At 37.1% G+C, this 72,089-nt stretch overlaps 4 protein-coding genes and 2 long non-coding RNA genes across 10 annotated transcripts in view; 1 reads left to right on the forward strand and 5 right to left on the reverse strand.

Moving 5' to 3' along the window:
* Positions 1-7,463: 7,463 nt before the first annotated feature.
* Positions 7,464-8,606, reverse strand: LOC130094703 (uncharacterized). Its single transcript, XM_056261125.1, has 4 exons — positions 8,470-8,606; positions 8,265-8,380; positions 8,142-8,179; positions 7,464-7,787 (listed from the first exon to the last, which is right to left on the reverse strand). The coding sequence occupies exons 2-4, from the start codon at positions 8,281-8,283 to the stop codon at positions 7,605-7,607; spliced, it is 240 nt and encodes a 79-aa protein (XP_056117100.1). The 5' UTR covers positions 8,284-8,380; positions 8,470-8,606; the 3' UTR covers positions 7,464-7,604.
* Positions 8,607-10,247: 1,641 nt separating this feature from the next.
* On the reverse strand, positions 10,248-10,858 carry LOC130094706 (uncharacterized). Its single transcript, XR_008807999.1, has 2 exons — positions 10,776-10,858; positions 10,248-10,454 (listed from the first exon to the last, which is right to left on the reverse strand). It is a non-coding gene; the product is annotated as an uncharacterized LOC130094706 (long non-coding RNA).
* Positions 10,859-10,864: 6 nt separating this feature from the next.
* On the reverse strand, positions 10,865-11,825 carry LOC130094705 (uncharacterized). Its single transcript, XR_008807998.1, has 3 exons — positions 11,701-11,825; positions 11,289-11,398; positions 10,865-11,198 (listed from the first exon to the last, which is right to left on the reverse strand). It is a non-coding gene; the product is annotated as an uncharacterized LOC130094705 (long non-coding RNA).
* Positions 11,826-19,085: 7,260 nt separating this feature from the next.
* Positions 19,086-34,083, reverse strand: LOC130094624 (zinc finger protein 335-like). 5 transcript variants are annotated; one of them, XM_056260999.1, is made up of 28 exons: positions 33,900-34,083; positions 32,060-32,253; positions 31,698-31,968; positions 31,527-31,604; positions 28,942-29,859; positions 28,257-28,400; positions 28,028-28,183; positions 27,618-27,876; positions 27,289-27,466; positions 26,964-27,076; positions 26,728-26,746; positions 26,484-26,624; positions 26,231-26,307; positions 25,966-26,126; positions 25,656-25,873; positions 25,040-25,139; positions 24,814-24,887; positions 23,849-24,117; positions 23,622-23,763; positions 23,322-23,528; positions 23,069-23,211; positions 22,746-22,885; positions 22,002-22,102; positions 21,740-21,826; positions 21,096-21,179; positions 20,850-20,915; positions 19,887-19,992; positions 19,086-19,749 (listed from the first exon to the last, which is right to left on the reverse strand). In XM_056260999.1, exons 2-28 carry the CDS (start codon positions 32,249-32,251, stop codon positions 19,628-19,630), a joined length of 4,566 nt encoding a protein of 1,521 aa, XP_056116974.1. In that variant the 5' UTR covers positions 32,252-32,253; positions 33,900-34,083; the 3' UTR covers positions 19,086-19,627. The 5 variants fall into 5 exon arrangements, with proteins under 5 accessions (XP_056116974.1, XP_056116977.1, XP_056116978.1 ...); XM_056261002.1 differs by having other exon boundaries at positions 23,622-23,760; positions 32,060-32,258; XM_056261003.1 differs by having other exon boundaries at positions 26,484-26,600; positions 32,060-32,258; positions 33,900-34,082.
* A 974-nt stretch (positions 34,084-35,057) lies between these two features.
* Positions 35,058-39,807, reverse strand: mmp9 (matrix metallopeptidase 9). The gene is made up of 13 exons (XM_056261004.1): positions 39,529-39,807; positions 39,156-39,394; positions 38,902-39,050; positions 38,682-38,810; positions 37,981-38,154; positions 37,645-37,818; positions 37,262-37,435; positions 37,028-37,183; positions 36,673-36,877; positions 36,436-36,569; positions 36,200-36,350; positions 35,961-36,064; positions 35,058-35,868 (listed from the first exon to the last, which is right to left on the reverse strand). The coding sequence occupies exons 1-13, from the start codon at positions 39,661-39,663 to the stop codon at positions 35,768-35,770; spliced, it is 2,025 nt and encodes a 674-aa protein (XP_056116979.1). The 5' UTR covers positions 39,664-39,807; the 3' UTR covers positions 35,058-35,767.
* Positions 39,808-70,455: 30,648 nt separating this feature from the next.
* The window catches only part of zgc:110353 (uncharacterized protein LOC550482 homolog), a 6,863-nt gene continuing 5,229 nt past the window's right edge, over positions 70,456-72,089 (forward strand). The window contains exon 1 of the mRNA XM_056261005.1: positions 70,456-70,885. Coding sequence (XP_056116980.1) covers positions 70,627-70,885 — 259 coding nt within the window. The 5' untranslated portion in view covers positions 70,456-70,626. The remainder of the gene's footprint in view (positions 70,886-72,089) is intronic.

Below are 72,089 nucleotides of genomic sequence, written 5' to 3' on the forward strand. Positions count from 1 at the left end.
TCCTCTTTTTGTTCTCCTTTGTCAACCTTTTCTCTAGGTCAGCATCTTTGTTGAATTGTCCTTCCATCGGCAAGTGATCGCATGGAAGCAAGAGATTACGGTGTAGGATTCTAGACCTCCCTTTTCCCAGCTCAGGCTTGACTTCATAAATTGGGAGATTTTCCTTGACTTGCCTCACAACAGAGTGGATGGTCTCTTCCCAATGGTTACGCAATTTACCCGTACCTCCTCTGGGCGTCAGGTTCCTAACAAGTATGCGGTCACCTGGATACAAGGTTGTGCTCCTCAGTTTCTTATCGTAATACTTCTTACTCCGTCCTCCTGCCTTTTCCATATTTTCCCTAAATATTTCATATGCTTCCCGCATCTGTGCTTTCCATCTCTTCAGATATTCCTGCTGGCTTACTGTACCAGTGCTTTCTTCCAAACCAAAGAGAAGGTCAATTGGCAGTCTGGGATGTCGTCCATAAAGAAGATAGAAAGGTGAGAACCCTGTGACCTCACATTTAGTACTATTGTATGCAAAGATCAGTTTATTCAGGGATTCCTTCCAGTTCGTCTTCTGCTTGTCCGTCAGTGTTTTGAGCATTTGAAGTAAGGTCCTGTTAAATCGCTCTGTCTGCCCATTCCCTTGCGGGTGGTATGGCGTCGTTCTGGAACTGAGGACACCGCAATTCTTTGTCAGCTGGGCTAAAAGCTGATTTTCAAATTCACCACCTTGGTCATGGTGTATTCGTTTTGGAAATCCAAATCGCAGGGCATAGTCATTAAACAGGCGATCGGCTACCGTTTTAGCTGACTTTGACGTTGTAGGGTATGCCTGCGCAAACCGTGTGAAGTGGTCGACTACCACTAATATATATTCATATCCCCCCTTACATTTATCTAAATGCAGGAAGTCTACAGATACAAGTTCAAAGGGCTGCGTTGTGATGATATTGGTGAGAGGGGCCCTGGTTTCTCTACAAGGCTTCTTTTGCTTCAAGCAAGGACAGCTTTTCGCAACATAATGTTCGATTTCTTGTTGCATATGAGGCCAAAAGAAACGGTCTCTGATTAGGGATGTTGTACGGTCGATGCCTTGGTGGCCCATCTCATTGTGCAATTCTTTCATTACAACTGTCTTGTATCTTTCAGGTAGAACCAATTGGTTCCTTGTTGATGTTTTCCGCTTCAGGATCCCATCCTCATCTACATGGAGCTTCTCCCACTCCCGAAGAAGACATCTACTCTTAGCAGTAAGAGACTTAATTTGGTGGCCACGAGGCCTCACACTGGTCAGTTTACATTTGATTACAGGTCCAATATGCAGATCCTCTCGTTGAGCCTGTTGGATCTCATTCCCAGGAATAGAACTATTGACACTCCGATCTGACGGACATGGAGGATCAGGTACTACCCATGATGAAGAATCTTCCTGTACTTCCACTGCTTGAGCAGTCGCTGCAATACAGTCTGATGACAATTCCTCTGTATATTGTTCCATCATCTCTTCGATGTCGAGAGGCAATCTTGATAAGCTGTCAGCATCTGCATTCTCTCGACCAGGGCGATATTTTATTGAAAAATGGAAGTCGGCTAGCTCGGCTACCCACCTACAACCAGTTGCATTCAGTTTCGCGCTGGATAATACATACGTGAGGGGATTATTATCGCTGAAGACTGTGAATGTCGGTGCGTAGTATAAGTAGTCTCTGAATTTCTCAGTAACCGACCACTTGAGTGCTAGAAACTCTAATTTACCCGAATGGAGATGGTAGTTTCGTTCGGCAGTTGTGAGTGTCCGAGAGCCATACGCTATCACACGGAGCTTACCATCCTGCTTTTGGTATAATACTGCCCCCAGACCTTGGTTTGAGGCATCCGTATGAAGAATAAAGGGCAACGTAAAATCTGGGAAGCCGAGGATAGGTGGTTTGACCAGATGGTTGAGCAATATCTCCAAAATCTCTTGGTGCTCGGCTTTCCAAACAATTGGTTGGTTAGAAGGCACTCCTCTATTTTTCAGTCTGCTTTGTCTTGATTTTTGGCACATCTTTTCCTCTCCTGGGGTGCCCTTGAGTAAGTCATATAGTGGTCCAGCAATCTTTGAGAAATCCTTAATATATTGTCGGTAGTAGCTTAAGAGCCCCATCACAGTTCGCAGCTGCCCGACGGTGCCTGGTCTCTTTTCCTTCCAAGCTTGCACAGCCTCTGTATCAGCTGGGTCCACTTTGCTACCTTCAGCAGAAACAATCCTTCCAAGATAGCGAATTTCTTTTTTGAATATTCCACATTTACTTGGTTTCAGTTTTATTCCATACCGTCTAAGCTGCTGCAGTACCTCCCGCACATGGTGGACATGGTCTTCAAAGGACTTGCTATAGACTAGTATGTCATCAAGATATGGCACACATATCCGGTCTCTCAAACTCTCCAAGCATTCCTCCATACACCTTTGAAAGGCAGCTGGAGCATTCGTCAGGCCAAAGGGAATTCGTATCCACTCATATAACCCCCATGGAGTTATGAAGGCGGTCAGGGGTCTACTCTCCTTTGCCATAAACCCTTGATGATATGCTTTGCCCTGATCTAATAGTGAAAACCACGAATTCCCGCCTAGGTTGTCGAGGATATCTTGTACTCTGGGAATTGGCTGACGATCAGGATGGGTCTTCTTATTCAGCTCCCTGTAATCCACACAATGGCGTAGGCTTCCATCCTTTTACTGACGCAGACTACAGGTGATGCATAAGATGATGTTGACTTAGATATCCAGCCCTCAGCAATCAGGTCATGAAGGTAATCTTTTACTTCCCTATACAGCGGCTTCGGCACGGAGATGTACGAGCGTGCAACAGGAATCGTGTCTTGTAGAGATATTTTCAATGTTAGATTTTCTATGCACCCAATATCATCATCTGATTTGGAGAATGACAGACATTCCTCTCGTAACATTTTGTGTGCTATTTCTTTTTCAGGCTGACTCAGATGACTCAAATCCACCGGGGGGTCCCAAACATCACTGGTAGACTCAACGCTGCTCGTTTGGATGGAAGTCACTGATGTACGTATGGGCTGGCTTGACTGATCAAATGACGTGGGCGGATAAATAGCTTGTACCCCATGTGCTGTTCCAATGACTGTTTTACTAAACAGGACAATGTCATGATCCGTTGGGTTCCGAGCGTCAACCACGATGTATGGTGGGGCACCCCCCTTCACTTGCACAAGTGTCTCCTGGAACTCAAGCCCTTCTGCCCATTTTGGATCAACATCAGGTTCAAACATCAAAGTGGTGTCCTCCTTCAGTGGGTCCATCTTTATTCGGCACTCAACCTGCAGAGAGGTACGCTTGGGAATTAACACCTTTTCTCTAGGAGTCCTCACCACATATTCCTGTGACTTTTCTGCCCTTACAAGTTCTATAAAAGCTTTAATGTGGCTTGTCTCTAATCTCGGGAATGTCATTTTCACTATTCTCTTTAACGGTTCACTGCATATTTGATCTGTGCTTTCCCCCGAGTGGTTAGTCACTATGAGCTCAATAGCGTTGTAACCAATAATAGGATGGGAGAGGTGTTTTCCCTCTGTTACTAGAATGGGAATGATGGAATCTCTGCTATCACTGTCTTCTCCTGGCAAACGAAATGTGACTTCTATCCATCCAACATAAGGGATACCCTGTCCGTTGGCCGCAACTATCTGAAGCGTGTCAGATGCATCAATTATCTCGGAGACAAGCCTCAGCTTCACATCAGGTAATACCTTATTTTTCCACCACTCATCAATGATACAAACTTGAGAACCTGTGTCCCACAACGCTGTTGTTTTTACTCCATGGATATAACAGTCAATGAGACACTGTTTTCCCACTAAAGTGGCCACACTCAATGTTTTGTTTGAATTTGTTCTCGTTTTCACCCTTAATTCTTGCACCTCTTGGTGTTCATTTTGCTTACAATTTTTCTTATGTTCACTCCAGTGATGAGCCTGACATAACTTAGAGCAGTAAAGAGACTTATGGCATGATGTACACTGTCTCAAAGAATGGGAATCCCCCTTCACGCCACAACACGAGCACTGTTGGTGGGACATTAACACCTGGCAGGTCACCTCCTGTCCCATGGAAGTAACCCTCCCTCGTTTAAACGATCATCTCTGGGTGAGTTTGTTGTTCTTGCTCTGCAACCTGCAATGAAATGCTCACTGCTTCCACATCTGTAACAGTGTGTGCAATAAGTATCAATTTCACTCTGTTGGCAGTTTAAACATCTCCTAGGATGACCCCTTGACTGCATGAAATGACGTTGAGGAGCAAATCCTTGTTGAAACTGAGTGGTCCTTCCTCTCTGTCCTGGGCTGTATTTTGGCCAATACGGAGGAGATGAATACTTAAACTGATTAGCCGGTATGTCGTCTTGTAAACCAGGTGAAGACAAATTCTGTGCAGCACTGGCTTGAGGCAGTTGAATCGACTCTCTGATTTGTGACACTTCAGCACTAAGGTTCTTTAATAGCGCCATGTCTGATTTGATTTCTCGGAGTTCATTCAGCAAATCCGGACTGTGTTTACTCTGCTTTTCCTGAAGTAACATTTTCCCTTTCTTCTCTGCAGGTGCTGGAACATCAGTGTATTCAACGGAGTGCACCATCGGCCGATGTTGAACTGCAGTTTTCTTTTTACTTTGTCTCTCTGCCTCGGTCATGCATGCAATATTCAATTTCTCTAACAACAGTTCATCACTCACTTCTGTTTGTTGCAGGTATGGCTTGAGGTCACCCCTGATGTAATCGTTTTGCAGACCTGTAAGAACTGTATGGAGAAACATATTTTGCACCAGAATAGGGTCGTACTTGAGGCTAGACTCAGCTTCCTGTGATGCGAAAAGAATTTTCTGCCTCAAATCTAATGCACGAATGAGAAAGTTCTGAGGGGTTTCTTTGCTGTCTTGGGCCTCTGACATGAGTTGTTTGTACAGTTCGGTTGCGCCCTTCTCCTGGTAATGCGAGCGAAGGATTCTTCTCAAGGTAGGTAATGTTAAATTGCCTTTGCCCTCTAAGTAACTGCGTAGTTGCATGCCAGGCGCGATTGCTTTGATCACTGCATGTACTATTTCGTGTTCAGGGACGTTTTTCTTTATTCCATTTTCAATCTGATGAGCCAGGCTAGAGAAACTAAGTTTATCTTTTTGTCCTGGTTCTCCAATTTGGCCTGCTATTTTAAACTCTCTTTGCCACACAAATGGTTGGGTGAGATCTCTTATTGGATTACTGTTTTGGTTTGTTTGATTCACTGTCTTTACTTCATGTTTTGTTTCACCTTGTGTTTGCTGTAGTGATAATTGTAAAGCTAACTGCAGTGCTTCAATCTGTTTTTGCAGCATTTCCTGTTCTGACACCTGAGCTACTTGTTGCGGCTCTACAGAATTATGAATTGCAGGCTGTCTTGGTAGTTGAATTTCAACAATTTTGTCTTTCAGGTTAAGGAGGAGAGACATACCTCCGTCCTCAAGTTCCTCTACCTCATCTCTTTCTATATACTTCACAATGTGTGCAATTAGAAATGAACGACTTTTCCCCAATACATTCTCATGTTCAGTACCAACAATATGTAGAAAGTCACACACTGCAATCAACTGATCACTACCCAGAGTGTAAAGTGTCCCAACTACTTCAAGTTTCAAGTCCTCTAGCGTGTCCATGTTGGTTGTGAATAAATGGTCAGTGTCAGTGTAAAACAGAATGTCTACTTGAGCAGGAAGAACTTGCAGCTTTTCCTGGCTAGCGTAAGGAACCTCAGATTAACCGCACTTCTGCCCGTCCAGTCGTGAGACTATACTGCACACCGCCGACCTTTTATCATGATGGTTGTGGTTGCAAGGTGGAATGTTGTTGTCATCTGGCACTACATCGATCGGCAGGACCATGGACCATCCATCCTCGCTGGGGCCTCCAAAATGTTGCACCCCTGGAAAAGGGGAAAATAGACATAAATAAATGAGACGACACGAACTCCTGGTTGTCTGTGCATCAAGCTGTATTGGCTGTGTGAACTATTTTCTTTCTTTTCCAACACAATATATAACAGAGAATTGAATGTATACATCAATACATTAGTTCACATTAATACGCAGACGAGATCAGCAATGCATAACAATGTATCACAACAGTCACCATAACCGTAATTTAAATACATTTCTATAACTTCATTTTTATAACTGTGTATTTAAATGAGCACTAAACCAGCATTTTTAACATTCAGTCTTTTATCAACTTTTCTACAACTTCTTTGACACTAAAATAAAATGAAACACTATTTCAGCAGTCACTTATCATTAGACAGATTAACCATGAAATACAGAAAAACAACATGGACTATGTTCCACATAACATTTGCTCCTAACCATTTCAGTTAATAAATTGTATATTTTTACTTTACAGTTAGGCAAGGACATAAGATGCGTTCAGTTTAACCCACAGTTTCCTCGTGGTTAGCATGTCAAACACGATAATTAAACCTCAAACCTCACATTTCCACATATGTTCAGGAGAAATAACCAGCCTTATAAACACTGTAGTTTTTAACTCACAACAAAAATGAATTAAATAAATAGTCAATACCTGGAAAAGGGGAAAATAGACATAAATAAATGAGACGACACGAACTCCTGGTTGTCTGTGCATCAAGCTGTATTGGCTGTGACGCAAAACATCGTTTGTGTCCGCTACTGCCTGCAGCCTTTGGTTTCCCCCTAGTGGGCATTTCCTGACTTACACTTCATTTCTTTTTTCCTTTTACCAACAAAACAATAATACATTCACATACCATATTATTTAGTATTGCATTAATCATATTGATTTTGTTTAATCACACTACACTACAATTGCAGTATCTATTTAAAGATGGATATGAACTCTGCAGTGAATGCAAAGGAATTCTCTTCATTTCTGAGAGCTTCTGGCTGATCAACAGGGATAGGTCAACAAATTGCCTAGAACAAACATAATGAAGACAAACCAAGGGTGCCCTAAAATGTCAATTTTGAATTTATTAGCATGATTTGTGGAAAGCGGTTGTAATGATTCATTTGAATGGCCTTGATTAAACAAGGGCCCCTGAAATCACCATATATATTTATGTTGCCTTGCTCTGCAATACTTATCCTTTCGACAGAAGTAGCCAAGACTCTCTCTGGATTCTGATGAGTCCTGCCATTGCTGCCAAAAGAAGTACTGGATTGCAAAAATTGGTTTTCACCGATTTCGACATCTAACTAGTTTCATAATTGAAAGGTTCTCTATTCATACAAAATAAAATGATTGTAATTATAATTATTGCATCACAAATTGTCATCCTGTGCGTTCCCTTCTGTCAAACACCCAAAATTAATGATATACAGTTTGAGAGTAAAGAGTAATTCATTTTTAGCATATAGAGACAGTACACATTTTTTACTAAACAGACGTTTTCAGGCTTTTTTTATCATAATTTATATTTGATATTATCACATCAAACAGTGTTGCATTAATAGTTCTCATAATGATAAAAAAATATCCATTGATCAGCCAAAAACAACAAACGAAAATATTCTAAACAATGAAAATATTATAGAAAACAAACATCACAAATGTTTATGCTGGTGCTCTAAAATAGTGGAGTATATTACACTTCCCTCTGTTGTGAATGTACAGCTTGAAGAAGGATCAGTGTCTCCTGGACTGCGTATCTGTAAATTGGCATAAAGTTCAGATGGATCCTGGTGGGGCTTGAAGTCCACCATAGAGTAGAGGATGCTGTTCTGCTCCTGTGGAGAGATGTTAGTTGAGCAGACGAGGTTTGATTCTAGAAATCATCCATTCATCTCTAAATATCAAGCTGTTCCCTTTTACAGATGATGAAGATGATTACAGTTCAGCATACTGAGATATTATGAATAAGGAATGAAAAGATTAAGCAGTATGCGAGTTGTGGTCGAACTCATCGGTCAACAAATGCCAATTTTATCCCATAATAAACCTTATTTGTATGACTGATGAATGTATTATGGAAGTGGGAGATATATAAAAATAAATAATCTGTAATTTACACCTAAATATCTTACATCTGTCTGGGACTAAATAAAAGTCATCCGTCAATTGAAAATGTATGTACTCCTTACCATTGTGGTGTTAGCAGAACCACAAGTTCCACTTATTTCTGTGGGAGAAAAAAAAAGTGATGTTCAACCCAAAAGATTGATTACCTTAGATAATTAAACATAATCATCGTCCATTGCACCTACCTGTGTTTTTTTTCTTCATGGTCTTTAGACGATAGACAAGCAGAGTCAATGAGACGACAGCAAACACCAGAGCACTTAAAACAGCAGCTAGCGTGTAGGATGCTCTCCAGCCGTCACTGCTTAATGTTGTGTTGTGTTACACAGATTAATGACTATTACTTTACTCGTTTCATTGTAAGGGGATAATATTTGTGACAACATTTACCTGAGTTTCTCTGCGTCGTTCTCAGAAACAATGGGTGTGGAGGGAGAAGAGGGCCAGACGGCTGGCTTGATGGAGGATTTTGGCAAGAGAGGAGCTGTGTTTACTCCACTGTAATCTTTTAAGCCTATTTGTGGAAAATACAAATATTTGTACATTTTTATATTACAATTTATAAAAATAAAAAAAAGTGAACTATTAACTAATATTTAAATACAACTTCCAAATGAGTATGACCAACACATAGCCCATAAAAGACTGATCATTTGATTACAAAAATAATTATCAACCCTTAATCAATGTATGCAAAATAAAAACCATTAAATTATAAAAAGAAAATCTTACCAGAAACTGTAACTTCAGCACTTTCATAGGTGTCAGGGTACCGTCTGAAACCACAGCTGTAGATGCCAGCATCCATTACACTCAGGTTTGTAATCACTACTTCAAATTCTCCATAGTAATTATTGATGAATATTCTTCCTTGATACAGGGGAGCAACTTGTCCTCTATTGTTCACAAAGGGGAAGCACCCCGACTGATCAAATTTACAGCAAGTTTTTTCAAGACTATTATAATTCGGGTTAAAGGAATATTTTAAAATAATTTGCCCTAATGAATAAATCACATGGAGTCCTTCGGCTGGATTCATTCCTGAAAAACATTTTCTGAAGATTAAAGTTCTCTCATTTTAAAATTGAGTTTATATGCATAATCCCATTTCTTATTGCTGCTTGAAATATTGTATTTTATTCTTGAAATGATACAAATAGATTTAAGTTATAATAATAGAATTTCATAAAAATCAATCCGTAAATGTTTTTAAATTGACCTAAATAGATTTTTTTTTAAATCTGCTATCAAATTTAAATAGGGAATTACAATCGATGCTTTTGCTCTGTAATCTTTTAAAAAGAGCAGAAAAAAACCAAGACCCATTCTCACCGTTCTTCAAGAGCACAAGAAAAAAGAAAATCAGCTTCATTTTCCTCTCGAATAGTTCAAATGTTCTCTAGAAAGCTGGACTGACTTCGGCGAGCTCTATGTAGTTCTTTTGTCAAATTGAGGAACAAACTATCTAAATATAAGACCATGACGAACAACTGACAGAAAAAGGAAGTGTGGCCTTGTTTCTCTGTTAAAATTATGTTCTTCAAATGTGTTAATCAAGCCTGTTATCAAGTAATGAAAACCAGATATTTCTTTACAACCACTAACAGTACAAATCAAAGTTATTTTATGATGTGTTCAAAAACATGCCACAGATGGCGAAAGATAGTATTGAAATCATAATGTTCACATTATGATTTCAATACTATCTTTCGCCATCTGTGGCATGTTTTTGAACACATCATAAAATAACTTTGATCCTCTCTAAGTAGCATATGAGAAACCATAATGCTTAAACCTTACATGTTATATTAACAACCATATCTTCTGCACAAAATTATATCCAATTTTATATAATCTAAGTCAATATATTTTGTTGTATCCACCATTGTTATATGTCAATAGAATAAAATAAGTGTAATTAATCTCATGATTTCCAACCCGCATTTCGACTGAAACGGTTCTGTCAAATGTCTTATTTATACTTTTAATTCTCACTATCTATATCTATCTGAACTTTTTGCAGAACCCCTTGCAACCCCGTTGAGGGGGCCTGCATGGACCCCATTTTGATTTACATCACCTCTGGTCTCCAAGTGTTGCTTTCATCCCTCGATCATCTTTCTTCCATTTGAGAACATTCTAGAATTTAATATTCTGTTGACTGAACATTCAAATGAACACAACTTTATTGGGAAAATGGTTAAAGGTCATACAAGTTTGGCGATTATGAGAACATAATGTCTCTATCCATCAAGAAATTGACACAGAAATGACTTAAACATGCTTTTTTTGTGTGTTTTGCTTTACGTTCAACCTGCTGTTTCTGCAGAATCATCATTTTCATATTCGTCTTGAGCGATTTGTCCATGATTCATCTAAGATGAGAATTACAATCAGACTTTATATTATTTTATTATAACATAACCTACTGCTGTTACAGAACATTTGAGGCTGTTACAAGCTTCCAAAGCATTTTTTAAACAGGAAAATGTCCTATTATGATTGGTATTTAATCATAGACTGTTTACAGTAAGTCATCTATAGAGTGTGTTTGACAAAAGAAATAGACAAAACAGTACTATTATAAAGCTACACAACTTACACCTACCGTTCCTGCAGAATTATGAAGGAAAACATTTATTAGGGATTCCAATTTTTCAGTTATGGATATACTGTGTTAAAGAGCACATGCTAACCTGAATTTGGTTGCCTTGAGATTCCATAACAAGCTGTTGAGGGATTAAATATTGAACTCCATCCTGAGAGTTGATATACTGAAGACAAAAAAGATATTGGACTGTGATTTGATTATATCTGAGAGTTTTAAAAATATTTATTTGAACCTATTTTCAGTGCTGGGTAGATTGCAAATTGTAGTCAGTTACTGATTACAAATTACATGACAAAAATTGTAGTTGGTAACATAATCCATTAGATGGATTGTTCTGTTGTTCTGCAGAATATATGTCACTTCCTGTGAAGCAAAGTGAACCATATTTATAGGACATGGGTTTTATGATGTTTCGAAATATCCCCATTATGCCAGCCACTTGATGGATGAAAAAATATGCATAAACTGCTTACCATGGTGTTGAGAGAACTGCAAGTTCCAGATTTATCTGAGTGTACAAAGAAAAGCATGGATTATGTTCAGCCATTATATTTACAAATCAAAATTAGTGGCATTGATAATCAAAATTGCAACCAACCTGTGGATTATTTCTTCCGATTCTTTAGAAAGAACACAAGCAGAGTCGCTGAGACGGCTGCAAACACCATAAGACTGAAACCAGCAAGTAGCGTGATGGATGTTCTGCAGCTGTCAAACATGTTATGTTTGTCATTAATATTAACGATTAAATTCATTAAAAAAATCTAAATTCTGTCATCATTTACTCTCCCTCATGTCAGATATTTTGAAAAAAGGTTGTTTTGTTTTTTTTGTCCATAAAATGAAAGCCAGTTGGGTTCAATGTCCTTTGGACCCCAGCATTCTTCAAAATATCTTATTTTTTGTTTCGAAGACATGGAACAACACGAGGTCCAGAGTTTTTTTGAGGGTGAACTGTCCCTTTAAGAATTTGAATTTTTAGACCTTCATAGGCTATGTGAGACATTTACCTGAGTTTCTCTACGTCGTTCTCAGAAACAATGGGTGTGGAGGGAGAAGAGGGCCAGACGGCTGGCTTGATGGAGGATTTTGGCCAGAGAGGAGCTGTGTTTACTCCACTGTAATCTTTTAAGCCTATTTGTGGAAAATACAAATATTTGTACATTTTTATAGGGTGATATCAGCTAAATTGGGCCACTTTTTGGTAAATCGTTTGGGACAATAATAAAATACCATATATGCCTTTTCCATTTGTTTTTATGATTAATAATGACTGTTTTTGATAATTTTGTGTTGAAATTATGTAATAAAATATAATTATTTAGGCCCTGCCGTTCTTAAAACATCAGCTGTGCCAACTTTTTTTGCATGAGCAGTTTCAGGTAAAATGGGCCAGCTTTTCAGGTAAAATGGGTGAGTCAAATGCAAAGGGAAATAGTACTAAAAATGTATTATCAATTTTAATTTTAAAACACAATTTCTTATACAGCCCCATAACATTTAAACTGCATTAAACAAACATATTCATATGTGCCATTAAAAAAAACATTTTGGGTGCAAAACCCACATATTCAAATGTGCATTTAAAAAAGTCCATTTTGGAACAGCATAGATCAGTGAACTCTGTCTGTGTGTGTGTGTGTGTGTGTGTGTGTGTGTGTGTGTGTGTGTGTGTGTGTGTGTGTGTGTGTGTGTGTTCATGTTTTTCTATCCTGGTGGGGACTTAAACCCGAATGCACACAGACTCATGGGGACTCGAGTCACTGTGGGGACCTAAATTGAGGTCCCCATACAAAAGCTTGTAAATGAGTTTGTTTAAAAATGCAGAAAGGTTTCTGTGATGCATAGGGTTAGTATAAGGGGATAGAATATACAGTTTGTACAGTATACAAAACATTATGCCTATGGAGAGTCCTCACAAAGATAGCGAACCAGACGTGCACGCACGCACACACACACACACACACACACACACAAACGCGCGCACACATCTTTGTGGGGACTCTTCATAGGCATAATGATTTTTATACTGTACAAACTGTATATTCTGTCCCCTTACACTAACCCTACCCCTAAACCTACCCATCACAGAAACCTTTCTGCATTTTTACATTTTCAAAAAACATCACTTAATATGATTTATACGCTGTTTTCCTCATGGGGACCAAAAAAAATTCCCCACAAGGACAAGAATTTCAGATATTGCTATCGTTGTGGGGACATTTTGTCCCCATAATGTAGGGTTTGTCAGACCACACACACTCAAACACATGTGCATGTGTGTTTGTGAGTGACACAGATGATGGCCCATTATAGCTGAAACCATGTGGCCCATTTTACCTCAGTGGGTTAAGGTAAATTGGGCCACCAAGAAAAACATCACTTTTTCAAAAAATATGTTCATATACCAAACTAACAACATTCTTTCTGATTGATGCCATCAAGATAGATATTATGCATAGTTTTTTTATGTGCATGTTTGTTTTTTTATAGATTTATCATCCTTATAATAGTTTAGTTAGATTATATGCCAGGCTACTTACCATGCAGCTTTCTGGTGTAGTCTTGATTTTAATTATTCCCCTGCCCACTATAGCAACCATAAACCAATCAAATCACTGGTTACTTGTCAAGCACAGTTATGACAACAGTTTGAAATCCTTTGCAGTCATTGGCTCTAAATTCCATAGGGGCTGGGGCCCCAAAACCTTAAATGGCCCATTTTACCTGATATCACCCTATTACAATTTTTTTTTTTAAATGTGAACTATTAACTAATATTTAAATACAACTTCCAAATGAGTATGACCAACACAAAGCCCATAAAAGACTGATCATTTGATTACAAAAATAATTATCAACCCTTAATCAATGTTTGCAAAAAAAAAAAAAAAACATTAAATTATAAAAAGAAAATCTTACCAGAAACTGTAACTTTAGCACTTTCATAGGTGTCAGGGTACCGTCTGAAACCACAGCTGTAGATGCCAGCATCCATTACACTCAGGTTTGTAATCACTACTTCAAATTCTCCATAGTAATTATTGATGAATATTCTTCCTTGATACAGGGGAGCAACTTGTCTTCTATTGTTCACAAAGGGGAAGCACCCCGACTGATCAAATTTACAGCAAGTTTTTTCAAGACTATTATAATTCGGGTTAAAGGAATATTGTAAAATAATTTGCCCTAATGAATAAATCACATGGAGTCCTTCGGCTGGATTCATTCCTGAAAAACATTTTCTGAACATTAATGTTCTCTCATTTTAAAATTGAGTTTATATGCATAATTCCATTTGTTATTGCTGCTTGAAATATTGTATTTTATTCTTGAAATGATACAAATAGATTTAAGTTATAATAATAGAATTTCATAAAAATCAATCCTTAAACGTTTTTAAATTGACCTAAATAGATTTTTTTTTTAAATCTGCTATCAAATTTAAATAGGGAATTACAATCGATGCTTTTGCTCTGTAATCTTTTAAAAAGAGCAGAAAAAAAACAAGACCCATTCTCACCGTTCTTCAAGAGCACAAGAAGAAAGAAAATCAGCTTCATTTTCCTCTAGAATAGTTCAAATGTTCTCTAAAAAGCTGGACTGACTTCGGCGAGCTCTGTAGTTCTTTTGTCAAATCGAGGAACAAACTATCTAAATAAAGACCATGACGAACAACTGACAGAAAAAGGAAGTGTGGGCTTGTTTCTCTGTTAAAATGATGTTCTTCAAATGTGTTAATCAAGCCTGTTATCAAGAGTAGTCTATATAATGTAGCTTATGTCAAAAAATAGTTTTATGACAGGATATGCCATATGTGGGGTTTCTATGACCTTTAGCCCTAGTGTGTGGTTGAAGTGTTTATGTTTGTGTGTTTATGACTGCAATCTGCTTGGTGTGACTGATAGGAATGTTTTTCAGGGGGTGATTTTTATTATTGAGGATAATATCCACAGAATGATGAAATTATGAACACAGGAGATATGTCATATGATTTTCAGATGGCGCTGCATCGTCCATAATGTCTGTTGGGGAGAATGAAACAAATGAGTTTAAAGAAATAGCATTGATGCCAAATAAAGTATATAAAATAACAGATATATGAAATAAGATGTTAATTAAGTATTTTAAAGTAAGTTAAAGTACTGGTTAAAGTCACAGCCCCTTACATTTTTCTGATCAGATTAAATGTTATAAATTAGGTTAAGAAATAAAAAGCATTGCATATAAATAATCATATAAATATCAGATAAATTAAATAAGATGTTAAATTATCCGCAATATACTGTCTTACACAGTTAAATAAAACATATAAAATAGTGAATAATAGTTAATATTATTTGAAATAAGACATTCAATTATCCACAATATACTGTCTTATCCAGTTAAATAAAACATATAAAATAGTTCATATTATTTGATATAAGATGTTAAATTATCAAGTATAATCATTTTAATCTAATACACCACAATATACTGACTTGCATAGATAATTAAAATATAAATTAGTGAATAATAGTTCATATTATTTGAAATAAGATGTTAAATTATCCACAATATACGGTCTTACACAGTTAAATAAAACATAAAATAGTGAATAATAGTCCATATTATTTTAAATAAGATGTTAAATTATCAAGTATAAGCATTTTAATCTAATACACCACAATATACGGTCTAACACAGATAAACATAACATAAAATAGTGAATAATAGTTTGTATTATTTTAAATAAGATGTTAAATTATCAAGTATAAGCATTTTAATATAATACACCACAATATGCTGTCTTACAGTTATATAAAACGTATAAAATAGTAAATAATAGTTTATACATTTTGTTTTGACTTTTTTCCTGAAGACACAGGTATAAACATCTAATTACATTGATCTTACAGCCTGGTCCGTGTGAAGTGTCAAAATGGTCACATTTTGGGGTCTCCCTGCCAGACATGAAGGCTCCAGATAAGAGATAGAAGACAGTTGTAAAACACCAGGTGACCGGGCTATCTTTTAATTGCTTGATGTTTTCTGAAACAAACTGCAAATGCTAATACAGCTACACAGAGAGGAAGGGGAGGGCCGGTGCCCCATGCCATGATGGACATAATCTTCATTTTCAATTTAGCAAACAGAGAGCAAACATCTCTTCTACTCAGAAATTCAAGGATCTGTGATTTTAACCAGCGCCAAAAAGACCTCCTAATTTCACTGTATTATAAATTTACAGTCAAACACAAAATATGCGAAAATCCCCTATTTTAGCATCAGGTTCTAAAGGGTTAATTTGTGTCTTTTAGAAAATCGCAAAGCGTTTTCAGAGACGAGATGTGTCTCTGTGGTCCATGACGCAGCATAAGTAAAGTTTGTCTTGAGTGAATATTTAATTGTACTCATCTTATGGTCTTCATATTATTGATTATTATAATTCGGGTTAAATTAATATTTTAAAATAATTTTCTCTGATGAATAAATCACATGGAGTCTTTCGGCTGGATTCATTCCTGAAAAACATTTTCTGAACATTAATGTTTTCTCATTTTAAAATTGAGAATATAGACATAATCCTACCTTTTAGAGTTGCTTCACATCTATTATTGTTATGAACTGCTCCGAGACTAGGAGGTGAAGATCCAAATGCAGCTTTATACAAGAATAGTCGCAGGGTCAAGAATCAGCAGACAGGCAGAGGCGGACAGAGTACACAGCTTCGTTACTTGAGTAAAAGTACAGATACCCCTTGCTAAATTTTACTCAAGTACAAGTAAAAGTACTACAGTCAGATGTCTACTTAAGTAAAAGTACTGAAGTACTTGTTTTTAAAAGTACTTGAGTATCAAGAGTACAAGAGTAAATTTTCTAAATATTGCATTACTACTGCCACAGTGTCAAGTCAAGTCATCTTCATTTATATAGCGCTTTTAACAATGTAGATTGTTTCAAAGCGGCTTTACAGAGATAAACATAATTTAAGGAAACAGAGACTGTTTTAGCTTTATAGCGATTCTTGAATAATGTTATTTCCAGCTAAAGTTAGTTTTGATTGATTCACTTCCGGCGAAATGATAATTTGTTATTAAATTAGGGGCCACTAAGACGACGCCGTTCTCACTAAACAGACTTTAAACTGAAACCTGTGATAAACGCTGACGGCGTTCACATCCGCGTTAAGAATTGATTCTATAGTTATGTGTGTTCGAATATATGTGTGCAGGTTTGTAATTCCCTACAAACCATGCCTAAACAAACTACTTGTCTTTGCCTGTAAATTTGATACAGAATTTTATTTTATCACTTCGGGGTAGGTAAGCGAACCGTGCTTACATTTATGTACAGAAACGTCCTACATGGAGTTATGAAAAATGTTAATGTTAATACCTTTGATAATCTAAAAGGAATTGAAAGTTAATTCAAGTCATTTTCATCTTTTTACCATGTTGCTTTATTTAACATTTCTCACTTGCCCACAAGGCAATGCACAATGGCAACGCTCTGACAAACCTCTGCTAGAGTTTTAATGGATTTTTTGCACCCACATTTGAACCTGCTTCGTCTCTTATCTAAATCTGACCATGGAGTTTACTTTGGTGTCAGTTCAGAGCTGAAGGTGAAGGTGATTTGCTGATAGGCTGTCCCAATCAGTGGCGGCTGCACAATCCAATCACGTTTGAGAGGGAAACAACAAATTGAGGGTTTCCGAGATTTTTTTTACTTTTTTATTTTTTAGAAGTAACGGGTACTCACGGTTATGGATAGAAATGTAGTGGAGTAAAGAGTACAATATTTGCCTCTCAAATGTACTTGAGTAAAGTCATGAGTAATCCCCAAAAATGATACTCGAGTAAAGTACAGATCCCTCAAAATTGTACTCAAGTACTGTACTCAAGTAAATGATCCGTTACTGTCCGGCTCTGCAGACAGGACAATGGAGAATACACAGAGAGAATCCAAGAAACAGGCAGAGGTCAGGGCAGGCAGCAATAATCAAAATCCAAGAACAATCCAAAGTCAAAAACAGAAAACAAACACGGGAAAACGCTCAGAAATGCAGACACACAGTACAACAACTGACAAGCTAACAAGTGACACACAAGGGCTATAAATACACAGAGACAAACAAGCTTAACTAAGTAATAAGGGGGCGTGGTTAATAAGAAACACCTGGGGAGACTAATAAACCAGGAAGACTACAAAGGACTACAAAACATGGCACAGAACAGGAAATAACAAAAGTGCACACAAGACAAGGGAAACACAGGACAGGAATCATGACAATTATTATTTATGTGTAACATTATTATGAGAATTATGAAATTATTTTATTATTGAATTAATATAAATACATTAAGTTTAGGTACATTTAGTACTACTACTCAACTACTAATTCAATTATTAAGGTTAATCCATAAACATTATTCAAGTTAAAGATAAATCAGATTAGAATCTTGCTATTTAATTTAAATCTGGAAATACATAGAATCCTAGAAATGTTTTCAGTCTAATGTCAGATTGAACACTATAATCTTCTAAAATAAACAGAAAAACCAAAAACCATTCTCACCGTTCTTCAAGAGGACCAGAAAAAAAAAAAAAATCAGCTTCATTTCCCTTCAATATTTTCCCTTGACTGGCTCTTTTGAACAAATTGTAAAACGTAAAAAACACAAATTGAGGAACAAATTAGATATATAAAAAAAAACAAGACCATGACGGACAACTGAAAGAAAGAAAAAACAGGAACTATTGCCTTGTTTCGCTGTCAAATGATGTTGTTCACATTTTTTAATCAAGCCTGTCAAAGCATGCAGATATTTTGGTCCTCAACTACAGAAACTTTACCAACGGTGTAAACTTAACATTGTGTTATTTAACTTATTTAAGACTTACTGAATCTTCAGAAAGCAATTGAATACAACAGAAAATCATGTTGACTCCACCCTTAGCCTCTAAAAACATATAAAAATAGCATTTACTGTAATGAACATTCAATGGGAACTTAGCAAATGCAATGACAGACCACAACATCACACGCTAGTTTATCAACCATATCTCAACAAAGTTACATCCAACTTTACAGCTCATGTCACAACCAAATGAAAAAAAGCCAACCTTTTAATTGGCAGTTGGATGGACCTGATTTTTGGGACTGAGCAAACAAAAAGCAGAAGAGAATGCATTGATTTGATCATGAGTTCATCTGAACCTTTTTTAACCCGACACAGCTTGGCATTCATGTGTAAGATATCTCAATAATGTACCCAAAGAGTAAATAATGTCATATTATATAACATTTCATATTCTATCATGTTCTGTTCCCTTGTATCATGTGTAGTAGCAGCTTTGTAAAACCTGTAGAATATGATAGCATGACGACACTAAGAAAATCAACGATAGGTTCAGATAAAGAGGTTGTGATTTATTTGGTATGCATTTTAAGTTCCTTTCTGTAGCCATCTCAAAGAAAAATAAATCTTTAAAACTTAAGAAGCTAAAGATGAAACGGCATGTTTTACATAAAATGAAAAATGATCAACCCTCCTTTCATAACAATGTTAACGTCAATCCTCCAGTCTACCGTTTACACACTGTCATTGAAGTAGCATCTACCGTAGTACATCACAGCGACATGTAGAATTAAATACAGGATTCTCTATACAGGCTGCTCTTGGCTTTCGTGTTTCTTTTTCTTTACAAGGCAAAACACTGTAGGCACACAAAGTTAAATGCTTTAAATATTTACAGTGGCATGAGTTGTATAATTTGCAGAGAGGATCTAACTGTACATTCACCCTCTTACTAAATATTTCTGGTAGAAGACAAATTTAAGCCTGTGGAATAACCCGTCAGAGTTTGTGATGTCCACTGCGCTCATCTGTAACCGAGACGAGGCGTCTGTGTGTCGGTGTTGTTAAATAATAGTCAGTGTGTGTCTTGTTTTTACTCCTCAGTAAAAGTGATGACGTCATACTGGATGCCCTGTTGTTGCAGCTGCTCCAGTTGTTCAGGTGTGGCCTCGGTGTAAACCGTCTGAGTCTGAGCCATGGCTGCGTCTGCAACAGCTTCACACACACACACAAACATCACTTACATCACCTCTGATTCTTCTGCACATTACCAGAAGGTTGAAGTATTACAACGTTCTGTCTTGGCATTTCGAGTGATCAAAACTACTAAGGTAAAAGGTGAAAGGTCCTACCAGTGACTGCGGAATGAGCCGCTGCCTCCAGGTCCTCAGGGGCCACAACCTGCTGTTCGGCAGTGATGGGGACGTATTGGATCTGTCCATCCTGAGACAGAGCAATCTGACAAAAACACAGAAGACATTTACATATGAACCAGTTTTTCCATTTTCACCGTTGAAGCCAGTTAGGTAATGTACGTCTACACTTCCGTTCAAAAGTTTGGGGTCAGTTTCTTTCTTTTTTTTTGTCTTGAGAAAATAAATGATTAAAATGAATAATGCATTAAATTGATCAAAAAGTTAGAGTTAAGACTTTTACATTGTTACGAAAGATTTCTATTTAAAAAAAATGCTGTTCTTTTGAACTTTCAATTCAAAGAATCCTAAAAAAAAGTACCAGTATATCACTGTTTCTAAAAAAAACATTAAGCAGCACAACTGTTTTTGAACTTTGCTAATAATGAGAAAGTAGCACCAAATCAGCATATAAGAATGATTTCTGAAGGATCAAAAGACACTGAAGTCCTGAGTAATGATGCTGAAAATTTTGTGTTGCCATCACAGGAATAAATTACATTTTTAAAATATAAAAAAAAAAAAAAAAAAGATAAACTGTAATAAAGATAATAATTCACAATATTACTATTTCTACTGCATTTTGATCAAATAAATGCAGCCTTGGTGAGCATTAGATTAAAACAATTAGACTCAAAAACATCAAAAGTCTTACAGATGCCAAACTTTTAAACAGTAGCATACTTTTGATTTATGCCGCTTCATTAAAATAACATATAGAGGTTTAATATGCTGTCATTAACAACAATGGTGCACATGCCATTTGGCATTATGAACATTGCCGTAGAAAGAAATAATTTCAAGTTATCATGTTGTGTTTACTGTAATTCAGACATGCCAATAATGTAGCATAAACTAAGCTGAAATGTAAAAAGCAGGTTTGTATTCTGCTCTGGGCTCAACCTGTTGCTCCTGCAGAAACGTCCCATCATGCTCGTACTGAATGTGAGCGATCCGCCCATCCTCCATCTGCAATTCACAATCAGATTAGATTTTTTTCATAATGATACAATATAACGTCCAACAGACCATGAATGAAACTGAAAATGCTTTCCAGTCAGTAGTTACAGATCAGATGAGCCTGTTCCTAGCCAGAGAACTGTTTTGGAGCCCGGGGGTTATGAATGATCTAAAAGAGCACATACTAACCTGAATGTGGTTTCCGTCAGACACCACCACATATTCCCGTGGGAGCAGGTGCTGAACTCCATCCTGAGAGATGATATACTGGACCTGGAAAAATATAGGGCAGACAATTCTTGAATTGTAAATCTTGAAAACTAATAGACAACAGAAAACGACTATGTATTTTATATATAAATTAAGGGTCGGTAAGATTTTTAAATGTTTTTGAAAGCAATGTATTGTGTTCACTCTATTCAATAAAAAAAAAACTATTAAAAACAGAAATATTGTGAAATATTATTACAATTTAAAATAATTTTTCTATTTATAATCTTTTTTTAAATAAAATGTTCCATTTTAAAATGTATTTGTTTTCCAATGATGGCAAAGCTTTCAGCATCATTACTCCAGTCTTAAATGTCACATGATCCTTCAGAAATCATTCTAATATGCTGATTTGATGCTTAAGACACATTTCTTATTATTATCGATGCAAAAAACAGTTGTGCTGCTGAATATCTTTATGGAAACTGATCATTTTTTTACTCAATTAACTAATTTCGTTCTTGAAAAAAATAAAAAATTTCTTGCCAACCCCAAACTTTTGAGCTGTAGTGTTTATGACTTTTGCTGGTTGTCAGAATAAAGCCCTAGAAAATGAGTTGTACCTCAGTGACCTGATTGTCTCCAGTCATTAAGTGCTGTACCGTCTGTCCATCTACTGTTGTGAACTGCTGAATATAAGTCGCCTCCTCCTGAGAAATGTAGAAATTGGTCAAAAACTAAGCTAAACGTGAAACCTAAATCTACCTGAAGTCTGACATAAGATAATAATCAAAACTATCTGTATTACATGCAAATCAAAATGTTATTGCAAATCAAAATGCAAATCAAAAGTCTTAAATGAGACGGTGTGCAATTGCACAATACCTGGTCAGAAAGCGACTGATCCTGAGTCACAATGATGTGTTCCTGACCCAAAGCCTGCTGCAACCTCTCCGGACTGATGACTGTCTGACCTGCCTGCAGATCTGGAGAACATGGGAAAAACAAATATTATAAGAAATTAAGAACAAAAACTTAAAGTGCCCCTATTATGCTTTTTAGGATATCAGGATATTCGACAGCACATGTAGATAATATGGTCCCGTCCCAGTGATTTTCAAAATGGACACATTTTCCACCAACCAGAGGATTGATTTTGTAAAACTAATTGATATGGTAAATCCGGCGACATCGTTACTGTTCATATCATTGGCTAAACAAGTGCTGAGGAAGCCTCTGGAGCTGAAATTCAGATATGGTAAAAGGCATCTGGTTTCCGACACGCACTGTAAGCGGTAAACCAATCACAACAGACCGGGCCATCTGACCAATCAGAGCAGAGTAGGCTCGCAGAAAGGAGTCTAGAGAGACCGAATCCTTCATCGAACCGTTTCTGACACTGAGCAAAGAGGTGATGCTGCAATGTATATTATGAGAAAATTAAAGTGAATTGACATTGGATGCATGTAAACCTATTGTAGAAGACCTCCAAGAACAACATTGGAAACCTTTAAAATAGCATAATAGGGGCACTTTTACAACATAACTAGAAATTATAGCCAGAACAGGGCTGTGTGAATCCATTATTTCTATATAAACAAAATGCAGTTTCACAAGGTCAGCACTTACTCTGTAGTGTGGCTAAAGCTTCTTCATCACTGTTAACAATGATGGTCTGCTGAGAGGAGACAGGGCGGGTTTTACGGGTCAAGGGTTCCTGAGTGTGAAGCCTCTCCATGTGAAACTTTAGATGGCCGTTACGGTTAAACCTAAAAGAGAAACTCAGAGCACTGAGAAGCTGGAGAGGTCTGTGTGTATACGTGTTGTTTACATCAAATATTAGAAACGTTTATGGATGTAGAACAGTACAACCAATAACGTAAACAGCACAAATTCTGTGATAAATCAATTCTATTATTATTTTAAAGATGGTTTCTCATTTGCTCCCTCACCTCTGGCCGCAGACCTGACAGGCGTAAGGCTTCTCGTTGGTGTGTGTCATCATGTGGCGTCTCAGGTCTTTCTTGTTTTTAGAGGCAAAACTGCAGCTGGTGCATTTATGAGGCCTCAAATATGCGTGCATGGCCATGTGAGACTAAGATTGTAAAAAAAAAAGTAGTATTTAACACAAAAAATATGGTTTTTGACAGGTAAGAAAAAAATCAAAGACACTGACTTAACACTCATACCACAGGACCAACACACCTTGACTTCTGGCCAAGAAGGTGCTGTAAAGTCACAGTCTGGACACTTGAATGTTTTGGGGTCTATGTGCGCCCTCTTGTGGTTCTCCATGTCCGAGCGGCCGTGGAAAGCCTCCATGCAGATGCGACAGGAGAAGCGTTTGGTGTTTAACTGTTGAGAAGGGGGTGATGGACACAAGGAAGGGGAACCTGGAGCTTCACTGCTTAGCTGCAGAAAGAGAATTTCATCAACTTAACTTTCCATTGGGAAGGAACATAACATTGGTGATTCCATCTGTGAAGTAGCAAAACCCAGTCTCACCTCTACCTGCTGCAGGACTCCATCTGTCAAGCCTGAGCTCAGGAAAAACCTCTCTTTATTCTCTTTGAGAGGTGTAGAGATGGACAAGGGCTCAGTGCTCACTTCCATGACCTGAGGCTCTGCTGAGGGTTCCTCTAAACTGCTGACAAACACACACGGCATCATCTTAAAGGGTTTATATGACATTTATAGGCATTACAGCGGCAGTTTTCGATGTGAAGTAGTACCTCTGTTCTGTCTCGTCGGAGGCCTGCTCCACCACGCTGAAATCTGCTCCCTCGTATGTACTGATGCCAATCTGTGTCACTTCCTGCGACTCACCAGTTGTCTCCTCTTGTTCCACTTCCCCTGTAGCTGTCTCAAAAGCCTCTTGAACCAGAGTGTCCCCGTTTTCTGACACATGGAAGGTGACGATCTTTTGAGGCTCACTCCCAGAGCCATCTCCGGGCCACGTTCCCGTCTCCAGAGTCTTACCGTCGGTTTTCAGCACTGCCACCTGAGAAAAGTGAATCCACTGATCAAGACATATTATAGGATTTATCTTTAAATAGAGATATATAATGAATAAAAATTTTTTTTTATAGATTCATGTTCATATGATATGTGATGATATGATTCCTGTGTAATTATTTTCTGATGTCTTTAATAAGCAAATCAATGCATTAAATGAAGTTTATTTTTTTCAAATTTGTTTTTTTTCAGACAAAGTGGCATAGTTTCTGCTATACTGCTAAACTTTTAAGTTATTTGTAATGTTCTATCACAAAAATATTTTTTATTTCCTATTGTTTTGGTACAAATATAGCAACCTCAATAAAATTGTGAAATTAGATTATTATTTTTTGTTCATTGTACCTTGTAGGTCTGTTACACGTTCAAATAACAGGTCCAATTCAGTTTTGTTCAATGGAAATGACTAAATATATTACTGTTATAACATTACGAATTTAACGCTAAAACATCTTGTGTCCCTTTTTGTAGGGGTGCATCTGAAGTTAAACACTTAAAAGCACAATTCAAAAGCAAAATAGATCTGACATCTCCAACATATGACATTAATTCATTTACTGATACCTCTTCATTCAATAAATGCAATATAAATTAGGCATTTATAACATTATTCTATATTCAGAATCAGAATTCCAGTAGAATTACCCTATAGTAGAAGATGCCCAGTGTGTCAGTACAGTACCTGCAGTTCTCTGGCGTTACTCATGTTTAGCAACAGATCTAGAGCATTCTGGGCTGAGAGGTCTGTAGTCTGGGCTGTAAAAGAAGGTACAGTTTAAATTTAACACCATAAGCTGGATATTAATATCATGAGGTGAATGGTAAAATATGTGTAAATGAATTCATAATCACACACTATATTTTAGATGGGTTACAACCACAGATGTACTGACAACTTTTTTACTGACCTTGCTCGTAAATGATGGTAGTGTTTCCCAGTGCATCTTGGGATATAGATGTGTTCCCAATGGACTCCATGTTTTGGAGCGTAATGGGGTCCACTGTTACCTTTAGGTGTAAAAAAATATTTTATATTATATTATATATATATAGCAGTTGTCATTTAAAAAAAACATGCCTTGTACATCTCATAAAATCATTATATTTTATTATATTTATAGCATTTATCTAAATATCTTCTAATTGTCGGAGCCGATAGTCTTGAAGGCAGTGCTCCGAGATGTAGTGCCGTTGTCTCGGCTCGCAGACCTTTCCCAATGCCGATAAATAAATATTTAAATATATTTTTTCAGACAAACTTTGAGTATGAACAGTCATCCGCAATCTCAAATAAGAGGTGCTTATTTCATTCATTCGTATATCATATCGTACAAGGTTTAAAACATTTAATAGATGTTTAAAATAGTGGTAAATGTGTATGATGTAGTATTTTAGTTATTACTCTTGTAAAGCTCTGATATCTGAGAGACGCACAGAGACGTCTATTTATATGATGGATAGATGGATGCTGGTTTTCCTTCCATTTAGATACAAAAGCATCAAAGTGCATATCCATGTACTCACAATGGTCCCCTGAAATCCCTGGGTTTCTTGCTGTAATTTCAGCTCTTCAATCTCCTGCATGGAGAAAACGGGCGTCTGGCGTCGACGAATTGGCTCCTCTGGGTGGGATTGACTCCACTCATCGAAGGCCTCGGGGTGGCGACACTGCACATGCAGCCGCAGGTTCTTCCTGTGTCTTGTTGTGAAGTGGCACATGTCGCAGGAGAAGGGCTTTTCACCTGAGCAGGGGGTAAAGATGGACAAACATGACTGATCAGGAAACCTTCCAACTGCCAACATTTGAAACATTCCTAATCGTTACGTGACTCACCAGTGTGTTTAATGGCAATGTGGGACACCAGAAAATCCTCTTTACTCGTGGAATATTTGCACTCTTCGCATTTGAAAGGTTTGTCGTTGGTGTGGGACAGCTGGTGATTGAGCAGGTGCTTCTTGTCATTGCAGGTGAACTCACAAAACTCACACTTAAACCTGGCAAAGAAGATGAGAAAAATAGATACCTTTTCAGTATGTTTACCAGTAGAGTTTTTTTGGGAGAAACAGACATGTACACCGAGTCCAGACATCTCACTTACGTGCTGTTGCCACAGTTCTGTATGTGCGTGAGAAGATGCATTTTGAAAGTGTAGCGCTTCTTGAAGGATTTCCCACACTGCAAAGCAAACACATTTTTACTAGTATTAGCATAGCAAATATCCAGGGCTGCATTTCCCAAAAACGTCATAAGCCAGTAACTTCTACAGTCTGCTTAGGTTTATTCATTGATTCATCAAAACTAGTTTAATGAACAATATTCACATGCTTAGTTGCAGCATACAAGACCTTTACCTTGTCACACATGTGAGGTTTCTCTGTGCTGTGTGTCTTCATGTGCTGCGTCAGGCGTTTCTGCATGGGGTACACGCGGCAGCAGATTGGGCATGGAAACTCGGACACTTTGGGAACCTGTGAAGGATTTATGCAAGACTGCTGTCGCATAAAAAGCTACCCTCATCAAACCACTCAGAGCCAAGTTGAACTGATACATCATGCCAATAAAAGGTTTGTTGATGTTTAATATCTGGAGCCTTACCATGTCTGTCTTCCGACTCCTAAAAGAGAAGAAACAAGAACATTTATTAATACTCTAATCAGATTATGTCAGGTGTGAGTTTTAAATGAATCCAAAATGTTATATTTTCATAAACTGCACAATAATAAAGGGACAGACACAATGCAGCTTGATGGAATTTTTTTGACCTCAAGAGTTTGACAAAATAAAAGTCATGATGAATGATCAATAAAAAAGAAGACATTTTGAGTTCTTACTTGCTTTTGTTGTGGACGGCTGAATGCCGGATCACGTCCTTCTTGTAAACACTGGAGTAATCACATACCTCACATTTGTAAGGTTTTGTACCTTCATGATTGAACATGTGCTCCTATAGGACACATGCATCAAGTTTATTATGTGTAATGCAGAACAATGACTAAAGATTTATTCATTTATCCATTTATTTAGACACTGAAGCACATATTATACAAATATTTACATACAAATATTTTAAAATGTAAAAATTAAAACTACTAATTTAACAAAAAGTAAATATATTTTTATGGATTTATGGTTTGTAAGATGGACTCTAGTTCTTACCTTCAGTGAGGACCACCGTTTGCAACGGTAGCTGCACTGCAGGCACTTGAAGCGTTCAGGGTCGTTTCCCTCATGAGAATCCACATGGAATCTGAGATCCTCTTGTGAAAGAAAGCGAGAGCCACAGATCCAGCAGTTATGAGGCCTTAGCAGAGGCTTAAGGGATCTGTAGTATTTACTTAAAAAGGAAAAATGAGATATTGACTGCCCAGAATATGTGGTTGCATTGGATTATAAAATATTCTAAGATATAATTTGTGTCAAACAGACAAGTCAAATCAATCAAATGTTGTTGTGGATGATCAAAAAGTAGTGCCGGCATTACATACTTGCGATTCATGTACTTTTTGTACTTCTTCTGAAGGAAACGTTTTGAAGGCCGGCCTCGTTTTTTGGGCAAAGACTCCAGGTCATCGTGGCTTGTGTTTGATGATGGATCTTTGTTCTCTGAATCTGACTGGCTGACGCCTGGCTCCGCTGCCGTCCCATTTGATAATGAGGAAGTTCCATTCTCTAATCCAGAGGAACTTGCTTCTTCAGGAGCTTGAGGGTCCTCTGCATTGTTTGTTTGAGACACTGCTGCTGTCTCTGTTTTATAAAAAGGTGAAAATAAGAGTTATCACAGACCAATGAAAAAGTTCAATTTAAATATCTGAATGCAACTAGCTAAAAATTACTATCAATTTTGATATTTTATTGAATATATTTCTGTGACCCAAGAAGCTAAATTAACTTTGACCTGACTCAGGAAGGAATTTGCGAGGTGGCCCCACCATCCTGCGGGGACGTTTCCGTGAGGTAGAGGAAGAGGATGAAGAGCAGGAAGGAGGAGTTGAGTGACTGGGAACCAATTTGGGCCTGGCCTCTTCCTCAGCTGGCTTATAATCACTGTCACCTGAATGCGAATTAAAACTGCATTAAAAAACAGAAAATTATGAAATAGCGAATGCAAACTGCACTCCACTAACCTTGATCATCAAGAGCGCCCGCATCTATGATCTCATCATCTTCCTCTTCTGGTGGCTCCTCCTTTTTGACCTCACCGACCGCTCTTGCCTTGCTTTCGGACTTTCGTGGACGTCCCCGTCCACGCTTCTTTTGGCCTGGAACACCTGCTTGTGAGATAGCACACCCTGAACTAGAGAACCTAAAAAACTGTACGCATAAATCAAGACCTGATGGAAACTCAAAGTCGGCATGAAAAAGTCTGATTTTGTCCATTGGGAATTGTTTGGATAAGTGTGGTTTGCTATTGCTGCAATCTCATGTGAGTGACAGGTTGCCTCATCCTCATAAAAGAGATGTTGTTGTAAGTGGGAGGGGAGGTAATTTCGATTAGGGTACATAAAAAAAAAAATGAATAAATGATTTATAATAAACTACAATATGATATAAAATATAAGAATTGTCCATCTATCACATTTCATGGTAAATTTAAGACTGTTCTATTAAAATTTTATTATTTCTTACTTTATTTTCTTATTAATTTAGTCTTTGTTGCCACCATCTCTCTATAATGTGTCGAGCACAAAGTATAGTCCTGGATAAGGACTGCAAGGTTTGAGAGTGCCATTTGGGATGGGGCCTTTAATGGGGCTGATATTAGTTTATTTTTACATTTGACAGAGACATGATTAGCACATCCTACTTTACCTGCTGGTTTAAAGTGTTTATCTCTCATGTGGTTGATAAGTGTATCCTTAGAGGCACTTTTATATGGGCACATCCTACACCTAAACTGCTGGACGATCACCACCTCCATCATTTCCTCCAGTTCGGCCATGTCTGGGGTTCTGTGCCCAGACTCAACCACCACCCCAGACCCCACCACTTCAGGATCTGGTTGGGTGGAATATGTCCCACTGCTACTTATGTATGGGCCAGGCAAGTTATCGTTGCAGTCCATTTGATGATTGAGCTGGGACCCCATCGTGTCAGCTAGGGAGTGGCGAACAGCACCCTCGTCGGCATATAGTGAGCCATGGGACATGTAGGAGTGCTGGGGCTCTTCTACCACACTATCTTCCTGCTCCGAGGCCGAGACATGATCCCTGTCATCCATGCTGCTGTCGATATAACGTGAATGCTGCGGCCGCTCCGTCCCGTACTCCAAAAACCCGTCACTGCACTCTACAACATAGCGGGAGGAGCGAAACGAGCATCTCTGAGGACTATCAGTTGTACCGCTGCATTCTGCTGCATAACGCCGTAGAGGTTCTTCCGAGTCAGCCACGTTGTAGTCTGTGACACCAGAATGACGTGGGGTCTGATCTGGTTCGGTTCCCGAGCACTCAATGTACCGAGCCTCCCTGGTCTGGTCTGGGTCGTCTCCTCCACTGCATTCTATGTACTGGGAATGCTGAGGCTGGTCTGGGCGGCTGCAGCTGCTGCTGCTGTCGTCGTGCTCACGGTATCCGGAGTGTCCAGGCTGGTCGGGTTCCACGCTGCCCTGCGGGTTTTCTGACAGGTCTGCCTGGTCCAGGCAAGTGGAGGTGGGCCCATCAGCAAGGGCTTCAATGGCAATGCGGCTTGACAGTGCGGAGGAAGACATCCGAGCCACCATAGGAGCTCCTACACACACAGTGAACAAAGAAAATGTCTGAATATCCAAAAACTACCCCACTTCTCTTTTATTTCTGCTAATTTATTTGATTTTTAAAGGAATAGTTCACTCATATATGAACATTCTGTCATCATTTACTCACCCTCATGTTGCTTCAAACCCAGATGACTTTCTTTCTTCTGTGTAACAAAATCAATTATTTTGAACTTCTGAACAGTTCTGGTTCCCATTGACTTCCATTGTATGTTTTGCCAATTGAATGTAAGTAACTGAATCTGTTTGGTTACAAATATTCTTAAATATATCTTCTTTTGTTCCACAGAAGAGTGTCGGTCATTCAGGTTTGGAATGACATGAGGGTGAGTGAAGAATTTTTATTTTTGGGTGAACTGTCCCTTTAAGTTCATTTGAAATATTCTTTCTTGCAACGAGTGTGGCAGTAACAAAAGCACATTTGGGTCAAGCAATACATTGATTAACAACTTTAAAATCTAGATTTGTCACAAAGATTATGCTGAGAACAAAAGGGAATTTTACTACAAGATAACTAATAACAGTGCCACATGAATGCATAATTTAGCCAAACATAAAAATCGTCCATAATGTATTCATGCTCATGATGTTTCATGCTCAATCATGCCCATTTGATTTCCATTTTTCTGTGGAACACAGAAAAAGTTATTTAGCATAGTGGTTCTCAACCTTTTTGACTCCAAGGCCCCCCAATGTCTACAAAAAATAAAATAAAAATAAAATAAAATAAGTAACAACAACTATTATAGTTTAAATAAAAAACTTTTTTTTAAATAAAAAAAAGTTTTCCAGAAGTTTGGGAGTAAATTAATATAAGAAATACTTATAACTTGTTTCATAGCTTCTTTATTTTAAGTCATTCTTAATCAAGAAGACATATTTATTTATGTCATGTTGAGGTCCACTTGGAAGCGTGCTGAGGCACCCTAACGCGTCCAGGACTCCTGATTGAGAACCACTTATTTAACAAAGGTTAAGGCTGCTTTTTTCCATAATGGGGCTGCCAACCTCCAAAAAGAACAAAAGCACTATAAAAGTATTGCATGGCTATTTTTATGGTACGTTTTCAAAGCTTTACAGCCCCAGTTCCTACTCTCCTTCATTGTATGGAAAACAGCAGACTGGACAGGTAAATAACTAATTTTGTGTTCCATTGAAAAATAAATTAATTTACTTTCCAATGACATGAGGTTAAGTGAATGATGACAGAGCTTACATTTGTTGCTAAACAATCCCTTTAATTTATTTATCCCTTCAAATATTATCTTATTTAATTTAAAACCTATCTTGGCTGCATCTGAATATGATACTTCCCTACTATAGAGTAGTTGTGTTAAAGACGGTATGTGAAAAGAGTAGTGCGGGCAAATTAACAGTATTCAGAAAACAGTAGGCAAAAAGTACCTGGATGACTTACTACTACTGGCAAGATTCTGAAGTGCGCATCCTATGGACACTTTACTATCCCACGAGGACGCGGGAAGGGATTTGTGAATGGCTGTAGGTCACGTCTGGATTACATTCATACTATGTAGAACATACTATTTTTAAAAGTAAGTACTTTTACAAAAGAAGAACCTACTCAAAGAATATGCGATTTCAGACGCAGCCCTAAACTGTGAACTCTGGGGATCTTTCTCACCATCATCAGGACCTTGCAGTATCAGATATTGTGTGGTTTCTGCACTGCCATCCTCTGCACTTGTAACTGCAATACATCCTGTAAAATGGGCATAGAAACACAGTATTTACATTGAATACTAAACTTAAATACCTTGAGTGTAATAAAAATGAAGAGGCAAGGTTTTTCTACCATTCATAATGTCGGGTCCAATGGTGGATTCAATTATCTTATCAATAGCCGAGCCAAGATCTGAGGACGTGGAAGCAGTGGAATCAGAAACCATCATTCCTCCTTCAGAAACAGCACTGGAGTGCACCAGGACCTGGACAGACTCAGAAACCAGGACCGATTGTGTCACGGTGGAGACGCTGGACACACTGGTTGACTGGGCGACAGAAGAGGAGTCTGGGAGATGAACTCTTTGCACATCTGTACTGGAGCTTGTCTCTGGGATAAAAACCTACAAAACACCCACCCAAAGAAAAAACTCGAAATGAAGAATTACACACTAACATGTGGAGCTACACAGATGTGTGGATAACTTGTCTTACCACAAGTCCCTCGGAGCTCTGTCCTACATGACAGTCGGATTCTGGGGCCGGGGCAGGAGGAGCGGCCGCATCGCTGCTATCAGCAGACATGGCTTCTGAAGACTCCATGCCCATGCCGCTTTCTGACGGCTCCTCCATCCCAGAATGCCCCACATCACTGCTGCTCTCCACCTCCATGTCGTCAGAATCCATCTCTGCTCTATGGGAAAGTGTCTGTCACTCGGTTATACAGCACTGAATGTGTCCTGAATGATAAAGGCTAGGATATGGAAGACATGTGGACAAGTGCATAATGTAAAGTGTAGTTAAGTATAAACATTTTATAAAGATAAATAAAAATAATAATAATATTTTGATGTATTAAACTGATTCAGTATTCAGTATTTTAATATTTATATGAATAATATATTATTTAACACACTAATGTTCAAAAGTCTGAGGTCAGTAAGATTTCTATTTCAAATAAATGCTGTTCTTTTAAATTTTCTATTCATCAAGGAATCTAAAAAAAATCACCATGGTGCACAATTTTTTTCAACATTGATAATAATAAATGTTTTTTGAGCAGCAAATCATCATATTAGAAGGATATTTCTGAAGGATCATGTGACACTGAAGACTGGAGTAATGATGCTGAAAATGCAACATTTCATAATATTACTGCATTTACTATTTATTTATTTTATCATTAAATTAATTCTGGGTGTGCGTAAGAGACACACATACAAAAAAAACCCACTTTCCAACACCAAACTTTTTAACTTTACTGTAGGCTTTATATATCAAATGATATATGTATACATTTTCCAATTGTTTTTCACAGTATTGTGTGAACGAAGTAGGCTAATCTGTCATTTTAAACAATATATATATATATATATATTATAGTTTAATTCGATACACATTGGATATTATATTCATGGTATTCTTTTCATTCATTCACATAAAAATGAATTCACCTGCATATGCAGTATTTGCACAAGAGCCTTGTTGGACAACATTAGAATTTTCTAAATAATTAATTGCACATACATAACACATTTTATTCACATCTATTATTTATATTATATCACATTATATTTTGTGTTGTTTCGTATAAAATGTTATTGCCTACTGTGTGATTTATGTCAAATGATGTAACTTTTTTTGTTTTAATGAACGTCTCAAATTCCCCCAGGGGATGAATGCAGCTGTCTTGTGATAGCGCCTTTCTAGGTCACTTAAGTACTTAATAAGCATTATAAGCTTACCAGCGAAACCACAAGCCAACGTGGTCTCCGCATTTCGTGCATTTTAACTGCAAAAACAAAAAACTAAACACAAACAAACACTAAAACATTTGATTTTTACAATACGCCAAATGATATCAATCCCTCCCCACCAGAGCACCCATCTGGCTGTGTTTGGGACATAAAACCTGTCTTTTGACTCAAACTTCTCAAGGACATCAAGGTCCTGATTCTTACTCATCATTAACACGTTTTGATGTTGAGCATACTAAGTCTAACAGCTTTATGGAGACAATGTCACTGCAATAGATCCAAAATAAAGCTTGAGGCCCCGCATGAACTGTGGCTGGCTAGCTACTCTTGTCTTGTTCGTTTCAAATGACTATGTGCTGCCCTTCCTTCTGCCTGCTCGCGCAGCGCCATTTTCCCTCCCGCCGAACCGAGTTTATTTTTTTCCGCTCAGGCGATATGAAGAACCGCTCGGGGACCTCGAGGGCCTGCGTGAGCAGGGAGAGCCAGTCCGCCCGAATGTTTTTCTCTCGGCCATCATGGAAGAAGCTGTATTTGTAAACAATTTGCCCCCATTATTTTGAGCTAGGAATTTTTCTTACCGTAAATGGGTGATTGTTTTGCTCTTCAAGCTCGCGAATGAGGCGAAATAAATAAATCTTCGAAAGCGAATAGTTGCTGTGCTTTCTAGTCGGGCGCCATCAGCGTCTCCTCGCTTCCTGTCCTCAGAGCTGGCCGGAACTCATTTATCTGTCATGGGGTAAAGACGGAGTGGGATAAACGCTTAATCGGTTTTTATAATGTATCACGATTTTGTTAAAAGTAAAGTTTAATCTTAAGAACGATGTATATCGATCATTTTGCTTAATCTTTTAAGTGTTTTGTCAAGTAATGGTGTGAACTGGAGGACTATTGCTCTGAGAGGATGAAACCACTGAATGTCTCGCGGAGTAATATGACGCGGGTTGTTTATCTTGAAATTCTCATTTATACTTTTTTGATTACGCCAAAATAAACATCTCTTTGCTCAGATTTAATGTGATGGGTCACATAGTATTCATGATTTAATTTGCATTCTGTTGAATTTATGCTGTGGATATGTGGCATTATACCACACTGCTGTCATCCTGCGATTAATATTTATGGTTTATTTTATTTTAAATGTAGATTTTAATTCTAGAATTAGTCCAGCTTTTTCACTTATTTGTGCATTTACTCGTAAGGTAAATTTAAGAAAATCATAAACGGCTTTTTGGTAAATCAGTTAGAGCAGCATTAAAGTAAATGCTTTTTCTGTCAATTCTCTTGTATCATTCATTTCATCAAATGAATACCAAAAGCCCCCCTGAAATTCACCAAGTATTTTTTTATTACTTTCCTCATAAGCAGTCTTGACAGTTTAACTTTCTTGTACAGAGCATTTTTATGAGTAATTGTAATTTTAACTGAGAACTGTTTTAATGAAGTAAATATGTGGGGTGGTTGTGTGTGAATGTGTGGACATCTATGGATAGCCTAACGTTACTACATACAATATAAATATGGCACATACAAGCTTGAACCTTTTTTTTTACTTTTAATATTAATCACCTGCTACATGTCAAATACTTTTGTGGCAACTGTTTAAAACCATCTGCAGTTATTGAATATATTCCAAACTTGTATCACCTTTTTACCAAGATTTTTGTAAATTCACCTTTCGGGAGATTTTAGTGTATTTTCACACAGGCCAAATACTAGTGAAAGAGCAGTTGCACATATTGAATGGTCTTGTTTACAAATTTATTGAGTAAACATAATGCAGCAAACAAACAATATAAATAAGTGGAAAGTGGAACATTCAATTAATAATATTAATATTATCATTTACACCAGGCAAATGATTACACAATACACCAAAATCTGGGCTTAATAACATCTCAACATTAGCTCTAAGGCTAAAAATAAACCTTTGCTTTGAAAAACATCTGAGTGGGTCAACACAGAGAATAGAGGCTCGGTTGTCAACAAATGCTTCAAGGCTACAATGTTCCTGTGGTGACTCAACTCATACATTTACATACACAAAGTTAATTCCTCGAGTTAGACTGGCATTGCCTTATTGAAGTTTTATAGAACAAGACTCTAGTTTCTCTTAATGTGCTGTTAAGAAACTCATCATGACCAAAGCAGTTATATAGTAAGCTGAAATAATAAATTATAAGACCAAGTTAAAGCTGACAGACAATGAGACAAATATGCCTAACATCCCGTTTCATGTGCCTATGATAATTTCAGTGTTAAAACTGTTCTTCTCCTATAACAGTTAAAGTCAAAATCCCCAAAACAGGACTTAAAATTTAATACATTCTGTCTGTGTCTTCCTCACTACATTTTACACAGAAGAGAAATGGTTTCCCTATTAAAAAGGGCTCTGTCATCATCAGGTTAGGATGTTGGACGTCTTCACTGTGCCGAGCGACTGCACGTCTTAGCATTTCAGGAGGTCGTGCCTCACATAACCGACACGATCAACCTGCCTTCTGGCATTCATTCTCCAGTAGAAACTTTCCCGGCAGAAGTAAAAGAATCCTGCAAAATATTGAAAAATAGAAAGAACAAATTTAATTTGCTTGATCAGTAAATCAGATTTTTTAAATGAATTTGAACATAATCTCACTTACCCTTGTAGAGGAACACGTCATGTGAATCGATGGGCACTCCACCAAAAAATAAGTCGGTGGATCGAGGGTATCCACTGTCGATCATCTGAGCCTTCACATCGAGTCTGTGACAATAAATAAGAGATAAGACAATTCTGTGAAAAACTACAATTATTATTAAATGATAATTTCCCATCGTTAACTCAATGCTATGAACTCTACACTTTCTGATCAGTTACAGTCATAGCAAAGTTACTAACCTCCAGAAGTTCTCTCCATTAAACAGGAGCACCTTGCCTTTTCCTCTCTGCACAGATCCCTCCACTCTGCCCAAGTCGCTTGGGAGGCCGAGCTTCTCGATTTTACGTGGTCCAAGCACCTCATTTTCAGTATAAACCCAGAACTGTTTATCTGTGTGCATGAAATACAGTTATATATCTGAACTTCAACATATTCTGCAATAATGGTAAAATATCTCAATCTGATAAATAAGTACCTGCAAAGAAGTAGATCTTTTTAGTGAGGGGTTCCTCAAAGGCACTGTTAATGGTGGCTGGCAGGGCAGGCCACTTCTCTGATATCAAGAAAGGGCCTTTGCGTTCTCCATTGCTTGAGATCTTCCAGTAGTGCCTTAGATGTTAAAAAGAGAGAATTTAGATAGATGTATTTGAGAATTTGGAAGTTTCCTGAGTTGTGCTTGCGATTTCATGTCAGTATATGTAACAGCTTTTACCTATCCTTGAAGAAATAAAGCTCTTTCTGGATTTCAGTGATGGCATCAAATTCCTTGATTTGGCAGGCATCCTGTGATGGGTCTACATGTGTTGTGGTGGAAACAGTGGTTGTTTTCTCACTTGGGGGGGGTTTAGTTGGCACAACCGGAGAGGAAGTGGTGGTCTTTGGTTTTGGAGGAGTGGGATTAGGGCCAGTTTTAGGTCCTGAAAAGAAAAAAAATGAATAAAAATATAGCTATAAAATCAGAATTGACCAGACTCTTAAGTGTCCAGACTCTTAAGTGTCAAGATCAAAATTCTTGAATCTTGAATAAGAAAATGCATAGTAAACTTTGAATGATGGTGGATAAATACCATAGAGATACTGAATGCCTTCAATATCATCCTGATTCAAGGAGAAATCCTCTATATATTTGTACATGGGATACATCAGAGCGTCTTTAATTTTGGAGTGATCCAAACCAAGTGCATGACCAAACTCATGAGCAGCCACCAGAAACAGACTGTATCCTATGAGAGAAAAGGCATGTTAGCTAATCTCTCACTTTCATATTTGTATAGTGTCTGAAGAAGATGATTATTACTTACCCTTATCAGGGCAAAATCCCCATTTTTTATCTGTGTCATAGTTGCTGGTAGTTCCACACCAGAGTTTTCCATCACCACGGCCTTCACTGGTGCAGGAAGTGTATGTCTTCTCCAGGAAGATGAAAGGAAACTGACATGGCTCTCCTTCTGAATTTCCACCAATCACAGCTGTATCTGTGAGGGAAAATATTATATTATAAAAGATTAAATATCTTAGATATATATACTGTTGAAATATGATGTTAAATGTTTGCTATATATGATATGTTAGTGAAAAAAATAATATCTGATTATGAACTGCTGAGACTTTGAGAACATATTATTTTTGCATTTACGATATGTATCTTACTAAGTTTCAGGGTTGAGTCTTGAGAGCTGCTCACCTCTGTTAGGGCAGAATCCATACTTGGTATCGGTGTCAAAGTTAGCTGTAGTGGCACACCAACGATACCCATCAGTTCGTCCATCCGTGGTGCATGAGTCATATTTTACCCCCTGAAACACGAAGGGGAAAACACACGGTGCTTCATTGCTGTTCCCATCAAACGTGAAGAGAACTGTGGGAAAACAGAGGTGGAATGTTAAACATGCTCAAAGAATAAACACTTGTGCTTGTTGAAATACTGTCACATTAATTCCATATATTATGGGCAAAGGAGTCAGTTTAAATGTCTGTTTTGGAATTAAAGCCCTATTAAAATCATTACTGGAACACTTACGCTCACTGGGACAGAAGCCAAATTTCTTGTCCTTGTCGTAGTCTGCAGTGGTTGCGCACCAGGGGAGACCATCTGTGCGGCCCTCGGTGGTGCAGGAGGGGTAGGATGTTCCCTCAAACAGGAAGGGGAAGTGACACATTGCACCCTCTGCATTACCATAGCGGGTTTGAATGGCTGAAGGAGACACATCAATGTCATTGTCTAATCCACAAATAGATCAATTAAATATATAGGGGTAAACATGATGATCCCCTTGTGAGGGACCCGAGATATACTTTTTTTTTAATATATAAGGGTTTATTTATACTATATATGAAATTGAGTGGGGTCATATTCTGACCCCAGTTTAAAAACAGAACTATATATTTGAACAATTAAGGACTCATTTATTCTATATGAGAAACATTAAGTGTGATATTATAAAAACAAGATGTTTTAAAAATTAAGTAACTGGCTTTTTTATGGTTATTAAAATGAACCCAAAGCAAATACTTGAAATATTTTCCCAGTTTGACAACCCCTGTTTTAGGACACACTCTAACTGTCACTATACACTCAAAACTGTAGAGGGAGCTATTGTCCCACTATGTCCCCTATGAAACTGTTAGAGCGTAAGATGCTTCATGATATTTTAACTATTTATCAAAGCCACTGTTATTCATACTGTATTGAAATATGAATCAAGTAAGAATCTCACTCACCTGGTCCAGATCCAAGGGTCCAGTATTCATCATCATCAAAATGGGCATCTCCTTGGACTCCCTCACCCGGAGGGTAGGCGTGAGCCAGCAGTCCATCTTTCCCATCAAAAGGGTAGGGATCTCCGTGATCTGAAACAAAAACAACAGTTCATTCAAACCTTCTCAGAAGTCCAAGTGTTTAATCTTAATACTTTTATCCATTACAAAAAAATCAACTCACTTTCTTTCCCAAAGGAGATCATGATGTCAGCAGTGCCATCATAGAGGCGTGTGAACGTCAGAGGGGTAACGTCACTCCAGACTTTGAAAGCTCTGGCAAAGGCGTCATCGATCAAAGAGGCTTCCATGTCCGGTGAATAGTTCAAAATCCTGAAAGTCAAAACAATGCAATAGATTACAACATGTTCATCACAAACCTATGAGATTTTAAAGTGTTGTAGTATAGTCAAAGGTTTGGTGCAGGTAATATCCCACCTGTATGTAACATCAGTGTGATCCCACTTCAGGTCTCCTTCGAATGTCTGATAGTTTCGGATGTCTGGGACCCCACAGCGAGGCTGCTTCATGGCATCAATGGTGGGCTGGTCAAGCGACCCCGTCTCCTCCAGCCCGAGCTGCTGCTGGAGCTTCTTCAGAGCTTTAGAAGTGGACACGACTGCCTGCAGTCCGCTCTTCTGGAGAACATCTATGTAGCCATAACGCTTCAGGTACTCCTGGAGGCAAATATTTATATAGAAAGGTATTCATTTAGAATAATACAACTGCATTTGTACTATTCTCAAAGTAGAGGACTGAAAGTAGATATCCATAATCATAAAAACCATGAACTAAAAATTGATATACTCACTTCTGCCAGCTGATTGTCCGTCATATTCTTGATCACATCTCCAGGGAACGTCACATACACAGATTTGAGTGGCGCCGACCAAGCTCTCAAAGAGCAGGTTCCAAGAACCAGAAACACCACAACTCCAAGTCTCATGTTTAGAGTTTCAAGCCAAGAAAACCAAAGCTTGGAAAAAAGTAAACTTCAAAAAAAAAAATAGACTCAAAACTAGAAAAACAGTCTTCCAGGGAGACAAAGTGCATGCAATCTTGTTGTGTCTTCTCCTCCTGATTTGTCTGTCTTCTCTTGTGCCCTGAAGGCAGTATTTATGCACCTCATGGATTAGTCACTGAGCACCCACCCACCTCCTGTAGGTCATTTTAGCACTCCCACTTACCACACACTTGCCCACTGAAAGGAGTGAATTCTTTTCTTTTTTTTTGTCCATTCAAAAAACAAGGGGATTTCCAGCAACCTCACATTGAGCTTAAAGACACAAAAGATGACAACAAACACTGTCTTGTCTGTCTTATAGTTTCTTAAAATAAATGGTGACTTTACAAAAAATAACATATGTTTTTATTTAAGTATCTTTAATATAAATATAATACATTTAATAAACATAAATATATTGTATATATAATTTGTTTGCAAAATATGCTATATGAATATTACTGTATTTATGTAAAATAAAAAATGAATAAACAGTAGGCCTATATATATATATATAGCAGTTACTATAAGAGTATAAATGTATTCATGGACAATAAATATAGATTATCTATAGGAGTATAAATGCATGCATGAATGAATAGCATATCATTTTAGAAATTGGCTTTATGAGTATACATGTTTTTATGCAAAATAAATAAATAAATACATAAACATACATACATACATATTTTTAGCAATTGGATATATGTATATATTACGGAAGCGTATTGCATTCACTTGAGGAAAAGAATCTACTCTGTTTTTCTGAATTAACGAGTTAATTATCTCAGAATTACGAGATAATTTTTCATGGAAAAAAAGTTTTTGCTCTGTTTTTCTGAATTAATGAGTTATAATCTCAGAATTATGAGATACATTTTTCTTGAAAAAAATTGTTTTCACTCTGTTTTTTTGAATTAATGAGTTACTCATAATTTTGAGATAATTAACTCGTTAATTCAGAAAAACAGAGTAGATTTTTTTTCCTCAAGTGAATGCAATACGCTTCCGTAATATATAAATGTACTTATGTAGAACAATTATTAATAAACCATTATAATATAAATGTAGGCTACTGTATAATAAATTCAATGTAAAATAAATTGATTTTTCAAGGGGTGTTTTCGTAGTTGTTTTTTTGTTTTTTTTTGTGGACCAAGAACAATGGATGGATGTAAAGTCACTCTGTGTAAGTAAATTTTGGGAAACCCATAAACTGAAAAGGTGCCAGATTAATTGCGCAGCATTCATGAAGCTGAAAAATGCAACTATGTTACAAGGTGGCAAAACGTACGATTATTAGAAAAAAAATTGGCATGGGGCGTGACATTGTGTTTAGGGGTGGACGTAAATACATACGAATGAGATGCACGAATTCATATGATATAGCCACCAATTCGCCAAAACGTAGTAACAAATTGCCATGAGATTGTGTTGGAATGTCATATACAGTCTTGCTAACGCAGCTATGATCTTACAAAACTTAATGTTGCACAAGTGTATTCATGTTAGTCTGTGCTGTATTGACATGCAGGTTCTGAGTAGTTTTGGCCCAGGCAAAGGAAATCCTAATCCATACATGGACATAAATTGCTCTAGTTTCTGCAAAAATGCAGCAGCAATCTGCTATTGATGTTCAGAAAAGTTGCCTAATGATGCTTTGAAAATGAGGATGTAAGTTTTCTTAAGTGATGCAAAAAAACACAATCATAGGCTAATTTCCTAATTTTGGTCGCTGGTGTGTATATGTGCGTTTTTAGGAACATGTTGTCACGCACACATCGCATAATGTAAAACACCTGTAATTTCTTGGCATACACATCAACAAATGCATCAGTACATTAATAGCATCATTTATTACATCATTTACTGTGACAAACTGAGACAGGAAACACTTCTGTCATAACTAAAAGTATCTCATTTATAATGCATGTCTCTATTTTGGACATGAAAATTCATTTCCTCTCTCTCAATACGCTTGATAATGAATCAGCACCTACAGTGGGGGTGGTGATTGCCTGTATATTTGTTCTTTTAAGGACATAAATAAAATGACCTGTTTATTTTATAAATAAATTGTTACTCTAAGAACAGAATAGAGAATACGGAAAAGTATACTATAACAGACTCAGCTTAGTATACATTCAGACTGCAAAGAGCCATAGTGGGATAAATCTGAACATTCAGTAATGGCTTTTGACACAGAGATGGATTTATACCACAGTAAAACTGAATTGCATTAAGACATTCTTGTGTCTGCGACACTTCCGACACAAATGCAACATCCTTTCAGATAATTTCATCAGGAGGGAATGATGAAACCTAATCACAAACAGGCATTAATCAATCGCTTTCAACAACTTAATAACACGGATGCTTAATTGCACATAATTGGACAAGACAAACAGGGAAATAGCAACATTTCAGAATTCAAATGTAAAAGCTTTTTTTACATCTGCCATCCATTCACGCATCAGTGTTTTCACATTTGTAAATGAGATGCAGTTTGCTTATGAGGCTTCATGTTGTTTACTTAATTTGTTTCATTGTCAGTTTCAGATTTAGTGGATGCCAAGGGCAAGGAATCCTTGTTTGAGTTGTTTGTGTCATGATATACAACACTTCAGTGCCTGGGACGAGTGCATCCCAGTTGAGGTTTAGTTACTTCACTTGCATGTTTGCCCCTCAGAATTATTTTCATAAACAACCAACCATCAAGAGGTTCGGAACTGTAGTCCGTATGTTCTATTTTCCTGTTTTACCTGATTTTAAAGAAAATCACTATAGAAAGCATGACCATATATAGGGCAATTTATCAAACATGAGAGCATTTTATCAGAAATAGTTTTGAAACTTTTATGGTGCACTGTAATGTCTGTTTCCTGTGGGTGGAGTTGTATTGGAAAATGCGTTTGATTTGTTAAAAGGATAATAAAGATTACAATATAATGAGGTCATTTCTAAGTTAACCAGAGTGCAATGACATGTGTAAGTTTGGGGTGTAACATACATTAGGAAATTTGTTAGAAATTTGCAAATTCTGAGACAATTTTGTAAGTTGTTCTTATCTTTATTACATCATTTATTTCAAATAGCAATAGTCCTGTGCCATATTTACACACACACACACACACACACACACACACACACACACACACACACACACACACACACACACACTTTTTTTACACTGTAAAAAGGGATCAGTTGACTTAACTTAAAAAGTGAGGAAACCAATTGCCTTAAAATGATTAAGTAAACTTCATGCATAATTGAAAAAATTCACATAACTTATTTTTTTCAATTACGCTTGAAGTTTATAACTTAATTTTAAGGAAACGGGTTTCCTTACTTTTTAAGTTAAGAGTGTAGAAATATTATATATTATTTTATTATTAATAATTTTCATTATATATATATATATATATATATATATGCAAATATTGTTTGATAGGTAGAGTAAGTCCACAAAAAGACCAATTTTCTCATTAGACAACAAGGGAGTGACTCTTTAAACTTAAAAATAAAACAAGGGAAATATACTGGTGTTTATGTTTTTCTGACATACGACTTTGATGTGGAGAGTGCTGTTGTTCATTTAAAGTTTGGCCATGAAAACCCTTTTGAGGACGAGCCTTCGAGGATGGTAAATGTCAAATGTACAAAAAACTTTCAATACGGATTTGCATAACAACCACACACACATATGTTGGCTGTTGTGCTATATTTAGAAAGAAACCAAAATCCACAAAGCATGACAAAACTTGCTGATGTGGTCAGGTTTGGTTTTTGCACTGTTGTTGTTATAATAATGTTGGATGATTTCTCACTTCATATAGTATTTCTACCAGGGGTGGTAAAAGTACTCAAAAGTTATACTTGAGTAAAAGTATATATACCTAAATAAAAAATTACTCCAGTAAAAGTAGAAAGTCCTCCATTCTAACATCACTTGAGTAAAAGTACAAAAGTATCTGATTTAAAACGTACTTAAGTACCGAAAGTAAAAAGTAAATATTCAAATTAACTGTAAATATCAATAATTAGGCAGATCAATTGTTTTGGGAGTGATATGCAATGTTTTATTTGAACAAATGATAAGATTAGATACTGCAATTAAGAATTTGTTAGCTAGCTGTTTACAAGGCATGTTTCAATATGAAATCACCTAGCTAACAATAGTAACATTAAAGCAACACTAAAGAACTTTTCCTCTGCGGTCCCCCTTCAGGTTCGAAGCGGCATTGTCCGTTACCGCTGTCGTAAATAATTTAGCCTACCACAGCCTACTGTCGCACGCATGCTCGCTGTTTATCCACTGTTTATCCAGCACCGGCTTTAGAGTGAATGATGTCCAATTGTAACGCTTGCCATAAAGCAAGTCAAATTTGTAGTTTTCTTATGTCTCATTCGAACTACAGAAACACGACCCGATCTGGCAAACTTATATAGTGTGGTTCTAGCAGATATAGGACCACAAAGCTAAGGCAGAAGTGCCTTTCACCCTGTTACGACTTGATGAACCGCTGAAACGATTTTGTAAACATTATTTTAAGGTAAAAAATCTTTTTTAGTGTTGCTTTAACGTCAACTCACCTCAATATGTTTTCTCAGATTTGAGGGTGAAGTTTTGAATGCTGAAATTTAATTCACCCGTGGCAGGCGAAGAAGACATTTCAGCCGATATTAATCTCCCTTGACTTCAGTGAAATCGAACATATCATTGATATATGGCCATGGGGTGATCCCTGTCGGAAATCTTGGGATCATTGCTGGCAGCGAGAGCTGCACCTTCAGCGGTTTCTGCGGTCAATGGCGAACTGACTGCTATGTGAGCGCATGGCAAAGAGCTTCCGCGTTCTTTTTTTAAAAAGAAAACAAGTTTTTCATTGGTTTGGAAAGCCAGTGTAATAAATACTTGGAGCGGGCATGGGGAAATGTATTGGAGTAAAAAGTAAACTTTGTCCTTAAAATTGTAGTGGAGTAAAAGTGAAAGTAGATGCAAATAAAACATACTCAAGTAAAGTACAGATCCCCGAAAAAAATACTTAAGTAAAGTAACGAAGTATTTTTACTTCATTACTTACCACCACTGATTTCTACAATAAAATTTCTATGACTTGTTGACACTCTGTTAATTTTTTATGGTAATGAAGTCCTGCAGCTATAACTATTTATAAGTTGGGTTAACTTACCGGACATCAATTTACAATAATTTATGCACAATCATATGGGCGCTACGATTTGCATTTGTCACATAATTATCCAGGTTTCACAAAACCTATCCAGATTGCTTATACGGAAACATCTGTATGTGTTTAAGAATGGCGTCAAGTGAGTAATGAAAAACGGCTCCAGGGCTGTAGAGAATGCCACAGTGTTTTTGCTATTCTACATCCCAAAAACCTAGCACACACCCCCTAGCATCTTCTGCTGGGAACAAAATATCATCTTGCCTTGTTTGGCAACAGTAAATTTACCCTTTATTTGAGAGAACATTTCTCATGCCATACTGTATGTGACAAGAGGAAACCACAGCAAACAAACATATGTTATTGCATCACAACAATGAGGATGTGAGTGTGAAATCAGTGTGATGTGACTAAAAACATTAATGTGCTGAAAAGATCCTGTGTGATAACAGCACAGGTCTGTGTCCGCCTCTTCTTAAACTCTCAGGGTGATGCATGAAAATAATTATGTTTTAAATGTCGCAGGCAGAGATTGCTGGCTATAAAACGACCACAGCAACATAGTCTGCCCTGCCCTGGTCTTCCAGCCAAAGCCTACACAGACACTGAACCCTCACACTTGGCTTCGTCTCACTCCAGCAGGCTGCTTTTTAGGAAAACAATACTCTAATAATATTTTATGATATGTTTGGCCCATGAGATTTGTGTTACGAAATGGCTGAACAACCACATAAACTGTGCATAAATCATTGAGAGTTATTCCTTATTGTGTTTATCGTACACCATACAGCAGAGCAAATATAACACTCGATTTCTGAATTATTGAGAAATGGTCTGATGATTGTACTCCCACGGGGGTAAATTTGCACTTCAGCAAAAAGACGATTGCTGGGAATATCACTCCCAAGTCACAGATAGATGCAAATAGAAACTATCAGCATTTCCATGGTTTTTTTTTGGTGTTGTTTTTACTAAATCCTTGCACAATTTTGTAAAACTGAAAGAAAATGCACAGAAAGCAAGGCCTGTTCTTAGACTAGTGTAGGGAAAGCTAAGGCATGAAATGAAAATCAGTTTTCTAAATGCATGATGTTATAGATCTTAATGTGAACAGTTCATCCATTAATTTTTAAATATTTTGACATCAAAAATGTCATAACTGGACCTTCTGGGGAAAACGACAAAAAGTACTTATCTCTGGGGATATATGCAGGACTTCTCCAGTCACTTAGTCCACTTAAACCTTGTCTCTGCAAGCTCATGTTCATCTGCCTCAGGGTTGCCAGGTCTGCGCAACAAAATTTGCCCAATGGACAATGGGGGGGGGGGGGGGGTGGGGGGGGGGGGGGGTCGAATCCTCACTTGAATGTGAATATCCTGGTTAGGTGTTCCATGTAGGGGGGGTGGGAATGTTGAAATAAACCTGAGGAAAAAAAAAATAAACCTGTGAAAACTATTTCAAAGTAGCCCAACTCAGCAAGAAAAACACAGACTGGACACTGATCAGCCTCCACTTTTAAGTGCAATGCCCACATCTCAAAATCCAATTAACAACCAATGAATAGAATCAAGTCACTACATTTTTTTCTTTTTCAATAAAACGTTACACTCAGATGTATGTTTTCTTCAATGTGGAAGAATTGCAGCGGCTACTAATTATAATTTGAAGTAGTTAAACTACTCAAACTGATGATGTGAAGTAGCTGTCTATAACAAACAAAAAGTCATTAACTAAATTTAAGTTACATTCAAGGGACAACATGTTTTATAAATACAAAATATATATCTATCCAATGATATAAATCGTAATTTAATAGTTGTATTTTTGCTGCATGGCGATTGGGTGATCTGTATTTAATTACAGGTGTGACTCTCAAATTGTCTCGTTCACAACAGCTTTTACATACAGAGTAGCCTATATGCATGATAATCCCACACTAACCAGAAATATATCACAATAACAATAATGACAATAAATAAAGTAAATATCAAAGATGGCGACATCTGAAATGTCTTACAGTCAGTTGACACGATAAGAGCTCAACAGCACAAGTTCATCTGTCAAATCCCAATTGACCAGCAGCTTTTATACAGAGAATGCCACATTTCAGTCACTAAAATGGGGTCATGAGTCCTGAATGTGGTTGTCACCTATAGGCCTAAATAAACCAAACATAACCATATACCACAATATTGACAACTGTATTGTGTTGCTGTGTGAATATGGCCTCTGTGTGAATCAACTGAATGCACATCATCGGCTGCAATGTTGACATACACTTCCATATGCAGAAAATAAAGCAGAAAATAAAGCAGTGTTAAATCAAGCAACAGCCGGTAAGAACAGCTCTTTGTCTTTGAATGCAATACGGGCAGAAGCAAAACAGAAGACAGAAGCAAAAAAAGTAGGAATTTTAAGGAGTTAACATCAAAGGTAATTGCTTTTTGCTTTGCTACTAGCGCAGCAAATGCGGACTAGGTGTTTGCATAAGAGCTTGAATCATTTCCTGTGGCTACGTACAGTATGTGATGACACTATAGGAGTCTAGTGGGGATTTTTTCACCCTACACATTACCAGTGAGGGGTAGGAAATGAGCCAACACACTTTTTTTGTTGCAAACATTGGGACCACATGGGAAGCTTATGTCAACAATAAGAGTTGATAAATACGGAACAACATGACTCATATCATCTACTCCCACAGATTAAGCATGAATTCAAGAATTCTCAACTTCTCCGCCCTTTGGGCAGCTGTAACAGCCACCATCCTTCAAAGTCCCATGCAGCTTCAGAACGAGATGGTTTGACACAAACTCTATCCCATCACCTGTCAACTACAATGCTTCCTCAAGAGAGCTATCATCCTGCCAAATCATGTCACTGGATATTTACCCTGCAGCACTTAAATGCAAGTGCATACAGTTGATGATGTATTTTTGGAGTTATACGGTATATTGTGCAGGGCCTTTGTTTTTTGGTATGTAATGTTGTGCTGTTTACATCCACTCTCTCTAGCACTGATCTTTATTTGACAGGGACAGGGCTGATTTATCAACAGAAACAAGACTGTAAATGAGCCAAAGTGAGCCCTAGGCTAATCCTCAGCTGTCATCCCCTAAAAAGGTCACCTAAAATTAGAATAAAACAAATGATCACATTACATATAAAACAATGCATTACCGGTATATCCAAACCAATACGATACAGCCACCAAATATTATTTATAATATTTTTTGCCGAAGATGAAGTTCACCTGTCCCACAAAACTGAAGAATTTGTAAGAGTAAATGCAGTCACACACAAAGCACTAAGTAATGCTTTCAATTAAATGTACAGCATTAAGGTGTCATGTGAAACTAGGCTGAAATGAAAAACCAACATCAAAATAAATTCATGTCTGTGATCCATGGGATCTGTGACTCAAAGGGCTGGTTTTGATAAATCCCAGATGACTCTTCCGTCTGGCTGGAGAAGTTCTGCAAATCTTTTCATAGCGCAGGCCTCACTGTAATGATTCATTTAAAGCCCAGAGAAAGAGGCTAATTAGGTGTTCAGCTGTCAAAATGATGTTGTTTCTTGGAGGAATTGTTCGCAAGAGAGATATTAATTATATCAGTCTAAACTGCAGATTCTACATTTGTTGTAAACAATAAAAACAAAATTGCTGTTACAACAGCAAAATCAATACATAAAAGATAGTAATAATATAATTAAGGCAGAAGTTCACAGGAAAACATGTCAAGGTTAACCCTTTAATGCATGAATGTTTCGCCAATCATTACATATTCGGGGCTTTAGCAACCCGGATCTATATCTAACTACCTGTCGCAATAATATAAAACTCTCCTGATATTAGAGTAACAATTACAGAAGAATAAATAAAGCATATTTTGTTAGCTTGGAAGTTCAGTTTGAGCAGATGTTTTATACCATCATCACTGTCCTCATCAGAGCTCATTACCCGGTATACTTTCAGCATCTGACTCATATTCGCCATCTCAATTATATTTTCAAAACTATTATTTTCAATATCTTCAAAATCAATATTTTTATCGCTGACAGCTTCTACACCAGATCCACCATCAAGTGACATTGCGTTCAGTACTTGCTCTGCAGTAAATCGCTGAGCTATTTCAAGTTTTGCTGATGATACTTCCTATTCTTTTGTTGTTCTTCTTCTTACTATTTTATGACAGCTGGCATCCAGCTTATTGGTGCATTTCCGTCAGCTTCTGCTCCGGATTGTGAATCAGAAATGTATGGTTAACATACTAAATCACCCACCCTCCATCCTTCTCCCCAAGCACACATACCCACACACACCTCGCACATCCCAGTACTTCTACATTATAATAATAACAACAACAACAATAATAATAATACTTTTAACCCTCCTCAATACTACATTTCTTCATATCCTAAATCCCCCGCTTCTCTTAAGAAAGTCATAAGAATTCTAGTCTGAGCCCTATCGCTGCTCAATAACCCTTTTAATGTGATGTGAACCCCTATCTCCCTCAGCTTATTCCTCATCACATCTCTATGGTCTCCATACTGCATCTCAAAACTATATGCTACTGACTCCTCTTCCTGGCATCCCTCACACAGTATTATGTTTCCCTATTAACTTAAATAGCGTTCGTCAGCTCCAGTTTGTATCCAGCCTCTCACGGAGACTTCAGATGCCCCAACACCTGCGATGAGATGACTAAACGCCTGTGAAGAGACGACTCAACGCCGGCGATATGTTATGCCCTAAATTAATACATGATTAACTAACTGTATTTTTTCTATGTACATTTCTGAAATGCTCTTTCTGTAAAGCTGCTTTGAAACAATATTGTGAAAAGCGCTATACAAATAAATTTGAATTGAATTGAATTAACTTAAGCGTTTTAAACTATGTCCCAGTCAGATATAACCATTTCTTCTTTCCTATTTCCACTTCCAACCCTTATATCTTTAACATCCCTTTGAATTTGATATAAGTGTCTCCCTTTCCCCTCTCTATCCCACCTTTATAGCCACTTTTGATTTATTTTCACCCATATCACACTTTTAACCTCTGTTTAGCTAATACTTACTTGCATTTCCTTTTGTTAACACCCTTTTTGCTAATCTATCTGCCATTACATGTCCTGGAACCCATATCAATTGTATCTGTCTTCCTTGATTTACTATTCTTGTTACTGACTGAGTACTTTAAAGGTGCAGTGTGTAACATTTTTGAGTATTTATTAACAGAAATGCAATATGAAATCAATAACTATGTGTTCAGTGGTGTATAAAGAACTTACTTAATAAACCGTAATGTTTTTATTACCTTAGAATGAGGCATTTATATCTACATACATAGGCATGGGAAGCGATATTTTTTTTCACAGGATGGCAGGGGAAGACTTATGAATATTCATTAGGGAACTCATCCCTGATTGGTCTGATGACCTACCCCCTAACCCCGCCCCTAAACCTCCCCATCACTGGGGGTCTGATGACCTACCCCTAACCCCGCCCCTAAACCTACCAGTCACTGAGGTTAAGACCAATCAGGGATGAGTTCCCTAATGAATATTCATGAGTCTTCCCCTACCATCCTGTGAAAAAAAATATGCGCACGGGAATCCCCTTCTATGAAGGTCGCCATATTGTGACGTCATGTTTCTACCGTAGCCGAACGCGAACAAACAGCGCTACAGACCGCGTTTCGTCACTACCTTGAAAGAGAAGCCGCAGGAAGCTAGAAGAAGCTAGTCATAAACACAGTGAGTAGTGACTTTTCCCTTGTCAGTGGTGTAAATATGTAGTTGGATTGTTTCATGTAACTTAATTCTCCCTCGCTGTGTTATGGCTTTGCGATGTGGGGATAAATGTGCTGGTTAAGTTCGTGAGACAGCTGATTAGTAGGCTACTCTTGTCATTGACCGTAAAACAGTTACAGGAATCACCAACCCGTCGATCTTGGAAGCATTTTAAAGGACAACTCCGGTGCAAAATGAACCCCGGGTGTAATAACACATTGGTACAGACTAAATCGTTCCCTGAGATTTGTTTTCATGATAATCGAATGTAAAGAGTTTTATCTCTAAAAACAGTTTAGCTTATAACGCTAGTATATTGGGCATCGAGTAAGCAAAAAGAGATCGCTAGTTAATACCATTAACAAGGCTCAAATTAGCCCCACACTAACACGGCAGCATAATGAGTGTCCTTACATGCAAACCGAAGCATTGAGAACTTTGTAAGTGTATAGACAGTTTAATAAGAAGATACTTTACACAGACAGTACAGTTAGCGCATACAGACAGCAGCCATCTTGGAAAACAGTCTCGATCAGTCAAACCACGAACACGGTGATACGTAAGCTGAACTGTGACTTGGAATCTCATATGGTCCGTTGTTTCCGGAAGAAAGCACTGAGCGCATAAGAGAAGCATAAAAGTCGATCGAGTTTCCAAAATCGGAGAAAAAAGCCTATTGTGTGTGTAGTGTGTCTAGGGGATGCGGAGGCGCGCGCGTTGTTACAATCACGTCATTTTTGCCGCACGCACCTTTGGGCTCATGCGGACGCGTCGAGTTTAAACAAGGCTTTACGCTTTAACCAGCTCAGCCACAGTAACAGCTCACATAAGCCAGCTAAACTTTTACTACCCTGTTAGAAAAAATATATAGTTGCATAGTTTCATGTGGTTCTTCTCCCTCGCTGTATTATGGGTTTGCTATGTGGGGAGAATGTGCTGGTTACGTTCGTGAGACAATCAGCTGATTACTATTATTATATTATGTATTAAGACCCTTGATCCTCACCTGAAACTTTATCCATGATGTCAGAGGTGTAGTGGTAAAAAAAGAGGTGGGTAAACTATCAATTCTGGTGGACCACGACGTGGTCACCCGGTAAGGTGGGCCACTGCCTACCGGTGTATGTGTATCCTGATGACATTGCTATAGGCAGGGCTCACATTAAGCCTTTTCATACGCTTGTCCTTCGGACAAGTTAATCTGTCATTCACTTGTCCGAGTAAAAAAGTTTCTCGTCCGGATTTTTTTTTTTTGTGTGTGTGTTAATTTATTCTGAAACAATATTCTCATCAGTGTTCAATTAGCTTTGATATTTAAATCGGCATATTGTAATATTTGCACCTTTAAAGGGCATCCCCTCCCCCAATATTATTAAATGTATGCTTCATCTTTCATTTTAAATTCCTAAATTTGATCAATAAATTCAATTATTTCGAATAATAAGACACTATAGGGCTGATCAAATTTAATCATTTACACTGAAAAATTACAATTGCATAAAATAATGTTATGAAATTGATTTAAATTTACAAATAAGAAACGTTGGAAAGAATTATCTACTTTTAAACATAACACGAAACCGCCAGTAGGTGGCGGCAGGCGACGGTCTTAATGAGCGAGTCATTGATTCATTCAAACGATTTGTTCAAACGGCTGATTCATTCAAGATTGAGACAGATGTTTATGAATGGGTCATTGAATCTTTGACTCAATCGATTCGTTCAAAATGCTGAATCATTCAGTAATGAAAACAGGTTGAGTGTTCCTGTGAGATGCGCCGTGGTTCTGCTGTGATTTTTGTTTGGAACTATTTTCGCTGCTGAAACAGAACAAAAACAGCCAATATTGCACCTAAAATGTAAGTGACTTAATTTTAACTGTTTTAACTATTGAGCTGTTGTAGGAAATCAATGTCACATTTTCAATCATGATGGTGTTCAGGAAAAATAATTGAGGTTGCTTAAAGTAACAACAGGTAACTTTTCAACCTTCATAATATATTTCCAAGTCTCTTGTGATGGTACATCGACTTACAATAGGTTGAATGACACGTCTGCCATAGCCTGACGGGGTCTGTAGCGTTTTTAATTGTACTTTTAAACTTCGGGTTTCGGGTAGTAACCGGCGAACAAAGAGAACTACAAAATTCGACTGCTTTACGGCATATACGTCACTTCCACCACCACCCCCACTTCCTTAAAATCGGACTTGCGAGCCAAATGTTATAGTCATGGCCGAAGCAGCACAGAAAAACAAGAAAGCAAAGGTTTTATCGGAGCAAAGCAAAAAGAGAAAAAGAGAAAGTGATCGCGTTAAAGGCAGAACGAGGATCAACATTGCAGAGCTGCCAACTCTCACGCATTGGCCGTGAGACACCCGCATTTGATTGGTTTCACACGCTCACACGTACGCCACACCCCCGGTTTCTCACGCTAAATTGTCAACCCGGTCGGTCAAATCCCTGAAAGATGAGTTTATCTATAGATCTACCTGTTGAGCCACTCGTGATCGACAAGTTATACCGCAAATTAGTTCAAATCTCCCGGAATCTAGAGCGAGCGCGCACGCGAGACAGAGACTGTGCTCCAACGCGCGCGGACGGCAGAGAGAGAGAAAGCGAGCGAGAGACCTTGCGTGTGCAGGGAGCATCGAACCCCCCATCGAAAAAAGAATGCCTCTCTCTAACCTCTCTAATTCGCTAGAGTAGTAGCGAATTATCAATCTGGTAGCTAGTAAACGATATTCTAGTTTTTGATGGTTAGCTATCGCTAGTATTCTCGTTCTGATTTGAACTTTGCAATCGATGAAATGCAAATAGCAAATGTTTGACCTAAAAAGTGTAGTCTACTCAACATGTACAAAGAAAGGAGGAAGATTATTAATAAAATCATATTTTAGGATACCTAACATGTCTGTGATATTTGTTTATTTGTCTTGCCTCAAGCTATAATGCAAATCGATTTGTAAAATTTGCAGATTCATTTATGGTAGCTTGATATTATAATATTGACGATATATGGTTATTATCAACCACTCAAACATTGCATTGAAGTATCATATAGATCCAGTAAAACGGTAACCAATAGACTAGGCTACTATAATGACGCTGGCTTGTAAACGTGAGCATCGCGATCATTTGTCGTTAGAAAAAAAATAAAACCCATGAAATTATATTTATATGACATGCTGAAATATATGCCACTGTACCTGGGATGAAGACATTTCACACGCGACGCAAGCAGAACACCTGCATGTGACCTCCTCCTACAGTGTTCAGGGCTATCATGGTTGTCAACAATTGCACGTGCATGTAGGATGACAGAGTTTACGACAGTAGTAGAGGACAATACTGTTTCCCAACTGTAGGGGGAGGCCGAGAGCAAAAAACTACCTGTTGTTACTTTAACATATGTTAAAAATATAAAAACTCCACATTTAGATTTTTTATAGGCAGTATGTTGTTAACTGAGTGTGTGTGTGTGTGTGTGTGTGTGTGTGTGTGTGTGTGTGTGTGTGTGTGTGCGCGTGCTGTGCGCTCATTTGTGTAGATTTCTGCTCGAGAGGCTGCGCGAGCGTCAACAGCGCAACCTTACCGTCAGTAATAGTCAATAGTCAATAGTCAACAACACAAGAGTTCGTCTTAGGTTTTACAACCTATGAAACTAATAATGAACAATATGAAACTAAAACGACATAAGCTTAATTTATAGCTATTTAGAGGTGGATAAACGCAATTTAGAGGTGGATAAACGCACTTTGGAGGTGGGTAAACGCTATTTCCGAATATTGGGAGGTGCGTAAACGGCGTTTACGTGCGTTTAGCCTCCACTACATCCCTGCATGATGTGGTTTATAATGGACTGTGGTACAGAAACTTGGTTTACGCTGGCTATTCTCTGCTGTCTCAGACGACGATGTTTGTCCTGTTTTAGCCACCATAGCTTCTTCGAAAGGGAGGGGTGAGCGGTGGGCTGAGCCCTTAGTGTAAACTCGCAACCGAACCACTAGATGTCGCTAAAAATCACACACTGGACCTTTAAACAGAATATCTTGACAACTTTCTGAATAGAATGACCTTAGGCTTGCTAAAAATGGATGATGAATCCGAGCATATCAAACTGGATATATTCATTATAATCATTCCATTATCCTATTATTGAACACTCTTTACAAATTAGTATCCTCCTGTGCCTTCCTTTTTTCCTGTAACACAGACCAGTCTACCTCAGGCCAAACTATCTTCCATGAAGCAATCTCTAGATAAATACCATGGGACTTATCCTCAAATTAAACACTTCTAATTCTTTGACTATATGTGATGATAGTTGACAAGTGATTGTCACTTTGACAAGTGATGATACTTGCACCCCATTCTCTTCCCCTCAGACATATCATCAAGGTTTTTTTTTTTTTTTTTTTTTTCTCCTTTTTTTTTTCTGCCTGTGTTGAGTGAAACATCACTTCATCATTCATCACTTCAGACATTGCCACCTTGTGGGATAAAGGTGAATTGCACTTATTCAGTCATCAAAGATTCAATTATTGTTGTGCAGACAAAAAATACTTACAAAAAATGAATGCGAAAACAGGCATTCTTTTATAAAAATGTGTTGTCATTTTGTTTATAATGAATTGATTGAGGAATACTAAGGAGCTTGATATCTAACTTAAAAAAATAATAATAATAATGAAGAGGGGGGTAGTGAATGACATCCCGGGTCACTAAAGACCCAAGGTATGCGTTTAAGGGAAAAATAAAATGGTGTGCAAAAAACAGAGAAAACAGATGTTTTTTGGGTTTTTTTGCTCAGCATTAACTGATAAACTGCACAATATCCAGGATTTACTGTCACCCCAAAGCAGCCAAAAGCTGAACTCAGCAAGACCTGTGGTTTTCCATTTCCATTTCCTCCCTTCCATTGAAAAAACACTTACGTTTTTAACCTAGCAGTGTCTATTCAGCTAGACACTGTAGAACTATAGAGCCAGAAATGTAGAAATACACATATAAATACACACAACCGCAGCAAAACCACACTGAAAATAAAAAAGAGTTATATGCAATGCACAACAGACTTATTTAACAAGGTCAGTTTAAAGGGCAATTAGGTTACATTCAAGTGCAGAATGAAAGAAACAACGTTAACACAATAAACAAAAAGTGGGGTGGGGGTTAAATCTAAAAAAGGATGGATGTTACCAAAGACAGTCAATGAGGAGTGAGAGAAGTGCTGTTTGAGCAGAAAGGATTCTTTAAGTTGGCGAAGGAAAGCAGTTGTAAAGCTGTGGTTGATCACTCAGTGCCGCAGTGAGAGGATTTTACCACAAAGCTTGAAATAATTAGAGCTTATTTAACATGTTGGAATACACAAGACTACGCCTCTATAACAGTTTAAATATGTTTATTTCATTTTTTTGCTCCGTGAACAATGTCTTAGACACACATTAGTTTCTCAGAGATGTCTTTTGAGAGAGAATATCAGGTATTTAGAACTTTAAAATGTGTTTCACGTAGGTTTCAGGAAGCACCACAACAACATTCACAGTCTTATTGACCTGTGTTTAGTATCATTTATCGGAAGAATCCCCTCAATATCCACAAACAATACCATCATCAACATCACTACCACCAAGTTTCAACTTTATGTATAAATCAACAGTTCCTCTGAAGGCAGCAGGTTAGGGAATTTCCCCCTCGGCTTGAGTCAGGAGCAGCTGCTAGCACAACCAACCACATGCAGGCCCTGACATGACAAGGCCGGGTTCATTTTTGTGCGTTTGTATGAGGTTGTGTAATTGGTCACCCTAAGGTGAGCATATTTTCTGCACCACTAATTTGTAACTTACTAATTCTGCAAGAATATAATTCCCATAATAAACACAACTATAAAAAAACCATAGGTTCAGTTATATGCTAAGACAGGTTGATTTTAGTTAACTTTTAGTTTTTGTATACCTTACATAGCTATTCCATTTACACAAATGATTACATTGTGTATGCAATTTAAATGCAAATGATGAGAGATTTGTATAAAACTAATCATAAAAGCAAGCTCTTAACAATAAAATAATTGTAATAATTTAATAATAATTTTAAGAAATTATTTTGTTAACAGTAACAATTTAGATAAATAATATTTTTGATGTAGAGTAGGGTAAGGTTGTTATAGGGTATTATGTTTTTATTGACAGAGTATATACTGTATCATAAAAGGCATTTCACAACCTGACAGCAGGATGACCGTCAAAATCCATGCAGTTCTAGTTTTCCACATGCACACATTACAACGAACCTCCCACATCTTGGCAGGCAGTCTTTTCCTGTAAGTGTTATTCACCTTAAAACTAGGGAACTCCAGGACCATGTAATCCATTGAGGGTGACGTTTACATTGTTGAAAACTGAATAATCAATCAATTTCAGGCTGTAACAAATCCGTTTCAACACGAAAAAGTTCAAAACGTATTTTTTTTAAAGACAGCGGCACCTAACTTAACCCAAAGGTTAAGAAATAATGAAGCAATCAGTCATAATTGAGGTCATTATGCAGTTTTATGTCAAAGTGCACAGACAAGGTAGATAATAAAAATAAAATACACAATATACAAAAGAGACAATGGACAATATATGTATATACAATGCGGGGAATGTGAATAAGAAATACCGTATATGTTAAACAAAATGAGTATAAATAGTATTCTGTATTGCACATGTTTATTTCCCAGTGGGGGCATTTAAATGTTCATGAGGTAGATGGCTTGGGGAGAGAAACTTTTCTTGTGCCTGGCTGTTCTGGTGCTCAGAGCTCTGAAGCGCTGACCAGAAGGCAACAGTTCAAAGAGGAAGTGGCCTGGATGTGAGGGGTCCAGAGTGATTTTGCCAGCCCTTTTACTCACTCTGGATGAGTACAGTTCTTGGAGAATGGGAAGGGATGTACCGATGATTCTCTCAGCAGTCGGGACTATCCGCTGTAGTCTTCTGAGGTCTGATTGTAGCCGAACCAGACAGTTAGAAGTGCAGAGAACCGACTCTATCACTGCAAAGTAGAACTGCAGAAGCAACTCTTGTGGCAGGTTGAACTTATTTAGCTGGTGAATGAATTACAACCTCTGCTGGGTCTTTTTCACAATGGAGCCTTATGTGAGTGTCCCGTTTCAGGTCCTGGGAGATGGTAGAGCCCAGGAACCTGAATGACCCTATTGCCCCAGTGCTCTACATGATAGTGAGAGGGGGAGTGCTGGGGTGTTCCTCCTAAGTTCACAATCATCTCCACTGTTTTGAGTGTGTTCAGCTCCAGGTATGAATGCACCAGAGAGCTTGAACCTCCTTTCTGATTTTGCCAAGCAAGACGTTCCTGGATAAAAATTTTGTTGATCCTGGAACAACATTACTGTCTGAAAATGTAGTCTTAACCCTATCCCTACTCCTAAACCTAACCTTACCCATAAATTCTCCCTAAAATCAGAGGAAAATGATAGGTGAATACCACTGATGTAGAAGCACCTAACCCTGGTTGTAAGCCTAAAGTTTACAAAAACTGTAAACTTGTTCCTCAAATCTGATTGGTTGATTGGAATGTTGTTCAAGGATAAACAAAGATGTTGATCCATGGATCATGTCTTGGTGAAATCACATTCACCACGGCCAATGACTGTATGTCCACTTAAAAAGGACAACTTAAAAAGGCTGTTAACCCGGTCAGTGTATCATCCGATCATTTGATTTCCAATTTGAAATGAAATAAGCAGAAATGAGAAAATGGCACCTTTATTTGTTTTTTTCTTCTTAATTTTTTCAAAAAAAACGAAAAAACGAGATTTCGGCTTGATTTTTCATTTTTTAGTTCACAGGCAAAAAACAAATACATGACTTCAAAATTCATTTTCCACATGTGGGCGGTCATGAGACGCCCCCTTCCGCTGATTGGTCAAGTAAATCTGAGCATGTGACGTCATCAGTCGTCGCTCAGGTCTGTTCAACAAAACAATAGTCCGCAACGGTAATCTACCCATTAAGGATGTAATTTGTCTTTTTGAAAACCTAAACAAATCTTTAGAATCTATACTGGTAACTTCCTTAACCTTGTGGCAAACTTTTACTTTCACAAACAAAGGTTTCTTAAGAAAATTCCTACTTTTAAAGATTTCTTATGTGAAGTAAAATATTTAATCAAATTACTAAGAATAATTGATAATAGAAAATGTACTTTTTTTTGAAGAAATATAGAGATAGTTTATGTACCATGATTAATATCTGTTTGCTGTTTCTTTTTTTCCCTTTTTTTTCTTCTTTGTTTAGCTCTTTCCATTTTTGTGCTGTGATTGTGCACGAATGAGTTTACTTGTTTAATATATACATTGTTGGAAATGTTTTAGATTTCTAAAAGACGTGTGTTTGCACTATTGTAATTTTTTTTTTAATAAAAAAAAATAAAATAACAATAATAGTCCTCTACTACCGCTTATTAAACTGTACAGGGCAGGTCCTATAGATTGGGCTTTCCTCTGTGCAACTTAACGCGTTTTACAGAAATATTTACATCAGAAATATTAAATATTAGTCTGCCACCAGTCTGTTTTATTTAGCTGTGCGGAGTTAAATCTGTGTGGTGCTGCGCTAGACAGCGCCGAGCGGGTGAGGCACAGACCAGTGTTCAGTCAGCAGTCACAACTTTTCTTTTAGACAGTATAAGCTCCGTTTTGGACACGGGATGGTCATTGCAAATACTGTAATTATGCCAATCGGCTGAGGGTGGGTACCGATTATGGTGAAATAAATTTTACTGAAACTGTAATTAAAGCCGCAACCCGCGAGAATGAGACAGATGATTGACAGGATGATAGCGGAGACAATTAAAGGGGCAAGATAACTTCTGTAAAAAAAAAGAAAAAGAAAAAAAAAAAAGAAAGTGTTTAATATAAGTGACTTTGTCTTTGTTTTATTGTTTTCAATAAAATAATAGTGAACGGTTGACCACAAACTGAGCCTTCGTTTTAAAGGGCAATTTCCAAATATCTTTTATTTATTTGTTGTAATATGGGTATTTTGGGTCACCCATCTTATTAATAGTATATTTGGTGATAAAAAGTTGTTGTTTTTTTTAATTGTGTTTTCATTAAAAATATAGGCCTATCATAACAACTTATAAAGATCAAAATCTACAGAAGACATTAACATTTTTATGTTAGACTATGTAGAGATAGATGTTTGACATTTTGAACAATTTAAATTGAGTTGGGCCAACTTAATTTTTGAAAATTTAAATTCTAAATATTATTTATTGAGTTGAGCCAACTTAATTTTGAACAATTTAAATTGAGTTGGGCCAACTCAATTTTAGAAAATTTAAATTCTAAATATTAATTATTGAGTTGAGCCAACTTCATTTTTAACAATTTAAATTGAGTTGGGCTAACTCAATTTTGGTAATTTTCAATTCTAAATATTAATTATTGAGTTGGGCCAACTTAATTTAATTTACTGTAACATGTAGCCAACATTAAGTAGGCCTATAGGGTTATGCCGGTGAGGAAATGTTCCCACTGATTAACTTATGTCAACACCAGTGTTATTTGTTAATGTCTTCTGTAGATTTTGATTTTTATAAGTTGTTATGATAGGCCTATATCTTTAATGAAAACACAATAAAAAAAATAAAAAACTTTTTATTACCAAATATACTATTAATAAGAAGGGTGACCCAAAATACCCATATTATAACAAATAAATAAAAGATATTTGGAAATTGCCCTTTAAAACGAAGGCTCAGTTTGTGGTCAACCGTTCACTATTATTTTATTGAAAACAATAAAACAAAGTAGTCACTTATATTAAACACTTTTTTTTTTGTTAACAGAAGTTATCTTGCCCCTTTAATTGCCTCCGCTATTATCCTGTCAATCATCTGTCTCATTCTCGTGGGTCGCGGCTATGATTACAGTTTCAGTAAAATTTATTTTACCATAATCGGTACCCACCCTCAGCCGATTGGCATAATTACAGTATTTGCAATGACCATCCCGTGTTCAAAACGGAGCTTATACTGTCTAAAAGAAAAGTTGTGACTGCTGACTGAACACTGGTCTGTGCCTCACCCGCTCGGCGCTGTCTAGCGCAGCACCACACAGATTTAACTCCGCACAGCTAAATAAAACAGACTGGTGGCAGACTAATATTTAATATTTCTGATGTAAATATTTCTGTAAAACACGTTAAGTTGCACAGAAGAAAGCTATAGGACCTGCCCTGTACAGTTTAAGAAGCGGTAGAAGAGGACTATTATTGTTATTTATTTATTTATATTAAAAAAAATTACAATAGTGCAAACACACATCAAACACAAATCTAAAACATTTCCAACAATGTATACATTAAACAAGTAAACTCATTCGTGCACAATCATAGCACCATAATGGAAAGAGCTAAACAAAGAAGAAAAAAAAGGGAAAAAAAGAAACAGCAAACAGATTTTAATCATGGTACATAAACTATCTCTATATTTCTTCAAAAAAGAAGTGTATTTTCTATTATCAATTATTCTTAGTGATTTGGTTAAATATTTTATTTCACATATAAGAAATCTTTAAAAGTAGGAATTTTCTTAAGAAACCTTTGTTTGTGAAAGTAAAAGTTTGCCACAAGGATAAGGAAGTTACCAGTAGATTCTAAAGATTTGTTTGGGTTTTCAAAAAGACAAATTACATCCTTAAAGGGACAATGTGTACTTTTTTTTTTATGTATTTTATTATTTAAAATCAATATTTTTATTCATAAATATGTCCTCAATGGTGGACAAATACCTCTGCCAATTATCTGACTTATCCTCGTAAACGAAGAATTTATTATCTTTAAATACATGGGACGGGTCCACGGAGGCTTCCATGTAGTTCCGCCATCTTGAAAAACTATAATAGCAGAGAGGGACAAAAAGTACTAGGCCAACGCGTTTCCACTACGCGTTTTCGTTCAGAGCCAGCGTCACGTGACTGAAAGCAGCAGAAACGGATGAGCAGAGCAGGCGCTTGTCACTGGCCCGGCAAGTTTAAAAGGCTGCATTGCAAATCCTCGTCGCCAGAAAAGTCCAAAATAGATCGTAAAAGGACACGTGACTGGAGATTATAAAAAACGAGTTAATGTCGGGATAGCTTTTTCCAGGTGGATAGAGCTAATGCAGGAGAAATATTTCAAAAGAAGTTGCCTGCTTTCTTCTCGACAGGTAAGTCAATGTTACAGTCTTAATTACAAGCTTTTTTTCATTGTTTGGTTGTGTACTTTATTTTATAGACAGATGAACATTTATAGTTACAATTGATGATGATATCTAACAATGCACTTAGGCCTACTTCAGAAAATATAACGAATAAAGAAGGCATAACTACACTCTAAACAATGCTGGGTTGTTTTAACCCAAATTTGGGTAAAATATGGACAAACCCAAATTTGGGTTAAAAATGTAATTTCAAATTTTAACCCAACTTCAACTTTCACTTTCAACTGTACATTTTTTCATTGCATTTTTAACCCAACATTTGGGTTTGTCCATATTTGACCCAAATTTGGATTGAAACAACCCAGCATTTTTTAGAGTGTACCTATTACAATAGTTCATGTTTTTCACAGTCAGTAATTCATACTGTAACATCCGTTTGTTTGTTGTGTCAAGTTGCTGTTTGTTTGAAATAACAAACCTGTTCACCCGAATGAACACTCGACGAAGTGCAATTTGAAGACATCCTGTCATACACTCAAAAAAATGCTGGGTTGTTTCTGTAGACAAATTGTTGGGTTGATTGTGCTGGGTCAAAATGCTGGGTTTTTTTGGGCACTGTAAACACATTATTGGGTTGCTCATGCTGGGTCAAATGAGTTGTAAGGGGGTAATTCACAAATAAACAGCTGGTTGGGTTATTTTGACCCAGCAACCGGTTTATTCTTTGCGGAACTTTCTTCACTTCTGACTCGAGGAGGACTTCACACGGAGGTCGGAGCCGGCAGTGTTTTATGGTAAGTTAATATGTTTACCAATATTTTTAACAATAATAATTTCACTGTTCAGCACAGTCTTTGATATGGAAGTGTGAGGGGTAGGCCTATAACGTATTTATTCTGTAAAACATTAGTAACAGCTAGCCGGTTAGATTTTTTGACAAAATGCCACGTTGTAAACCAGCTATATCAGCAGCCTTAATGAAATATGCAGTTTAAATTGTAATTTCATCACGTAAATATCGTATTTATTGTGGACGTTTAGTAATTAAAAGCGAGGAAAGCGTTTTGAATGAACCCGTGCACGCGCAGTATGTTTATGTCCCTAGGGCTCGTACGTAAAAACTGCGGGAAAAAAGTCTAGTCTGTGTGGAAAGTCTGCTGGCACATTTAAGAAATTCTCGTCAGAGGAAGCGACGGGGGTAAGTTCCAGCACAGTCTGCGTGTTTCTTCTGTAATGTCTATGTCGGAACCAGGATCGTTTTTACCAAAAAAATAAAAAAAATAATTGTATGACGTCTGACGTGCAATCTTTACAAACGGCGACTGAGGTAATGAGAAATAAATCGATTTCATATTAAGCAGCATGTTCTCGCCCTGAACCCATTACAAGTTGTTAGGACCTAGGCCTACTAAGAATAGTTTAGTAACGTTACTACTAAGACAGGGGTCATGGATCAAGTGTGCGCGATGTTTGAGGCCAAATAGTTTTTGCTATTGTCACAACAGCGCCATTTTAAACACCAGGGCAGAAAAGTCAGAAATGCTACTTTAGAAATATGAATTGTTATATACAGCATACTATTTAAATGTTAATGCAACTTTCTGTATTATGCTCATATTGTTTAGCTGCTGGCTTTGAAGGTCCTGCAAACTCTGCTTCCCCCAAAGGGCTTCAGACCCACCACAGAGGCTCAGAGTCCTTGACATGCTGTAAGTTGCTTTAGTGTTTCTACTTCAATAAGGGTAGACGTTTGATATGCTTGATAACTATGAAATTAATTTAGGTTTAGAATATTTAAAGGTGCAATATCTGTTTGCAACATAAAATAGCATTTTTTTAAAATAGATTTTTGTTAATTTTTAAAGCTGCAGTCCATAACTTTTTTTGTGTTCAAAATTTACAAAATGTTTATAATGAGCGAGTACATCATGAATCCATTTTCCAAATCGTGTTTTTGTCTTATCCTGAATCCCATTAGACTGCTAAATGTCTATTTAGATGTGTAAATATACATTTGGTTTGTTTTTCACATTTGGCCATATTTGGTAATGTTTGCGAAATAAAAAATATAAATACTTTAACAAAAAACATGCATGTCAGTTATATTGCAACACTCTAAGTGATTGTGTGTAATCAACAGTTGGGGACCAACATGGATGAATATTTACAAAATGACTGGAGCATCAGGGATGCGACGAGGGGGACACGTCAGACCGTTGCCATTGTTCCAGGCCACGTCATCGAGACCGAGTCTTTGCTGGAGGCTGGTGATCTTTGTTTCAAAGTTTTATTTAGTTTTTCATGTTAAATACACGAAGCAGTGTATCAAATTAATGGAAAAGAATCGTCCTCTGTCAAATTTGAGGAAAACTCTGTGATATTTAGTCGCATTGTAAATGTTTGTAGCTATTATTAATAAATCAACACATCTTAATAAATAAAATGGTATAAGAGTTCAAATTAGTTGCTTATTGACTTTTAAAGGAGCATTGTGTAATACTGTATTTAGGAGGATCTGTTAACAGAAATACAATATAACTATGTTTTCAGTGGTATATAAAGACCTTACTTAATGAACTGTTATGTTATTTTTTTATCTTAGAATGAGTATACATTGTATAATTGTAATAATTGTTTACAAAAAAATATTAAAGAGATGTATTAAAAATGTAAAAAAAAAAGATTGAAATCACATATACAGTGGCCTCTCTGGTTTATTGTATTACAGAGACAATCATTATTTTACATTAGTAATATAAAAAATATTTGTTACTAATTTTAATAAGGCAATGATACAGGAAATAACCCAGCACATGAGTAAGACTTAACCCAGCGAGATGGTCAATTTCACCCACTGGTTGGGTCAAATGAATGACCCAAGCATATGGGTTAAATGGAAAAACCCAGCACTTGGGTCAAACCAACCCAGCGCGTGTTCTGTCCTATAGTGACCCAGCGGCGTGGTTAAGGTTGGGGTATTTTTTAACCCTGCATTTTTTAGAGTGTAGCTTTTTGGTACATAATGGCTACCGTAGATGCAACACGCATTTGAAAAAGCTAGGTGCTGGAGAGCACAATTAATTTGAATGCAAAAAACATTTTCACCGCTAGATGGGAAAAATTCCTACACATTTTACCTTTAATGGGTAGATTACCATTGAGGACTATTATTTTGTTGAACAGACCTGAGCGATGACTGATGACGTCACATGCTCAGATTTACTTGACCAATCAGCGGAAGGGGGCGTCTCATGACCGCCCACAAGTGGAAAAAAGAATTTTAAAGTCATGTATTTGTTTTTTGCCTGTGAACTAAAAAACGAAAAATCAAGCCGAAATCTAGTTTTTTTTTCTCATTTCTGCTTATTTCATTTCAAATTGGAAATCAAATGACGGACCTAACACCTCTGGTGTGTCACAATGCAAAGGTGGTTTCCAGCAACTACTCTTACAACTATTACACTCTCTAAAAGTCTGTTTACGTTAATAGGCCAATTTTATTTTATAAAGAGTAATGCATGGATCTACCAGTAGAGGGCACTGTGTATCTCTGTAAACTCAGTGGACAAATCATTAACAGAGAAACTGTATAAAAGCATTTACAAAATAAAAGTATAACAAGTCAAAGAGACACAAACCAAAACATTTATTGGAACAATTTATTTTTTAAGGTAAACTTTAAGAAAATGTACAACCATGCCTTTTGCTTGCTATCAGAAAGCAAATCAATGCAGTGTATAGAGTAAAATAATCTGCATCTTAATAAATGTCTCTATTTCATAAATGAAGCATAACAGGAAAAAAAACATGCCCGTCTGTTGCAAGAAATACAAAATATAAAAAGAATACAACACACATAGCCTATACACAGGGGGAAAAAGGTGTACAATTTATTTTATTTTTTTTACCTTTAGTGGTATAGCTTGTCACTGGGGCAGATAGCCTTAAAAATACATCTTTGTATCTTTTTTTATTCCTCAAAGGTGCATATTAGTACATTGGAGTACAAATACGTACTTCAAGGTACTGCTGTGAACCTTTTAGTGGTAAAAAAAAAAAAAAGGTACAGAGATGTTATTTTTTATGGCCTGCCCAGTGACAAGCTGTTGTACCCAAGGTACAAATTTTACAATTGTTTTTCTGTGTACACTGACTCAGTACATCTTTCAGGGGTTAAATTTATTTAATTTTCTCCTTTTATGCTTTATACCTCATAGCAATTTATAGATCTGCTTGATTACTGGTCTCCCTGCACCTCTGTTTCTGTCTGCCTGGGCCTTTTAAGCCTGATGTCTTCTCCATAAATACTGCACTGTACTATCGATCAGCTCTGCAGCCTGGCCCATAACAGCTCTGTTAGCTCATAATTTTACACAATGCTTGTTTGACAATCTCAGAGGCATAATGGCCAAGGGGGCATCTTTTTTTTTATAAAGATTTTATCTTCAACACTCATTTGAAAAACTGTAGGCCAAAATTTGTTAAAAAGTACTCCTTTACCTAGAGAGAGTTTGGACTTTAGAGTGTATCTTTAAAAAGTATCTTTGCAGAACATTTAGCTTTCAGCATCATTGAATCAGCTCTGATGTATGATGTTTATTCAAGCTTAAGCCTGAATAAATTATTGGAGCCTCAACTAGAACAGCACACTTTTACTTCATTCATGCTTGCTGACCCAACTGAGTTAGATAAGAGTGAAAAAAATAAATCCTTTCCTGGCTCTCATTTGTGTCATTGCTCTTTATTTTATGCCCTACTGGAGGCCATTGAAGATTAGACTGCAGTCCGTAATTAGAAAACCATAGTCTGAAAACCTTCGGTCCGTTCTATGAGAACAGTAAGCACAGCATCAGTCACGTGGGATTACGATTAAATAAAGGCTAACTGCTTGCTGGAGAAGTGTTTAGATAACTATTATATTAAAGCAATTAAAAACGTATTGCCTGATATGTTGACATTATGACATGAATTCCTTTGTTATCTCATTAACTCATTACAGAGGCTAAAAACATCCAATCATTTTGATTCAAACCATATATATCTCAACAAATCATCATGCTTAAATAAATGTTTATTAACAACTTGAAAACAATTAGGGATCAGGTCATTCAGCTACTAATTCTAATTTGTATTTAATGAAATGCTGGATGTGAATCATTTATTGAACAAGTCTAGTGACTGTCCTTGAAAACCCATGACTATCAGCTTAGAATCATGTTACAGACAATAAGTGTGTTCGGCTATTTTCAGAAAATCTATAGAATCAAATATCGCCCGTCTTGCATCTTCAGACTATAACACTGATATTAGCATCGTGGAACATAAGACAGGTTCCTTTACATACATTAGTCAGATGGCATGGGCACACATTCCTATTGTTAGCTATTAAACACATCATGAAAGCAATCATATTTGGCGTATCCTTTTTTAAAGTATGTTTTTTTAAGAAAATATTAGCAACAATATATAAGATGTTGATGAAGATGATGATTATGCAATTACTCTGTCTTGTTTAACGTCTGTTTTGCTTAGTAGTATCTTTATGTAACCCAAGTAATGCTGCATAAAAATGTATTGGAAAATTATATACAAAAAATAATACCAATTACTATGATAATATGCATGTATACTTAACCATATAAAAGGAGTAGATACAGATGTTTATATTAAGTAACTTAGAGTAGAGAGCATTTATGTATTAGATAAAAATTGCTTTTAAGAAAAATGTAATGCTGTTAAGGTATATTTTACAGACGGGAAAGAGAAGGACAAAGAGGAAAAGGGCCAAGAAGAGAGCTGGCAGGCTACGTCGGAAACACCTTAAAAGGGTCATGGAAGACTTGGCAGCTCTCCAATTGATGACAGCAGAAGAGAGTCTGACATCGGCAGTGAACTGTTTGAGTATAAAAGACTGATGAGAAGACTGACCAGGCTGATACTGATCGAGCGCTATCTCTCGACGCCAGAAACACAGCTGATTACACCTTTGATTTAGACCTCGCTTTATATTGTAACTTTGCTATTAGTTTTTGGTTTAACCTTTATTTCTGGAATATTAACCTTGATAAATAACTATTATACTAATTGCAAGCAATTGTCTACCAGTATTGTTGTTAATAAACCTTGAGCAAGAACTGACCACAGAGAAGTCTTCTGAACAAATTTTAAGTACCATTTGAATGCTTATGATTTGTCAGATTTGACTTACTCTACCTAACCTGAGGATAATAAATAATAAGGTTAAAGGTGTTAAGGTTAAAGCACACATCGTAAAACAAATAATATAAATGTTAATGTTATATATATATACAGTATATATGTAACAGGTACATAAAGTGTACTGTTAAATGTATGTAAAGTTTATTAGAATTCTCACAAAATTGTTCGTTTACGTACCTGATATGACTGCCTAAGTGAAGTGAGTACCTTTCCCTTTAATTGATGTGATGTCATGAGTCAATATAATTTCCTGTTCTGTCCCCTCCTCTTCCTCTTTGCATTGGTGATGCAGTGAGAGGTGAAGTTATTTTGTGCTCCCGATAATATTATTTAATCTTAATTTGAATTGTTGCTATTATGTCTATATTTTCACTCTAATCTATGTATATAATATTATTTTACCTATCTGTGTGGTTATTTTTGTCATTTCATCCCGACTAAGTGATAGTTTTGCATCTGGGTCTAAATGTAAAATGAGAGCACACGTGATAAGGTACATCACATTTGTTTTATAGAGTAAATGAGGGCGACTCTCACACTAAGAGGCTGATTACATTTGTTTGTATATCAGGTATGTTTTCTGTTATATGCATGTTATATGTGATGTATGCTCTTTGCATTGGTGATGCAGTGAGAGAGTAAATGAGGGTTACATATACATATATATATATATATGCTTCAGGGGAAAAAATTGCTTTTCTAAGGGCAGACATGCAGAGCAAAAAACGTGGCACAGAAAAAAAAGACAGATTAAAGCTGCTGTAGGTAACTTTTGTAAAAAATATTTTTTACATATTTGTTAAAACTGTCATTATGTCCTGACAGTAGAATATGAGACAGATAATCTGTGAAAAAAAATCAAGCTCTTCTGGCTCCTCCCAGTGGTCCTATTGCCATTTGCAGAAATACACGCTCCCGGTCAGAAACAACCAATCAGAGCCAGGAGGAATGTCTGAGCAGTGTCAATCACGCTTGTGTACGCGCTGATCACACCCCTCTCTTGCACAGCGCGAGCCGTCCTTCAAACTCAAGATTGCCGGCGTGCTGCAGCTGTGCTTATGACGGAGAAACAACCTAAACTGCCAATTCTCGAGTGACACCTGCTCATAAAACAAAGAGGTAAAAGGAAAAAGACCGATGACGATAAACAAGCGAAAAAGAAAGAATTACACAGAGCCCATTGACACGGTGTCAAAACTCTAGCCGCATAACATGTAGATAAAAATGTCACGCACTCTGCTAAGCAACAATTGAAACCTGCTAATTCACTGGCTTGTCATGTTGCTGAAATAATGTACTAGCACACCTTATCTAGCATTATATATCGCTAGAATAATTAAGTTACATACTGTAACGTTAGTTACCGTTGTATTAACGTTATCTTACTAGCTATTTATAACTTATAGAAAGAGTGCAACGTTATAAAGTTACATGTAGGCTATTGCAAAATACATAATGATTTGAGGACCAAGTTTGTAGTCAAAGTATGGGCAGGCCATAGTCAATGTAAAGCATATTGTTGACGTTTAGTCCCTATTAGTGAATGTGCCATATAACTTTTTATCCGCCGTTATGGGTGGCCCTGTTTACTAGCCTGCGCGTTCACGACAGGCTCCGCTGTGGAGGACGAGCTGTGGAGGGAGGGCTGTAGCGCAGCAGAGAGCAAGGGGGTGGGACCTGTAAGTTGTGCTTGTTCAAATTTTCAGGCTAAGTCAACGTTTTCTCAAAACTCCCTACTGCAGCTTTAAGAAAAATATTTTTAAAAGATTTATAACAGCAGGATGTAGTGACCAAGAAAAGCTTTTAATTGGCTCATTCAAAGTCGTCCCTTCATTATTAACTTTATTTCATTGCCATCATATTTGTATTATGTGCTTGAAAAGAGAAATTAGTTACACCAAAAATAATCCAGCATTTAAAAATCCTGTAGAAATTTCATCCCACATATTTCCATTCAACTGTAATTGCTACATCCATCATTGCATTTTGTTGACACAAAGAGTATGTTCAGATAAATAAAGGTAATTCTAAAACAATAGACAGTGATTGTGATTAAAATTCTCTTCAATCACAAAACACACATCCATGATGAACTGCACTGATGAAAGCTCAGGTTTGTGGAGCAGGTGCAGCGAGAGCAAAGGGACCGTCGTTCACAAGCTCTTCCGTATTCATGTTTTCTCTCTCACATGCATCTAAAAAAAGATTTTCCCAATAGACTCTTTGGTCACTGACACCATAGAAATACATACAGCTCTTCCATTTCATCGTGTGGTTTACTTTCAGCTTACATGCTAGACCTGTTGAGGTAAGGCCTGTGTCTTTCCGAGGTGAAACCCGCTGAGCCAGTTTGGTGAGTCCTCCGTAAGGGAGATGCCAACAGGTGTATTTTCAAAACACGGATAAAGAAAACAGAAGGGATTATTTCAACTCCAGGTATCCTACAAATACGCTTACATTTTAGACTTGACCTGCTCTTCCTGGAGATGGCAATCCGGAACTTCGCCATTGAGTATGATGCCTTAAATGATCGCAACACATTCAGCAACGGGGATACTTTGGCAGGCAGAGTTATTGTGGAGGTGTCAAAGGAAACCAAGATCAAAACTCTCACTGTTATGGCAAAAGGCAAGGCTGATGTGGCATGGACTGAGTCACAAGGGGAAAATAATGTGACATACTGGGATAAAGAGATGTATTTCTCACAAACTATCTTATCTGTCTTACCGGAGGACAAAGCAGATGGTAATATCTGATGATGCATATGCTATTATACACACTCATCTGTGAAAAACAATCTTTGCATTTTATGCGTAGATGTATACTGTACTGAAGAGACAAAAATTGACTATTTCTATAACATAATATTTCATATATTATACATATATTTTATAATATGTTGTGCATATATTTCATATATTTACTAACACAACACTAATAGGCTATACAGTATGTATATACGCTATACAGTCAAAAGTTTTGGATTGGTAAGATTTTAAAAGTTTTTAAAAGAAGTCTTTTCTACTCGCCAAGGCTGCATTTATTTGATTAAAAATACCAACAAAAAAAAGTAATATTGATAAATATTATGACAATTTAAAATAACTGTTTTCTATTTTAATTTATTTTAAAATGTAATTTATTCCTGTGATCAAAGCTAAATTTTCAGCATCATTACTCCAGTCTTCAGTGTCACATGGTCCTTCAGAAATCATTCTAATATGCTGATTTGATGCTCAAAAAATATTCATTAATATGATCAATGTTGAAAACAGGATTATTTAATGAAAAGAAAGAGCAAAAGAACAGCATTTATTTGAAATAGAATATTGTGTAACAAAAATAATATTGATTTATTTTATTTCTTTCCCCCAAAAAATAAACCCCACAACTTTTGAACGGTAGTGTTTAAAGGGGTTTTAGGTTAAAAAAGTCATTATTTTACACATACTGTATATTATTGTTGCTCCTCTATGCCCCGCCTTTTTGAAACAAGTCGTTTTTTACAAAGCTCATAGTTCTGAAAAGCGCAGTGTGCTTTGATTGGCCAGCGATCCAGTGCATTGTAATTGGCCCAAAAACCTTAAGCGTGAGACGGAAATGTCACGCCCCTTACCATATTTGAAACATCAGCTCCCAAAACAATAATGGGACATAAAGTTTAAACATAAAACTGTCTAAATTTGTGATCGTAGAACCTACAAGCAAGCGCTACTCTATTCTGTTATACTAAACTTGCGTTTGAATAGCCTAGTCAGTAGCAAATTCTTAAAATATGAAAACATACAGGCTGTGTCCGTGAGTCAGAAGCACCAAAATGTACATGCAAAGATGGAATTGCCCCACTTTCTAGAATCAGCCTTTGTGCACAGACGGCCTTGTAACGTACTCTCCCAGGTTCTAGAAACAGTCCTCAGAAAAATGCGATTTTTTTTTTTTTGGTTTGTAG

This window comes from Rhinichthys klamathensis, unplaced genomic scaffold (assembly GCF_029890125.1).
Source record: "Rhinichthys klamathensis goyatoka isolate OS25496 unplaced genomic scaffold, OSU_Roscu_1.1 h1tg000180l_1, whole genome shotgun sequence".
NCBI classification, from domain to species: domain Eukaryota; kingdom Metazoa; phylum Chordata; class Actinopteri; order Cypriniformes; family Leuciscidae; genus Rhinichthys; species Rhinichthys klamathensis.

Coding starts and splice junctions, on each gene's coding strand:
- LOC130094703 (XM_056261125.1), bottom strand. Junction 7,788..8,141: donor GTTCTGCTAACACCACAATG/GTAAGGAGTACA, acceptor ATCTCTCCACAG/GAGCAGAACAGCATCCTCTA.
- LOC130094624 (XM_056260999.1), bottom strand. CDS start 32,251: ATGGATTCTGACGACATGGAGGTGGAGAGCAGCAGTGATGTGGGGCAT. Junction 26,127..26,230: donor CAGAACTGTGGCAACAGCAC/GTAAGTGAGATG, acceptor CTTCTTTGCCAG/GTTTAAGTGTGAGTTTTGTG. Junction 21,180..21,739: donor GAGACAATCAGGTCACTGAG/GTACAACTCATT, acceptor ATATTTTTCCAG/GTCCAGTATATCATCTCTCA.
- mmp9 (XM_056261004.1), bottom strand. CDS start 39,663: ATGAGACTTGGAGTTGTGGTGTTTCTGGTTCTTGGAACCTGCTCTTTG. Junction 36,065..36,199: donor AATGGAGAGAACTTCTGGAG/GTTAGTAACTTT, acceptor TTATTGTCACAG/ACTCGATGTGAAGGCTCAGA. Junction 35,869..35,960: donor TGACGTGTTCCTCTACAAGG/GTAAGTGAGATT, acceptor AATATTTTGCAG/GATTCTTTTACTTCTGCCGG.